The following is a 60,948-nucleotide window of genomic DNA, read 5'->3' as shown; positions in this document are numbered from 1 at the left end:
CACTTAGGGATTAGGGAATTTTGATTCAATTTGACACGGTTGGTGTTATTACAGTCACGACCTTTCTTATTGATTGGTGTATGAATCGGAGGCGCGGAGCGCCGAGAAAATTTGCAAAAGCATTTGTCAAAACACTGCTCCAAATCACAAATTTTATAACTCTTTTAGTATGGTAGTACAAGCCGGAGTTCCTTCACACTCCATAGTACACATATGAATTCCGATTCAATTTGACACGGTTGGCCTCACGATCTCGTATTGACCTGTACGTACACAAATTTGCAAAAAAAATCAAAACACAGAGGGGCCTCCTCTCTAGAGAGGACCACCTCTCTACTGTGGGCCTCCTCTTTTCAAAGGGCCTATCAACTACAGAAGGCCTCCTCTCTACAGAGGACTTCCTTTCTACTGAGGGTCTATCTCTTTCAGAGGGCACCCTTTCTTCAGAGGACCTCCTCTCTACAGAGGACCTCATCTCTGCAAAGGGCCTCCGGCCTCCTCTCTACTGAGGGAGTCCTCTCTACAGACGGCATCCTCTCTTCAGAGGGCCTCCTCTCTACAGCGGGCCTCCTCTCTTCAGAGGGCCTTCTGCTTTCAGGCGGTCTCTTTTCTACAGAGGGCCTCCTCTCTACACAGGGCCTTCTTTCTACAGATGGTCTCTTCTCTACAGAGGGCCTCCTTTCTACAGAGGGCCTCCTCTCTAAAGGGGCCTCCTCTCTACAGAGGGGCCTCCTCTCCTCTTACAGAGGGCCTCCTTTCTACTGAGGAGTCAGAGGGGCCCTAGCGGTCAGACACAGACACTAGCAGTTATTCACAGGAGGCCTCAGGAAGTAAGAAGGACCCTAGCTGTCAGGCTGGTCAGAGGCCCTGAATATCCTGACGTGATTTTTGGGATTCCCTTGACTTTATTTCGCCTCCGACGTGATTTTGGCCCCGTGGCCTTCGGCCCACGGGGGCCTCCTGAAAACCCCGAGGGGGGGGGGGGCACCCCGTCCATCTTGGGTACGTCCCTGGACAATTGTCCTCATCGTTCGTCCTACCGTCCGAGTTCCACCCAATGGCCTTGCACCCACCCCTAAACAAACGAAACGAAGCTGTTAAGTGTCGCGCCTTTGTTTTGTTGTGTTTTTCTGCTTTCTGCGCCGCTTTAGCGTGCGTTCGGTATCCGGAAAATATCGTTTGGATATTCTCGGCCGGAAAATTATTGGTGGGTGCCTATCTTCAACATGTCTCATTATCGCGATACCGAACGTAATCCCCGATAATTATCGCTGATGCCGGATAATTTTCCCTGATTATCCGGATGCCGAAGGCACGCATAGTAACATCCAAAGGTTTTGTGCTGTATCGTCAGCTGATTATGCCTGCGATGGCGTCAAATTCCGTAAAAAGGATTTGGCCTTCTTCTGAAGGCGAGACATAAGAGATATCTTAGAAAAAAAGATGAAAAAACATTTAAAAGTTAGTGAATGTGCAAATTTCTTTCACCAAATCCTTTTAAGATAATGCCAGTTTATTTTTATTCATTATGACGTTATCATTTTAAAGATTTGACATAATCATAAACATAATCAGCTGATGATATTTCACCGGCCTTGATTTCACCTCTATTTTACTATTTATAGTTTTGTTACAAAAACAGTGTGACAACGTTCGGGAGGTGAGATAACCGTTCTTGTAAAATACCGCAACGGCAACCGAAGTTGTTTGGTGACGCCTGCTGTACTGGTGTAACATGCTGACCAATTGATTATTTCAGGCTTGCTAAAACCACACTCCACAGTTGATTTTTATGTGTACCCTCCTGGTTTTGTTTTGCTAGTATGTTCTTTCTAATGACTTGAAAGTCATTTTATAAATTATATTTACTCCCTCCATTGTAATGCACATTTTCAAAGCCCCCAGTTAGTTTTAAGGCCAAAATTGGGTAGTTAGTCGCAAAGCATGGAGAGGCGCTTTACCGAGACTCCAGAGATGCTTTCTAATCGGACCAAACCAAACCAAACCTAACCAAACCTGACCTAAACTCACCTACAACCTACAACCAAAAACATGCGACCTACAACCTAAAATCTACCACCTAAAACCTAAAACCTACACCCTACAGCCTAACCTCCTTGGTTGCAAAAAGAAGTGTGACGCCTGCTTTACTACTACCCAAAATTGTAACTTTGCCAAGTTGAGCTTTCTTAATTTGTCCATATTTTATAATGTTGGGGGGGCTGCCTGGCAAGTTGGGGGGGGCTGACCAGCAGGTTGGGGGGGCTGAAGCCCCCCCAACTGTATAGGATCCTACGCCCCTTAGCTATACCGTTGCCTCCCGCGCAATGTCCGCCCCTGTGGACCGCAGGGGCTGCTGCACCGGTGCTAACCGCGGTCATCGGTTTCTGTCACCTTATTACAGAGGTGCTGGGGCTGCTGCCGAGCTGCCGGCAAATGTACGACTTTTTTCGGAAAGATGTTTATGTAATGAGGTAGCCAAGTACTAGGACGAGCAGAATTATTTTGAAGAACGTTCAACCTTTGGGAAATATTAGTGGAAATCCCGGGATTATCAGTACCTTATGGGGATACCCAACCATGCCTTGTACGGTTGTGCCCATGGCAAAGCTGCAATCTTTCACCCGGTGCAGGGGTTGAGCACCCCCAACCATTTTGAGAAATCGACACCCCTGCACACAGACACACACAGACATGCAAACACATATAATTGACCTTGACCTAACTTGACCTGAAATGACCTCAGCAGCAAAAGTTTGGTCGGGTAGTGTGACAAAGAGGTTCTAGCTGGCTTGGCACCAGAAAACAGCATCGTCATCGGTGTATGATAAGCAGCGCACTTGATATCCAACGGTGACCCAAAACTGCAACATTTTTTAGTTTGAACTGACCTGGAAGGTCAATGACTGACCTGAGAAGGTAAAACTGGGTATCATTGGATTCGTCTCTTCCCAAAGAATCTTTTTGGTCTTTACCGCTAAGCTCTATCTCCAACAGGAACGAAATGGCGTGAGGGGTTGGTACTTGGTAACCCCCCCCCCCCCCATGTGCGTTCTAGGATGGGAAAATGGCATGTGCGGGCGAGGGTTAGATGAAATTTCAGAACAGAAATGACGTCATTGATGAGGCGGAGCAGTGATTTACGGGACAGTGCGAAGGTCCTACCAAGATTCTTGGGTCCTATATAGCCTTGGGTCCTACAATGACCGCCTGAGGCCAGGGGCGCGGGAACTACTTTCCGACTGGGGGGGGGGCACACCATAATAGAGATTAACCTAGGGTACCCCCAAATCTAGTTTTCTCACCGGTTTTAGGCCACTTATTTTTCACCCCTCGGCTTTTTCAACAAAAAAAGAAAACATTTGCAAAAAAGTGTGGTATTCCGTCTCAAAGCTGTGGGGGCACCGCCCCCACGGCCCCAGAGTTGGGGGGCAGGCTGCCCCCACCAAGATTCTTACAGATAGCCCCCACTGCCCCCCCCCCCCCGGCTCCCGCGCCTATGCCTGAGGCAGCTCAAGAAGCGATGCAATAAGTTTGCGGTCGTGTGTGGTGACTTGTAAAGAAGTAATGAATTTGAATATCATGTAAAAAAAACAAATTTCTATCGCATCTAATTCATGGTGATGATCAGAACTTTTCGATACACCCTCGTATGTATAGAATGTTTTACATTCTTATTTGTATTGTGGATGGAAGATGCAAAGCTGGCAGTGGAATAGATGCCTGCCTTTGCCGCGAACATTCGCGGCAAATAATATGCACATGTTTCAATCTCTGGCGCAGCTGATTTTTTATATTTTTGAATTTGCCATGTACAATTTGCCCAATATCAATTTGCCGTATAGAAGCCTGGGTGTTGAGTGAGTATATTTCTGAATTGCTACACTGGTCAATGCATTACTGGTAAGCATATACCGTAACAAATAGTCAGTGAACTTCTTCCCAGACCCAGTCCCTTGTTGTTGTTCCCAAGGCTATATAAACGTTGTTCCCTAGACCCTAACTGAAACCAGTGGCAAGTTTTACCCAAGGCCCTTGCCCTAAATACAGTTTTACCAGCAAAAAACAAACAAACGATGCTGGCTGCTATTTTTATTTCTAAGCGTGCTATAAGTTAAACCAACCATGTAAAGATGCAATTTATGCAACGTGTATGGCGTCCGCATAATCAGGGATAATTTTCCACTGTCCAGGATCATTCAGTGTTTAAGGCTGGCATTGTGCAGTGTGCACAGCGGCAGCGATTAAAAAAAGTATTTGTGAAGCAAGAGCAGTCTAAAAATGTGACAAATTGCAATACCTAAATACCTACCAGTGGGTAGGTACCTATCTAGGCATCACTTCAATCGTTCTGATGAAAAGTCCATTAAACCTCAATAACTTAAAACTGGTCTGCTGAAAATAACATTTTATTCTTGACTTTGCTTTCTGAATTCTATCAATTCTTGTTGCTCATCTTGTGCAATATTTTACATTTATTTGGCTCTTGAGGGATCAGGCATGCTCTAACAATCTGGCAAAAAAATAATTAACAGAGCCTCCTATTTTTTTTATACAAAATTGGCCAAAAATATGTCACCATATTAATGCTTATTTCTAACTTACCTTACCTTACCTTACCTTACCTTACGGTGTTCGGGCATAATAAAGGCCAACTCGGCCTGGAGGTCCCGTTCTAACCGAGCTCCTGTCCCTTTTGCCATTTGTTAATCCGTGTCTGGTATATGATACCAGTGATGGCCCCAGTGGGCATCGAGTCTCGCCTTGAACGAGTCCACGGTGGGGGCACTGACCACTTGAGCAGGTAGGCCGTTCCAGTCGTTCACGGCCCTGACTGCGAATGCAGCTCTCCTCAGTCTGCTGACCGCCTCTGGCTTGCGGAGCTTGTGTGGGTGACCTCGTGTAACGGCACCCGTGGCGGGGCAGAAGAGATCCGTGACTTCAACATCAACCCCTCCATGGAACATCTGGTAGGTGAATATCATGTCGCCCCGTTTGCGTCGGTAGTACAGCGATGGAAGTTTCAGAGCCCTGAGCCTCTCTTGGTAGGGCAGGTGGCGAAGGTTGGCCACCATGCGCGTAGCTCTGCGCTGTACCCTCTCCACCAGCTTCTGGTCCGCCCTGTTGAAAGGGCCCCACACGAGGTTGCCGTACTCGAGGTGCGGGCGCACCAGGGACTTGTAAAGCAGCGGCAGCGTGCACTCGTTTATCAGCACGAATGAGCGACGAATCACAGCGAGAATCTGGTTGGCCTTGGCTACGGCTGCTGAAGCATGTTGTCTGAACTTCAGCTCGTCATCGACTTGCACGCCCAGATCCTTCTCCACCCGCACGACGCTCATCTCAGAGTCTCTCATCACATACTGCTTTGCTGGGTTGTTTCGTCCGAGGTGCATGACCTTACACTTCGCCTCATTGAAGGGGAGTTGCCAGGCGTCCGCCCAGTTGACCAGAGCCTCGAGGTCAGACTGGAGGCTAGACGCAGCGAGAGTAGAGGCTACCGTGGAGTACAGCTTCGTGTCGTCCGCGAACATCGTCAGCGAGGAACCAACAACCTCAGGCATGTCATTAATGAAAATCAAGAACAGTAGTGGACCCAGGACCGAGCCTTGGGGTACCCCGCTGACCACCTCCGACCAGTCAGATGACTGACCATTAATCACTACCTGCTGTCTCCTGGCTCTCAGGAAAGCCCCGATCCATGTGATCAGCTTGCCGCTCACCCCGTGACTCCTGAGTTTATAGAGGAGTCGTTGGTGAGGAACGGAGTCGAAAGCCTTCTGGAAGTCCAGGTACATTACATCGACAGGCTTGTGATTCTCTAGGGCCCTGCTCCAGTCATCAAGCACTTTGACCAGCTGGGTGCTGCAGGAGCGCTTTGGCCGGAAGCCATGCTGGCAGTCTGCCCACAGGTGGTTCTCTGAGAAGTGCTGATAGATTGTGTCTCTGATGTCTCTGATGAGGGAGGGAACTTTGATGTGGATATCAACAAGTTTCAGATAAGGGCTCATAAAGTATTTAGGTAATTACCTAACTCAAATACCTAACAATTCAAAGGTAACCATCAAGTATGGTACCTAGCAGCTACCTAGTTCAGTTAAGTTGTTGCTGGTGATTACTTACAACTGTTCTATACTACCAGATGATGCTACCTATGAATAAAACAAAGAATGTGAAAACCAAATATAGAGGCCTCTGAAAGACGAAAGTGCCATGATTTTGAGTAGGTTTGCAGAGATCTGGGTTCTGTACCAGTCAGGTAGTGGATTTGTTTTGAAATGAAGCAAAGTACCTACACATGCCATTTCAATAACTAGGTTACTGGTATCCATTAGACTACTAGGTAAAGTTTGGCATGTTCTATGTAATAATATTATGTTAGGCACTGCATACATTGAGAAAAATGCCACTCCTGGCCCTGGGACCTGGATGAATTCAGATTAGGCCTTTCAGAACAATAGTTGATAGGTATGAAATCATAATACAGCTGAAGATCATCAAGGCTCACTAAGACTTTAAGAAAAGTTGCTTACAAAATAAAAACAACCAAGTGTGGCAACCTCTTTGCAGGGAGTCAGTGGGTGAATTAAAAACACAATTTGCATTCCTAATTGCCAATTGTTGCTGATAAGTGGCGAATTTCCTCTGTTAGCTACCTAGTCCTACTCTATTTATTGAGCTGTTAAGTAGCAGACTCATTTATCTTCCCTAAAACAGGCTGTTTTTTCTGAAGACTATTTTCATTTGTAAGCTCTCATTTTGTGATAACTAGCCAGTCTCTTTGTCTGCACTGAGGCTACCACTGCTCTGGTCTGTATTTTCAGCTGCAGCCATGAAGGTTTACTGCGCTCTGGAGAGCTGTCCCCACCACGCCATCAAGAGTGACCAGGTCGGACTGGTGGACTTTCCCTCCGAGGCGGGCCTACTGCGCCGCTGGCTGGCGCTGACTCAAGTGCGTCACGTGGTGCGCGGCGTGACGCGCCTCTGCACCGACCACTTTCTGCCCCACCAGCTGGTGGTGGACCCCGAGTGGGAGCGCCGCTTCCCGGGCGTGGTCAACCCCAAGCCGAGCCTGCTGCCGGGCACTGTACCCACCCTGAACGTGCCTGGATGGCTGGAGGAAAGGTGAGTGTCCTGGTGTGAGAAGAGGTGAGAATGCTGCTCGGAAAAGGTGAGTGTGCCGTTACGAGGGATATAGAGAACGTTAGACATTGGCTGTCTGGAAGCAGGGTAGAATTTGGGTTCGATCGAGCAATTAAGATGAGCGGTCGGCGGAGAAGTTTAAACGTTAGATAGAGGAGAGATACATAGGCACAGAGAAGAGGTAAGCGCAACGTTTGTCTCCGGAAAAAAACAGGTCGGTGCGTGGCTTACGAGTATTTCAGCACACTTACAGTCGTCAGCATTATCCCTGACAGCTGTAGCACGCACTGTATCGTGTTTTTCGCCCACTTAATTGTATTTTTGTTATGTCATTGTCACAAGCATTGTTAAGGCTCCTGCTCGGCCATTTGTGTTAATTTCTGTCTTCGTTATAAATGAATTGCCTACTTATTTTCTTTGTCATCTCTGATGTTTCACGCTAATTTTTCGCATTTAAGATGCCTCTTTGCATTTGTTGGGTTAAAAAAGAATATTCTCGAGCAATGCGAGAATGGGAATGGTGTCTCTTTCATCTTCGCACGAAGTTACTTAATGTACCATTTTTATTACAAACAAAAAAGACTGACTTGACTACTAGAACGAAAATAAGGGATAGCTGTATGACATTGTCTTTGGCCGCCGTGGATTAGAGGACAGTCTCACTGGCCGCCATTGATGTGAGCTGTGACCTCAGCAGTCTGATCTATTATCTGAGCGCCGTGTGACCTATGGATCTCTCCGTTCCAGTGACCTGGACGCCGATCTGGAGCCGGCCGACCCTCCGTCCATGTTCGTCCGCCAGGATGGCAGTTCTGCGCGCCGCGTGCGCCCCACGGCCCGACTCCAGGAGGCGCACCCGGACCTGTTCGACGACCTGCCACCGAAGATGTTGTCGTTTCCCGCCCTTCGACGGTCACGGGGCAGGCCTCCGAAGGGCCGCCGCGGCCGGCCGTACGACCGAGACCGGAGGCCGCGCTCGCCGCCGCCGGATCTCTCAGACCCGGAGGTGCGGGCTCGGCTGGTACAGCAGGCGCTGGATGAGTACGACTGGCGCCATTCGCGCGCGCTGGAGACGGACTCAGAGCGCGCTGCTGATGGTACGGAGACGCTCTACGTCAATGTGCCCCAGTCGGATGACGAGGATGTGCACCACAGTGCGCCGCGCCGGCGGGGCCGGCCGCCTCTGCGCGGCGGGTCGGCTGTGCGCAGCCGGCGGGGGCGCGGTGTCAAGCGGCGCCGTGGTGCGCACGGCATGGCGGACGGTGATTGGGCCGCTTCCGAGAAGACGGAGCGCGAGCCGCCGCTGGCTGAGAGGCTGCCGCCCGACATGTCCCAGCGGTTTCGAGAAGTGCTGGCCGCCCAGCGCGAGGTGCAGTCGTTGGCCAAGGAGCTAGATGCCACGCCGGTGCCTGCGGTGTACACTGACGATACTGAGAACCCCTCGGTGGGCCAACAAAGAACCAATGCGTCAGACGGCTCCGTGGTCTCCGACAATGAGGCTGGACCGAAGGCGGAGGATAGTTCGCTGATGGTTCTTCGCGGCGGTGGCGACAGCAGCGCGCTGACGGCCGACCCTCTACCGCCGGAGGGAGACCACTACAGCACACCGACCACGCTCGAGGTGGCGCTGGGTCTACTGCACCAGCAGCGGCTGGAAAACCTGCGGCTCCGCGCCGACCTGCTGCGCTCCGCTATCCGTGAGCGCGGGCGCGCCGCTGAGCTGGTCAAGTGGCGCCGCAAGGCCGCCGAGGCCACCCGCGCCTTCAATGACAAGCTGGGCGATATGTTCACACCGGCGCAGCTACGAGTCATCCGGAACCGCTCGTTACGCCGCACGCACATGTGGGACACGATCGACATCAAACGAGCCATCGAACTACGGGGGCTCTGCACGCGGCGCGCCTACAACTTCGTCAAAGAGGAACTGCGTGTGCCGCTGCCTGGCCTCGCGGTGCTCCGCAGCTCGTCACAGAGAGACCCGGTGACGGCGCAGATGTATGCCCAGATGGTGGAGAGCCACCGGCTCAAACACATGACCAAACGTACGCTGGTGTCGCGTACAAGGACCGCCACTCGGACGCACGTAGTGCCGCCACCTTCTGAGGGGGATCAACATTATGACCACAAGTACATCGTGCTCACGGCCGGTGAGGAAGGCGGGGAAGGTGATGCTGGTCACGTGGTGACTGACCCGGCCGACGCCAATGCCCTGCTCCAGTCTGTACAGGCGGCGCAGGCAGCCGGGCAAGCCGTGCACCTGGTGGACGCTAGCGGCGCGCCGCTGCTGGTGGACCGCGCCGCCGGGCAGACGCCGCCCCCTCAGGAGGGGGAGCACTTCCTTATGCTGGTGCCTGACGATGATGTAGAAGAGGCGCAGAGGGAGGAGGCGTCCGCCCGCTCTCCTCCGCACCGACCGGGCATTCTGCGCATACCGAGGGATACGTCGGGCACGGCTGGTGATCAGACTGCGCGGCAGCCTCCCTTCAAACTGGTGGTGAAGAATGACGGGGAGGTAGTGACGGAGGACGGACGCACACTGCAGGAGGTCTCCTGGCCGGCAGGGGTCCATTGGGTGGACGCCTCGCATGTCAGCTTCGCCGAGTAGTCGCAGGGAATCTGTGCCAGTGTCAGCTCGGCCGGTGAGTACCTTCCTACTCATCGCGGCTGGATAGGTGGGGTAGAGTCGCAGCCAGCCGTAAGAGGGGGCAGCTGTCTGAAAGTAGAACCTGATTTCACCGTGAGGGCGCCACATTCGGCGTGCTGATAACTGCTGCTGCAGCTACCATTTACCAAACTCTGTCCTCCACTGCTCACTATGCATTGTTGAACCTGTGTTCGGGACTACAGGCTGTTGGCCTAGGTATACAGACGTCAGCGATGTGTGAAAGTGGTGTGAGGGGTTGTATATTTATGAGGCTTGCCAAATGATATTGCCACGTTAAATTGTGGTTCTGTTTCCTCGCAATGCCCTCAGGATGTGTTTTGCGTGATTTCTAACCATTCACTGCTCACTAGTTATGTAGGTAGTGTCCACTGTCCGATGCATTTTGTTATATACCATCATTTTCATCACTTCGATCGCAAAAATAGTGTTTGATTGAATACACAATGTTTCATCTGGAAAAAATTGAATGTCGAATTTAAGTATCTAATCTCTCATCTCAACTTCAGAACTGCGTCAAGTCTAGCTTAAGCTTTTGGGTCCATTCATAGTATTTTACGATATTTTTATCCTCTAAGGGGCAGTCTGGAAATTCTGCTGCGTTTCTTAGCGAACTACACTGAGGCTTGATACACAGGCAGGTTAGAATCCAAGCCTGATGAACGGAAACTAGCTGGAGCCACGATAGAAGACCAAGGTTTTGGATGCCGCCCCCTGCAGTGCAAACCAGCAGAGCACCTGAAGTGGCCTTTTGATCTGTGTTGTGTCGAGAGTTCAGTGGTTGTGTACTACGTCTTCTAACTTACATTAAAGTACTCGGCTCAGCCGATAGATGGCTCTGATCTAACGCCTGCTGCATGCTGTGCCGCAAAGCTCGGCAGTAGCGTTAGCATGCTTTAGAAACCAATGGATCGTGTGTGGGGGGTGGGGGGAGGCCATTCATACATTTCAATGAGCATTGAGCAGAGATGATTTCACAACAGCTTTATTCAAATACATTATGCAATATTTATACATAGGCAGGTAGCCTTCAAATGGCAGTTAACTGTTATAGTTCGGTAGGTAGGTATTCGTTTCTACTTAGTTCAGGCCCCCTCCCTGCAATTGCACACTGCACAGGAACCACCGCATCGAAATCTAAAGGAAATGTACCATTACTTTTTTCAAACAAGCGACATTTCTCGCTACGGCTGATATTTATTGTCACAGTCATGTCACCGGCACACATTCCGTTCACAACATTGATCGTTAGGAAATACAGCCTCAGCGCCCACTCTGTCCGCTACAGGCATCAGCCAGCGTCAACTGGAAAAGCGGTGCAGTGCGCTTTTCGGCGTCAGATCTCACGTCGAGCGATTCACACACTACAGCACGATACGGTCTCAGTGCAGCACTACAGCCCAAGGCAGTTCATCAGGCATGATCTAATTGTGCATATGTATCGCAGTGCAGGGCAAGGCTTCCTAACACACTCGCTGGAAGATAAGAACTGAGATAAGTCGTGAAAACATTTAAATCTTTTGTGCCAGTCCCTACTTCCTGTGGTGTAAATTCTCTTTTCGATTATCGCTTGATTGTCAAATTATATGTTGACGCGGTCCTCTTGTTACATTAGCCGTCTTTCGCTGTTCCATTGGTGCGTGTGTTGGAAAAAAGTCGAAGAAACTTCGATTTCGTATTTCAGCAATCTCTGTTCAATGCCTGTGTTAGATCAAGTTACATATCATGTAGCGTAATGTGCGTTAAACTCTCTCCTGTAGCTAAGTTCCTAAGTATTTCATCAATAGCTCATCGCTGATCACACGAAAAAGGAGCCTGGACATTAGAATATCAATTTAGCTTACATAATTGTTTAGGTTCCTGCTGCTGTAACGCCAGTCTTTGAGTGGAAACAACACACTATTAATACTCGAATAAAGCTTCATATAAAATACATCACTGGCACATGTTCAATGTAATCAAACCACATGAATCAACAACAAGCAACGTTAACCACTTATTTCACTAAATACTACCTACCGTCGACGCATTTCTAAATACCATAAACTAGGCGAGCAATTCGATATTGATATGTTCGTTAAGTCTCGTTGACACAAACGAGAAACCAATCCAATCAGCATGATCCCTTGAGGGGAATGAAAATCGTCAGCTGATAGAACTGTTAGGCATTCACACGCGATAAGAATGCGATGCCAAAGAACCGATTCTTGTTTCCTAACAAGTCCTGAATTATCTCGTAATACTGGCATGTGCATTGTGCCTACATTTGCAACTCGAACGGTTTGGCGTCAGTAACAGCCGCGGGCCCCACGAAGGGGTTGGTGGCGGGGGCGGCGGGGGCGGGGGCGGCGGCTGGCCACGGGGCGGCGGCGGGGGCGGGGGCGGCTGACCAGGGGACGGAGCTGGAGATGAGCGCGTCAGAAGCCAGAGACGGTGAGCGGCCGCGTCGGTGAGGCGCCGCCGCCGCTGCCAGCGCCGGTCCGTTGGTCAGTGAGTTGAGCCAGTCGTCAGGTCGCGGGGTGGCGTCGGTTGCTGCGCCGCTTCTCTGGAATTGTACACAGGAGGTCAACCGAAAGGTCGCCTGCATGCAACATGTTATGGTGGCCGTCTGTCCCTGGAGATTTGGGAGATAAATATGCACGGTTCATACAAAGAGCCATACCCTTCCCTTCAGAATCTCAGATACCATCATACCATCGTCCCTTCAGAACTCCATACCTACATATTATGGCCTATATCTGGAGCGTTAGATCGGTTAAAACTAGTGGTACCGCTGGTTTACCTGTTGGTTGCCGCTGAGTTGGGACAGGCCGTGAGCCAGCTCCCTGCACAGTAGCGTCACGTTACCCTCCTGATTGTCCGCCGAGGTCGGTACCTCTGCGATAGGAGCCACTGAAACAGGCGGGGTCAGTGTCGTCAGATCAGTTCATCGATCACCTGGCGTTTAACTAAATAGCTATGCCAATAGCATCGGAAAACTGATCGTCATCACGCTGTTTTAACGTTACTAGTTAATTAATCATACGATAAAACTGACAAGAGTCGGCCTACACTGGCGTCCACCGAGGCCCTTTTCACCCTTGCCATTTCCGTAATGCGTCGCATAAACATCTCGGGACATTTCAGCGACCACTGAAATTAGTCGCATGAGGTGGCCATTATGCATGCAGCACGTCACACATAAATACTCACTGTCGAACAGAGGAGTGGTGCCCGCCAGAGACATCTGGCGGGGCCGCTCGGTACTAAACCGCCCCGGGCGACCCGACTCGAGGTCAGTTCTGCCCTCGGGCGACGGCGAGCCGCCGTACGGAAGGGACATTAGACGACCCCGAGCCACAGGGGCGCGCGCCGGAGCTTCAGTTGTTGACGTATCGCGGCCAGACGGGGCTGGATGGGCACCGGGGAAATGAATCGTCATTAGATTTAACTATGCATAACGTGAACTGACGACCGAATAAGCCAATAATATACCTACCTCAACCTGACATGTTTTTGATCGTAAAAGGCAGTTGGCCGTAACATATAAGGCTTTGGTGACGGTCATCGCATTGCCAGTTGGGCTATTTTCATTAACCCGCGCCCTGCTGGGGGGGGGGTGTTTGAACACCCCCCCTTGTGGTTTTTCGCGAATATCTCAAAAACGGCGGCGCGGAGCGCCGCCGTTTTTGGTACACCTTATCATACATCAATTCTACACATGTTGTGAAAATTTCAGACCAAGGTCATTCAAGGTCAGGTCACCAGGTCACTTGAAGTGACCTCACCTCATAAAAAGTTTCAATGTCTGTCATAGCTACACCGAGTGACCGATCGCTTTGAAACTTTCAGCGATTGCTAAGAGCAATAGCATGTACAAAATGTATATCTCAGAATTTTGATATCGATGACCTAAGGTCAGGTCAATTTTGCGACCTCCCCATTATAAGTCAATGGGAGAAAATTGAAATGCGCCTCTTTTGGAAGAAAGACATTATAAACACTCCCAAACACTGAATTACAAGTGGTTTAGACACACTGAACATGAAAATGGTGTCCGTGACTCCTGTTTATGCCCTGAGGTCATCTTAGGTCACGAATGGTATCTAACAGTTTTTCGCAAATAACTTTTGATAGAGGCATGCTAGAGCGATGAAAACGCCTTAGATGTGTTCAGCTCGACGATACGGATCGACTGATATGCAACATGACCCTTTCCGGTCAGGTCATGAACTTGACCTGAGGTCAAATTTTCAAGTTGACCTTTCAAGGTCAAGTTATAGTTCATTCGATGCGTCTTGACGAGAGGAACACGATGCCGGTAAAAGTAAGCTCGTACAAGGCTTGGGTCAAAAGTTATTGCAGAAAAACTGTTTCCGAAAAAATCGGCTATTTTTGCAGTTTTTGCCCCCTGCAGGCAAAACCGTTGACGGTAGGTCAAATCTGAGAGAATTACTCAGAAAGGGCGTTAATAGGGCTATCGAATGCGCTTTTCCGCGGCGCTGTAGCTCTATTGGTTCCCGAGTTATGCGTTGGCTTCTTGGAAATTTTCGACATTCGACCTGGAAATCGGCGAAATTTTGCCTTCAATGACCTCTGGTGACCTGACCTTTGACCTGACCAAAAATTGACCGAAGTGATTTCCTCATTATTTTTGACGCTCTTTCGAACGCCGCCTTCCGCGTATCGCTACGTGGCCCAGGAGCCGAGTTAGAAGGGGGGGTGTTCAAACACCCCCCCCCCCCAGCAGGGCGTGGAAATCCAGGACCCCCAGCAGGGCGCGGGTTAACATAAAACATACATACCATATTTACATGCAATATACATAACATTATTTGCATGCAATGCATATTGCATACCATTATTTACATACATATTTTTGCTTAAGCAAAACATTGCTAACTGTAGAGTGTACACCATATTCACACATATATTTTTACTTCAACAAACCATTCCGATCCTGTCGACCATCACCTTCGTCAGATGTCGTCTCGTTGACGCGCTGCTGCGTGGACGGCAGGTCGTCCAGCTTCAGCGAGTGCTGCCGCTTGAAAGCCGACACCTCCGCCTGTTTATGGCGGCCCTGGATGCGCAGACTGCCCTGACGCTCCAGAATGGTGGTGGGAGCGTGCGGACGCTCCACGGCAAACGGGTTTGTCACCGATCTCAGAGGCACCGGCTCTGCGGGGTAACAAGTCAGTCAACGTCACCAACCTAAGAGACACTGGCTCTGTGGGATAATATCAGCGAGACAGTCGGACAGTCATAGACCTCGGTGGTACGACTGCTGGCTCTGTGAGACAATGAAACAGCCCTCAGAGGTAACGCCAACGGATTTGTGAGGCAATTGGAGAGTCACAGACCACAGAGGCACCAGCTCTGCATGAGACAACGAAATAATTTGAGATAGAGAATCGACCACGTCACGATCCATGTGATCCGTGGATTTGTGACCCATTTTTTGCCACGCTGGATATTCATCCAGCTGTGTCAGCGAGCTGAACTGACCCGCCGGTTTGCAGTCCTGTGGGTCGGTGAGCCGCTCGGTGATGGACGCCCGCCTGAAGGCACCCAGTCCAGTGTCGGCCCCCGGTGCCAGTTCGTACAGCTCGGGGGTGCTGCTCTCAGAGTCACGCCGCTGCTTCCGCTCCAGACAGAGGCCGAACGCGACCCCGACGGCGTGACTCAGCCGCTCACCCTGGGACAAACACATAGACCAGTCAAAAACAGGAGTAGATAACGCGCGTAGAGACACACACCAATACTGCACAGAGCATAGAGCACATTGCGCTAATACGGTTACATGAACAATGGGGAATCACTGTTCAGTTCAAATATTGCATATTCACATGGGGCTAATGGCATCCACATTTCGAATTTCTCGGCAGATATTCAGATAATCAATCCATTACGGTCAAGCCATCTGCGAGCTTTACATACCGTTACAAGCTGGTCCGGTCCCTGAAAACAAGAAAGAGAGACGCTGAACAGTGAATATTAATCAATTCGATTAAAAGGTAGGCAATAAATAAGCGTACCGACAAATAGTTTCGATTTTCATACGGTGACAAGAATGCTAACTGAGTGCTCGCATCACCGAAAATATATTCTAAGGCCCGAGGGAAACTTCGTAAATTTATCGCTTTAATCAACGTAGTTCGATATCTCGAGCTGGCCAACTATAGAACTGTCTACTCTCGAGTCTCCCTGGTTTGACCTTATCTCTCCTTGACTGAGTCGCTTCATATATTAGTTACCGAATAAAAGGCAAATTTGATACTGAAAATAAACTGAGCGTACCGTCCCTGCATTGACCGTACATACTACCCCTGGATTGTCTAAGACATACCCACTACCCACTACCCAGGCATTGACTGAATCTCTCCTTGACTGACCGGGTCGCTCCTAAACTGAATGAGTGTCGCTCCTAAACTAGCTCAGTCTCCCTGAACTCACAAACTCGCCCCATAGAGACTGACCATGCGGCTGCATAGATTGACTATGGCTTATGCATCCCCCTGAACTAACCGAGTCTCGTGTGGCGATGAATCCGTGACACATCCATCGCCTGGTGGCGCCGTCCCGGCAGATGTACGAGAAGCCCCGGTCGCTGCTGCGGTCCGGCGCGCAAAACGATACCTTCTCGATGGTCTGATCCACCAGCAGCTCCTACAGAAATTGGTCGGGTCAGGTCAGAACGATACCCTCTCCATGCTCTGATTCACGAGTCCTACTAAGAGACCTGGATTTTTTTCAGGTCATCGCATCAGGTCGGGTCAAGTCAGCCAGGCATTCCGGATGAAGCAAAAGCAGACAGGCGCGGTGGTTATATTTTGATTGATTAAGTTCTTTTCTTTTTACCTCTTTTGTTTGCATTGCGAGTTATGATTCAACACTGAGGGTCATAATAAATGTCAATAGAGAACCATTTTCTACTTCGGTGTTGTATTATTTTGAGAAACATCTAGAAAGAAACTCCCCTTCATACTGTCTGGTGAACGCAAAACCAACTAAAACTGGCGCATTTGTCAGGAGGATTCTGTATTCTGTCTGATAAATACCTAAGCGTAATTCTAGGGCATCTGCTGTGCTTCAACTTCGATTTCAAGCTTTGATTTAAGTGCTTGATCTAAACTTCGACATGTTCATCCGTCAGTCTGAAATTTTGCGTCAGACTTCGCTACATGACGAACGGCAGTTTCTCTAAGCCTTTTGTGGTTTATTTAGCGGTGAGAGAGGATCCCCGTTTCTGCGCAGTTGACCCACCTTCGTTTCGTCGGCGACCACTCTCAGTCTGTCGCCGCTGATAAACAGCACACTGCGCACCCGGCGTCGCTGGGACTGAAAACAGCGCAGGGCAACGGAGGTCACGGAGGTCATCGAAAATGAACTGGAGGTCACCGAGAACTTGAAGACAGGGCGCGAGAGGCAACAAAGTGTCAAGGACTAATGAACCGCTGGCTACCGAATGCAAAAAATAAGCACAGGTCACCAGAGGTCATCGAAAAGTGAATCAGACGGGGCACAGGAAGTAATCGAAAAGTGAACCAAAACATGCCTCGAAAGTGGAAGGTCTTCGAAATATGAACCTCAGCTCACCAGAGGTTACCAACAGATGAACGGTAGCCGCGATGACTATAGCTTTAGGTGGCCTGACGCCGTAGGAAAACTGAGAAGAACGTAAATGCACGCGTGAGACTGTATTTGCGTGAGAAAAAAAAAAATTCAAAATGGATTATAGAATATATAACCGATCACTTAAATCGGCGAACAATTGCTTAGAGATGGTTCTAAATATTACAGTTAGGGGAAGCCGGGGGAAGCCCGGGCGCGGGGGAAGCCCGGCCACCCCGTTTCCGGCTAAATTATTCACAATAAAATGCTCAACTGTTTGTCCTTTCAGCGTGGCAGCTAAGGTGACGCCAGCAAAAAAGTTAAGGCTGACAAAAATTGCATATTGTTAAAGTTATAGCGCAAAAATGATATTTTAAGGGTTTTTAGCTAAAAAGTGAGATATGTTGCCCTGTTAATGTTATACCATACAGTACAAATATTTATACGAATGTTATGTAAGGACAGTTTAAGTGTTTGTAGTGAGGGGTGACGAGGCAGGCTGGCTTAAGTATGACATTTTTTTCGAATATCGCTGTTCTAAAATAAAAATTAGCACATTGGGGTAACCCCGGGCGAGTGGCCAAGCTTTCCCCCAACCGAGAGCAATGCCACTAAACCACTGTTTTCCATGAGATATTAGGTACTGAGCAGGTTTGGTTTACACCTAGATCAAAGATAAATTTCGAAAATAAACATGTTATCATAGACAAAGCCAGTCATGTCACTTAAGGTCAACTAGGGTCAAACTACGTTTTTGCAGATAAAGCGACAGACAATGAAGCTAGAGCTTCAAAAATGGTGTCGTTGTGTTCTTCTTCATCAGCCGAGTCGAATGATATGCAATATGATGCATTAAGGTAAAAAGAAAAATAAATTTTAAGGAATTTTGAAATACACATTTTTTGTCAATTTTGCATCACGATTTTCATCGACCTGTACTGTATATGTAGTAGACGCTAGCTAAAATACCAGTAGTGACATAAACTCTAAGATGTCCAGAGCTAATCAGTACCTTAATATTTCACTTTCCGTTAATATTTGGAAAACACATAATGGTTTCATCAACTCGTTGTAAAGCGCTGGGGAGGTGGCCGGCGTTACCCCTATGCCGGGCTTACCCCAGAAAAATCAACACTTTTTTAAAACTAGATTTTCTAAACCTTATACTAATTCCACGAAACCGAAATTTTGGGAAAACACGGCCAATGAACTTAGCTAGCTAGCAGGATATCAACATTTTATACAGCACGTATGGTATGTAATAAAAATGAAAAAGAGCTTACTATGCCGGGCTTCCCCCGGCTTCCCCTATGTCACCAGCGACAAATGTGTGCAGCAACGACCGCAATAATCTCACCTTGAGCATTCTTAGAGCATCTTCACAAACATGAAGTCCTCGAGACTCGTAAACTTGAGCACAGCCGAGATACTGGAACCAAAAAAAAAACACACAAATTAAATTTTAACCCGCGCCCCACTGGGGGGGGGGGCTATTTATAGCCCCCCCCCCTCCCGTTTTTCTGCAATTACTTCCAAACCGCTTGACGTATGGACGCCAAACTTTCAGTACCTTCGGCTGCATCAATTTGACACCTTGTGTCAAAATTTGAACTTCGTACCTACCATAGGTCGGCCGGAAATGACGTCAGAGTGACGTCATGTTCGGCCGATTTCGACGCAAAACATTGAACCACGGCAATCGCTCCCAAGAGCTCAGTTGTTTAAGCTAGATCCAATTTCTTTGTACCTTCGGCTTCATCAATTATTTGTACCTTCATTCATCAATTGTACCTTCGGCTGCATCAATTTGACACCTTGTGTCAAAATTTGAACTTCGTACCTACCATAGGTCGGCCGGAAATGACGTCAGAGTGACGTCATGTTCGGCCGATTTCGACGCAAAACATTGAACCACGGCAATCGCTCCCAAGAGCTCAGTTGTTTAAGCTAGATCCAATTTCTTTGCATGAGAGGACTCAAAATAGACAGCGCTATCAAACTGCAATCTCGGATTTTCGAAATTTTGAAAATTTCGAAAATTTTATATAATAAAATTCAAAATTTATATTTTTACATTTTTTTTCAAAAAGTTTTTGACTTTTCGCAAAAACCGGAATATATGTGATAGAACGCATCATTATGACTACCTCTAGCAAGTTTTAGCTAAATATCTTCAAAAATGGCCAGGTTATACGCATTATTGCAAAAAATTAACAATTATTAATTTTTCAAATCAATTTTTCAGCACGAATTTGACATCGTACGCCAATATAAATAGCACCATCGTGTTCCTGAGCTCAAACTGCATCGAATAGACACTTTTTTTTGTTGAAAAATTTTAACTTCCAAATTTGACCTTTTTTTGACCTGAAAGTGACCTGACCTAAGCTAAATTTGACTCAAAATGACCTCGAATGACACAGACGACATCAAATTCGAAATGTTTGGCCTAAATGGACCATAAAACATGTGTCACGTGACCGACGGATGATATAATATTTTCGTGACCTGTGATGACCTGACCTTGACCTGAAAATCAAAGTACAAGTTTGGTACCCTCAGAGTATCTAGAACATCTGTTCACGAGTGTGTGAACCAAAAATGAGCCTGATCTGGCTTGCAAGACGGCGGCCAGAGCCCAAAACGTGAAGAAGCCAAAATGCTAATAATTTTTACTTTGACCTGACCTGTAACGTCATCGGTGACCTCGAGGTCAATGAAATTAGGTTTCGCTCGACAGTTTTTCCGGGGCTATCAGACGCCGTTTGAATTTTGACGATCGGCCCAGTAGTTTCGGAGTTAGGAGGGGGGGGGGGGCTATGAATAGCCCCCCCCCGTAGGGCGTGTTATACGCAGACCCCAGTGGGGCGCGGGTTAAGGATGAGCCAGAGCTAGATCGTCAAATATATCTATTTTGATGACCTGACCTAGGAAAGGCAAGCTATCTTCCAACGCCTTTGCTTACTCATAGTCATATGGCGAGCAATAATTCATTGTTATGATTCATGAGCTGTTTGCCAATTTGTTCATGCACTCACCTTGACGTGGAAGGAGCAGATGCCGTTTTTGACGGCGGCCTCGTCGTTGGCCCACTGGTTGGGTCGGTACACGGCCGGGCCATACTGCTTCTTACGGATGCTCTCCTTCAGGGACCGTTTTAGCCGATCCATGGCGACTGCGGAATGGGAGCCACGGGGCCACGGGTCTCACGAGCCACCCCTGTGGATAAAGCGAGTTAGTGGCCGAACATGCTGCGGGAACTTGTCCGATGACACGGGCGCAACAGTTTCACGTGACGTTGTCGTGCTCCCCGGGCTGTTTCTGTCTTTTAAACAGCGTCCCGTACGGATATTCCTATATTCACTCAGCCGTAGAAAGCGACGGGGGCATTATAGCACACCTACCCGAAATTTATGGGATCGATCAGCATATTGTATTTAAAGAAAAAAAAACGTAAAAAAAGTTCGGTTTGATGCCGATGAGCCTGTTCTCTGGAATAATTAAATTGTTTGAAAAGTCCTGACATAACCATGGAGTGAGATAAAACAAGGATATATTCTTATATTGCCCGATACATTTGGATATAGAGGTGCAGTAATTTTGGGGCAACAGTATGTTAGTCCTGCCACGTCTACACTTCTGTGAAAAACACAAACATTTTCTGCATAACATTTTCAATTTTTCAGCTTTCACACAAACAATTTTTGGCTTCTGGAACGGCAAAACATGACGTAACTCTCACACTTCATGCCCCCGATACCGAATGAATGATTTCCCTCCACGCCTCTTTCCACCTTCACCTCGGCCCTTACCTGACTGCAGTACAAGGCGAGGTTGTCTCTGCTTTGCTGTCTGACCTGACGCCGACCTGGCGACCCAGGCCGGCCGGTCAGGCGGCCACTCGGGGCACCACCTGGCAGCGGGCTGGCACCGTCAGCGCGTCTGGCCTCCACCCACGGACCCCGGCGGCTGACCGGCGCCCGCAGATCAATAACGGCGCCCCATCGGCAACGACGGCGGCGGCGGCGGCGGCGGCGGGCCGAGCGGGGTCTGTGAAGGACCACCGACCGACGACCGACCGTCGACCGGCGCGGCAGAACCAGCGCCGAGCAGAGGGTCTGTTGAAAACTGAGAGTTGTCTCGGTCACGGACGGCTGATGAGAAGGCTCGGTCACGGATGGATGAGAGGTATGCTTGGTCACGAAGAGCTGGGGGTCAGGTTCGGTTATGGAGAGATGAAAGACAGGATCGGTCACAAAGGGATGAGAGGAGAGGATTCGGCTCGTGCAGAGTTGAAAAGCAGGCTCGACCTGTAAAGACAGCTCGATTTTAGGGTCAAATTGTGAGGAGCGAAGATGTTCGTAGAGAGCTGAGGAGCACCCCGGTCTATAAATAGGCGAGGAGCAGGCCCTATGTTCGTAGAGAGCTAAAGGAGCAATGCCTATGCGATTAGAGCTGGGAGGCAGACTCGGTTCATAGAGAGCAGAGGAATATGTTCGACCCACAGACAGAAACAAGGAGCTGAGGGGCAAGCCCGGTCACGCGCGCACCGCACTATCGATAGCCGGCCAAACAGGCGTGGGAGCGCCAGCGGCGGTGACCTCTATCCTGGACCATAGAGTGGACATTGAGCATGATGCAGTAAGGTCATCCAGCCACAGCGGCACCGCGCCGGCGGGACCGAATAGGAGTGTTTGATTGATCGTGGGGAGGCAATACCGTACCGTCCACTGAAATAGGATATATGTATGCCTATCTGAGCATGTGTTTGATCTTGAAATCGGCATTCACAATCAGGATCGGTTTGACAGGGCTGTATCAAAGCTGGCCACAATGATCAAAGTGGCCGCAGTAATAGGTACTGGGCTGATTTCGAACGGGTCCTTACAAATTTGGAACATTGCACACGACTTCTATGTGATACTATGATATAAGCATACGAACGATATTATAATGCGAGATAAGCTCTAATTGCCCTTTTTATTCCCGTTGGGGGTAGATTCATTGTCGCTTGTATGGTGTGTTAAGTAAAGGTAAATGCCACTCGGGTAACATGATGCCCACGTTTCCTGTCGCTATAGGCTCAGTCCTGCAGCAGCTTTGGGGAGTGGACTTTCGGGCGATCCGGCTGGATTTGGCCGTCTGAGCCGAAACCCGTGATTCAACGGGTCCAATGCGGTGTGGGCGGAGTTGGCAGAGGTGACCTTTGACGTTGAATGTCGCCACATTTCAGACCAAATCTCGGCTAGTTATAGACTCTGGAGAGAATATGCAGCATCAATGAACATACACGTTCGCGGTCCGCGTAAGCCGCAATCATCATTAGTGGGAAACATAACATATTTCGTTCAGAAGCCACATGTTTCTATGAATTATGATGGTTTCACTCGCGTGATTTTGACAACGGTTGATTGGCTCTATTGCGCTGCCTATATTTAACCAAACCCATTAAAAGCACTAAAATATACAATCGATGCACACTGAAAACAATTTAACCCAAGGCTGGCGAGTAAACCGGTGTTTTACGGGTACCCCTATCCGCAACCATTTTTAACCACCCTCCCAGGAGTAGTGCTAGGTCCCATTGCGGTGTAGTCGTACTTGCTCTGAGCGGATATAACCGCTGTCAGCGAACAAGTCCGCTGAGAGCAGGGACGACTACACTGCAATGGGACCTTACTGTACTCCTGGGAGGGTGGTTAAAAATGGTTGCGGATAGGGGTACCCGCAAAACACCGGTTTACTCGCGGGCCTTGGATTAAATTGTTTTCAGTGCACGTAGGACTAATGCTCATTACCATTACCACTTGTTATCAGCCGTACCATTATTATACCATTATTATATATTATACCATACCATTATTATCAGTCGAGGAGGGTAATAAAACTATCGAGATGTGGGGCCGGAAACAGAGGTGAAACGGAGCTGGAGCTGCCGACACGTTTTACGAGAGCCGCAGACGAAGCCGTAGACGGAGCCGTTCCAAAATTGCGCTCGAAGACGTCTACAGCCAAGAAAAAACATAGGAATGAAGTACTTAAGTTCACCTTACGCTCTGAAAATTCAAAATGACGTGCAACTTTTATCAGTGTCAATGAAAATGAAGGGAACGTAGTATTTTGTACCATTGAATTCGGATAGCATTATTTTCCATTGAGCTTTCTTACTGCTACTATCCCCTCCTGTCCCTCCCCTCTCCACCTTCCAAAATCCTGAGAAGAATAGGTAGACCAGAGAAGCCGCAAAAAGGGGTGACCTTTACGCGACCCGGACCATCCTCGGTCTCCCAAGGCCAACTGCCATTTCCGGACCAACAACACAATAACCGGGTAGCTGAGGTGATCTGCAGTCTCCTTACCGACCGATCCTAACATTTCCGCTGGGCCAAAATACGATTGTGTATTCTGAAAATCAGGGAGAGTAGCCTGTCCCCTGCTGGCAGGACGTGGAAACTCAGCTTACAATGGTTTCCGCCCTGGTGTTCAGTGTCGCTGGTGTCTGAGGGCTTATAGATCGGCGAGCGAACGGGCTGCTTTGCGCTCGTCAGAGGGGATCTGACTTGACGGGAGTCACCATGAGTCTTATCTTCCCTTTCCATCCTCAATTCTTCAGCACCAACACATTCACATCCCTGCTTAAGTTATTTAGCGCTTGCCAGCACCTTATCCGAATTGACGGTCATTCCACCTAGGCACCGGTGAACCGTAAACTCGAAAAGGGGAAAACTCGAACGGTTCATCCCCCTCTGGGATGATCGTTTGAGAGGATGGTCATAGGTCAATCAAATGTCGCGAGTGGCTCCAGCTTAGATTGCCGAGGGGGACTTTCAGGCTGAGCGGTCTGTCCCATGCCGGGACTATCCTGTTAAAATCAGATGGGCTCAGGCACTGCGGGACCGACCACCTGCGGTCAATCAAGCTTTGCAATGCCCCTTCTACCATTCTCTACTCCTATGGCTCTCGAGCCTCGAATGGTCTAATTAGACCGAAAAGGTCTAACCCGAGAAAATCAACGAAGGCAGAAGTGAGGAGTTTGTTTCAAAAATGCCAAGAATGCCAATAATCTGGACGTATAGGTTACGCACAGAAACAATAAACATAAGAAGTGACTAATAAAATGGCGCTTTTGTCCGTCCCATGAAAACTGAGGCAGCGCCTTGCGAGCGGTAGGATCAATAGTCGAATGTGCGTTTCGACCCTAGACAGCTTTTATAAGAGATGAAATGGTTTCCAGTTCCCACCTCCGGTAATAATTGATGTTGATCGATCACTTCCCAGCATATCGCCAGTGTTCTGTATGAATAGTCACCTGCTCATCCTGAATAGTTTCCCGAACAGTTTCCATCTCGGCTACCAACGTCTCGTTCCGCGTGGCTAGACAGTGGCACGCGGGAGCCCGGAAGTACGAGAGGAGCTCCATGACAGGCGGGGGAGGGAGGCGTACTACAGAGCAAACGTTTCCCGCTCCTTCAAGGCGAGCCGGCCCGTCAGAACGAGCCGGCGCTTCTCACCGCTTCTCACCTGGCGCGCAGGGGCGGTCTCAGTCGTGATTCAGGGGTGGGTGACTCTCTTCAGACTCGCTGGTGAGGCCGCGTTTGGTGTTTATTACACATCACACGCTGTAAGAATCGAGTATTCTCGAATACCCTTCCTAATTCCCACCCTCCCCTGTCTCCATCCTGGAGCCGCCCGTGGCCGTCTCGACCTTGCCGCTCAGCTGATCGCCTGGTGACGTCACGGCTCTGGTCGCGATCAATGTCAGCTCGACGCTGCAGGTGACTGGAGGCGGCGGGCCAGTACCTGAGTGTGCGCCGTGCCGGTCGGTGCCGTCATCATGTGCTCGCCGCGCGCCGGCCGCCGGCTGCTGCCGCTGCTGGCTGTGGTTGCTGCCGCCGCCACCGTAACCCTCGCCCTGCCCTCCTCGGGACCTCAGAGCCACCGCATTCACTCGGACTGGAGTCTTCATGACGATGAGTATGTGCTGGCTTACATCAACGTGACATATACTGACCCCGTCTCTGGGGCGGTGATCCACCAGGGCGGCGAGATCGGCAAGTTTTCCACCGGTCTGGTGGCCAGCGCTCGCGGGCGGCTGGTGCACGTGCGCTCCCGAAATGGGACCGCCCACCACGGCTGTGACGGACGATATGAGAACGATCTGCCACCGGCGCCACAGCCGTGGGTGGCACTGGTGCGCCGAGGACTCTGCAACTTCGACGTCAAGGTGGAGAACGCCTACAGGAATAATGCGTCGGCGGTGCTGATCTACGACTACAAGGAGGGGGAGCTGCACAGGATTCATCTGACCCAGCGACATAGTGAGTGGGAGGGGAGCGGGTCACTTGCAAACACTCATTGGAGACTAACCTAAACATTTGATAGGGACCTAATCTAGCCTGACCTGACCCAGCGATCGAACTCGTCGAATCATTTAGTGCCTGTGAGGAGAGACAAAAGCCGATTTGGGACTACTGAGAGTCCAATACGGTCAGGTGCTCGCCATGTCGGTCCATTGGCCCATGCGCCAACTTTTTGGGCGGCATCTGACTCTGAGAACCCTCACTACGGCCTCTGTTGGCCCCATTATTGGCTCCGAGGCCCCTCAGGCCCTCACGACACTCTTTGAGAGCTCCCGCGCTGGCCCCACGGGCCGCGCTGGCATCTGAGGTCCCCACGATGGTCTTGACTCTTGAGGGCCTTCAAGTCTCATGGAGACATATAAGGGCCCCACAACGGTCTCCGAACGTCACCACGGAGGCTTGTTTGGCCGCGCTGGACTATGATGGCCCTCACGATAACCTCCGAAGCCGCTTACGACGACTTTTGAGGGCCCTTACGATGACGTTTAAGTATTTATCGGAGGCTCGAATGGAACTGATTCGTTCAGGCAATTCACATGCCCATTTATGTCACTTATAGTACGGAGGGGCATCTTACCCAACCCCAGAGGGCGTCTTTCCCACCCTCTGGAGTAAGATTCCCCTTGCACTTCTTCAGGAAAATGATTATAGCAAAAAAGTAATCATATTTCAAGCACAAAAGTGTGGTATTTTGTGGAAAACAAATGATGTCGACTTCTGTTGAAACTCAAAGTGTTTGCTTACCGATTGTCATTTTCGAATTATTTATGACATTACAAACCCCTGGGCATCTATCCCCAGTCCCCACTCTCCCCTACGTCTTCTTTCTCCACTACCATTCACGACATGAAACGTCTTTTCACGAAGGAATCACTGGCCCCCAAGAGACATGCAGTCCTGACATTGACCACAGCACCGAAACCGTGACGACTGACGGCATGATAAATACATAAGCGACTGAACGATTACGTGCTCAGTTCCCATGACTGGCCTCGTCCTTCACTTTTTCATGGCCAAGTGCGCAGTGCGTTACTGTGCCACGATACCTTTGGCTTGGACTTACTTTCAAATAATACGTTTGAACATTATCTGGCGAGGGATATTCAAATATATCTATCGCGATCGCCAGATTATGTGCAGTGCGCGGCCGCGTATTTCGATCGGGTTCGTTTCGTATCGCCGGTTGAAGTCTCCGGGAATCGGATGCTCTGAAATCGACTATGATGCGCCAGCCGACAGCCCACCAAACGGTTTAGCGTGACGGCCTAACATTCAGCACTAAGACGGATTATGATACGGATTTCCGCTCCTCTGGCTAAGTAACTAGGCGGTCCAGCAAGGTGTTCAGGGAGGTGTTGGCAGAGGTGCTGAAGATGCCAGTGAATGGAACTAAAAAAGGTCTCATGATCGCCCGTTCTTTCATGAAACGTCAGGTAGTATTCACGGCAGTATAGTCCAAAATCAGGCGACTGGTTGACATTGGTCAAAGAACCAGTGCGCATGAGCACTTCTTTATCATTAGATGCTTAACGGTTGATCTGAAGTCTGTATCCATGCAGATAATTAACATTTGTTCATTTGATGATAACCCAATGCGATATTGACCGTACTAGAATTTTTGTTCGCAATAGGCATATGTTTATCGTGAACAGCGTCAAGGTTTGGCATGGTCTAGTAAAAAGGGTGTGACTTCTTTTCACTGTTGCTTTTACATTTGTGTTATGCAACGATAATTTTTCCGAACCAAGACGGTATTTGCCTTGTTACCAGCGTCCAGTCAGAATATGTCGCTGCAGGTTTTATCGCTTGTTATGACTTGCATATCATGCTCATTGTTTCTGAGTGGGCTCGTTTACGATACTATTGGTGATGTCAGACCACGCATTGAACAAACCAGAACCGTTAAGTTTAGTGGTTTCCGTTGACGCCGCGTCACGTCTCCCTTACACCTGTCAAGTGGCAATGCTCCCCATATACTCGTAAGGTGTGCAGGTGTAAGGTGTAAGGTGTAAGGTTCAGACGAAATTAACGTGCTGAATTGATGCCGAAAACACAGTTGGTATATTTACGCTAAAGTACATTAAATGCTAAAAAGCATAAAGCTATACTGTTATGCACAAAGTATACACATTGCTTATTGGGCTAGATCGATTTGGATGGTTACATAAGGTCAGTGTTATCATATCCGATAAGGTGAGGTCAGGTGAGGTCACCATATTAATTCGTAAAATAACTATCAACAACTCCATTGAACGTTATTGGGAGACTAGGAGTTCATGTTATGTGCACATTTGCTTGGCTCCTCGTTTAGTGCAAATGCATGCGTTTTACAATCCTAAGCCTTACATATTTTATGAATCAAAGGTCATGTCATACAGGGTACGTACAAAGCTTGGCATATCTCCAGCATTCAAATTCTTATGGTAACATAAGGTACTTAATTGTTTGAACTTTGAAGTTACAGCTGGGAAATTCCCAGCGGTGACTGAATGACATTTCGGCCAATCCGGCTAATCAGGGACAAAGAATGCATAGGTACTGCTGAGGTATTTTTGGTAGAGGTCCCCAGGCCAATAATCGGCCGGTTCGGCACTTTTTACATACATATAGACTGGGGCTGGATGAACTGGACAATACGAGTACAGTACACACAAAGTTCTGATTTTTACGGAGCGAGCGAATCGAGCGGAGTCTTTACTTGATTAACGGAAATTTCTGAGTATGAGCGGCCGGCCGGCCGGCCGGCCGTGCGGACGCTTTTGCGAGGCTTATATCTCAGCAACCACTTGACCGATTTACACGCGGTAATTTTTGTAGGGTAGCTTCATTCCTTCTAATACGGGGGTGGAGAAACATGCCGAGTTGGGGTTGCACGGGCGCAGCAAATCCGCCGCCGCCCTGGCGGTGACCTTGACCTCCGTCGTCTGGTGCGGCTCCAAAGCCAAGCCGGCGCAGCCGGCGTGGAATTGGGAAGACTCGTGCTACCCCAACTCGGCACATTTGTCCACCCCTGCCAAGTATTGGACTATTCCCGATGCATGTGGGTGACCCCTTATGCACGTGCCACGTGCAAAACGAAGATGTGTCAGTTTTGTAATTGTTGCAATATCTCGGTAACTACTTGGCCGATTGCGCTGAAAGTTGGCATGTAGGTAGGCACCCACTAGGCACTGCATATCCATGTGCCAGAGTTGGGGTGCTGCTGCACGTGCGCACGTGCAGGGGTCGTTTCCAGATCTCGAGAACGGCTGGACCGATGGCGCTTAAATTTGGTACACGGTTAGGGACCAGTTAGTAGGGTGCCGTGCACAAGTCACTTGGGACCCATTTTGTACGTGCGCACGTGCAGGGTGCCGCTCCCAGATCTCGAGAACGGCTGGGCCGATTGTGCTCAAATTTGGCACATCGCTAGAAACCGGTCAGTAGGGTGCCGTGCACAAGTCAGTTGGAGGTACCCCCTCGAGATTTCGCACGTGCAAGACTCACCAGGGGCTCCGCCACGGTTTTGGGATTGGGGGGGTCCGACCAAAAACACAAAACCTCGCTGGCGGATCCAAGGTGGGCATTTTGGGCGAATTCACCCCCACCCCTACCCCTCACCCCCACCCCCACCCCACCCCCTGCAGCTCCCGAAATCGATGAAAAATTGCCGTTTTTTCTAGAGTTCAAAGGAAACTTAACAATTCTATCGGGAGGATTTTGCTTTATGAACCGAAAAAAAGGTTCAGTTTGCAAGAGGAGTCGAAAACCGAAAAGCGGAGCTCAATGACACCGACATGGCGGCCTCTCAAATCAACGTTCTTAAGGAAAGGAGGCCGCTGTTGCGCGCTCCAAGGGCGGTGTTAGCCATCAGACAGCGCATTAGGCTCTCAGACTAGTATGGTGCTCGAAAGACCGGCTTACCCCCCCCCCCCCCCCCCACACACAAACACACACACTATCGGGTGATCTCACATGGAAAGAGGGTTCTCAGATCGATTTGAAGCTCTTTTGGGGCGGGTGTTGTGTCTAGGAGGTGTCCTGCAAGCTGGATCCATCTCACGAAATTATTGCCAAATTCTAGCATGCTAAGTTAATCCTAGCAATCTTAAACGCATTCATAGTAATAACAAAATGGTAGAATAATGACACTTCCATAAATATTGGTCGGCGATTGCTGAGCACTTCGTGTGTCACAACATCTTCGTGTTTCCCTACATTTCTAGATCTTAAATTCCTTAGCTTTGCGACCATTAACACATTCTAATTAAATTATTCAACACATTCTGTGAATGATTTAGTCATTCTAACGCAAAACAAGGTTACAGGTATTCGGAATATTGGGGGGTACTGTACCCCCCATGGAAATTATTGAGGGGGTCCGGACCCCCGCGTACCCCCCTGTGGCGGAGCCCCTGAGACTCACCCCCTCGCTCGCTCCGTTAGTCGCCCCAAAAGGCGCTATACTGGTGATAATGGCTGATAGTCTACGATAGCTTGTCATTCACTTTATCAAGCAGTTTGTAAAGCCGAGCATTGAGTCCGCGCCGAACCGGTGCCATCTCTACTCAGCGCAGGGCAACGCCAATTGCAATGAATTCCTCCCCTCCATCCCTCCATACCCCTGCCATCCACATTCCACCGCGTGGCCGTCGCCCCCGCTCGAGCCATCGTCTCCTCCTGACGGGCCCACCTCAGTCCCAGACGGCCGGTGGTATTACCCCCCCCCCCCCCCCCCCGCTGCCCGGCGGGGGAGGGGAGGGGAGCCCGTCAAGGCCGGTCGGTCGCGCGGCGGTCCAGTACCCCCGGAAGACGTCCTCGCTGCCGCCTCACGTGGTGTTCCGGGTGCCGGGGGCGGAGACCGACACACAGGGGCCGGTGGAGGGGAGAAAAAGAGCCGGCTCGGCCCGTGCCCCGCGGCCAGAGACGCTCAAAATGGCCCGCTGTATTGTAGATGGCAGCGACGGCTGGAAAAGGCTTCCGATGAGTTTCCTAGTGTCTGACCGATGACTATTGCGCCCATAGGCAATAAATTTCATGAACGTGGTTCATTACTTGCGGGCATACGGCAATCTCGCGCTATGTCTTCATTCTTCATATCTGGATCAAATGTCAATTGGAGATATACGGCTGAAAATTACTACAAAAGAAACAGCGTAATTGCTTGTATGTGTTAGGAAAGATCCTACATTGAAGTGACTGAGAAGCCTGCATATTTTCGTAGTAGTGGTAATAAGGTCTGGAGGACAGGTAGACAGAAGGGGCATTCCACGTCAAATCAAACACCGAAATCCGTCATCCCCTTCGATTTTTCTGAAAATTTGTAGGCAGACTAAGCATGGTTCAAAACTGAGTTACGTATAATATTTTCGAAATTTGATAATGTATCGCTGAGATATAGGTCATCGAATATAGCCAAAAATGCCACACATCAATTTTTTAAATGTCTATAACTCTGGTTCCTTTTCTGGTATCAAAATTATATTAACAGGGTCTTGTAGGCAATTGATAAGCCTTTGATTTTTAATTATAAAATTAAATTGAAGTGACCTTGAAATGCATTTGACCTTGAATTAAAACAGAAAAATTTAAACAGCAAAAAACACGTCACCTTCGATTCGGGTAATTTTTACATATTATGTCCGTCACAATGTTCCTAACCATCTGTGAAAAAATTGGAGTGGGCCATTCATATTTCATAACTCTCGCGGCAAACGCCGTTTTCATGCATCAACATCACGCAACCGCGCGTGACCTTGAAAGACAGAGACAAGACCAGGTCAAGACATGCTTGCTTGTGTAGACATTCTGAAATGAATGATTGCTGATTAGTGATATCCCAAACTCTGCGAGAATGGAAATACATAGTGATCGTAGTCAAGCATTCAAGTTCCATAGTAAAAGTGTCTCAGGCAAACGGTATTTTGCGGTGAATTTTGAGCCGTGTGGAAATGCATCATGAAGCCAAAAATTCAACGAAAACATTATCACGCAACGATATCTTCACGTCTTTTTATCTTCTCTATACGAAAGAATATACATTTTTGAGTATGTATGGGGAATTTCTAGTTAATCCAATAATAAATATGGCAGCTATAGACCTGCTAAGAGTAACATGTCGCCGGCTGAGGCGGGATCGGCCGACGCGGGAAACGCAGCAATCACAATTTTGTGTTTACACTTCATATTTCAATTGTTTACCAACCGATTTTCAAAATTCTTACACCATAAGATTGCCTGTACATTTCTTAGTCTTCTCACAAAATTTGACGCGAATCGAATGTAATCAGCGGTAAGGAGCGCGATGTAAAGACGGAACCGTTCCGTTCCGTCCCGGCACAGTCTACAATTCAGGCGGCGGCTAGCGGTCGGCGCCGGCTGCCGAGTCGCCGCGTCGCCGCGGCGACAGGATGTTCATTGTTCACTTTACACCGCTATTACTAGACCAGTTGTGAACCAATTCCACGTCAAATCAAACACCGAAATCCGTCATCCCCTTCGATTTTTCTGAAAATTTGTAGGCAGACTAAGCATGGTTCAAAACTGAGTTACGTATAATATTTTCGAAATTTGATAATGTATCGCTGAGATATAGGTCATCGAATATAGCCAAAAATGCCACACATCAATTTTTTAAATGTCTATAACTCTGGTTCCTTTTCTGGTATCAAAATGATATTAACAGGGTCTTGTAGGCAATTGATAAGGCTTTGATTTTTAATTATAAAATTAAATTGAAGTGACCTTGAAATGCATTTGACCTTGAATTAAAACAGAAAAATTTAAACAGCAAAAAACACGTCACCTTCGATTCGGGTAATTTTTACATATTATGTCCGTCACAATGTTCCTAACCATCTGTGAAAAAATTGGAGTGGGCCATTCATATTTCATAACTCTCGCGGCAAACGCCGTTTTCATGCATCAACATCACGCAACCGCGCGTGACCTTGAAAGACAGAGACAAGACCAGGTCAAGACATGCTTGCTTGTGTAGACATTCTGAAATGAATGATTGCTGATTAGTGATATCCCAAACTCTGCGAGAATGGAAATACATAGTGATCGTAGTCAAGCATTCAAGTTCCATAGTAAAAGTGTCTCAGGCAAACGGTATTTTGCGGTGAATTTTGAGCCGTGTGGAAATGCATCATGAAGCCAAAAATTCAACGAAAACATTATCACGCAACGATATCTTCACGTCTTTTTATCTTCTCTATACGAAAGAATATACATTTTTGAGTATGTATGGGGAATTTCTAGTTAATCCAATAATAAATATGGCAGCTATAGACCTGCTAAGAGTAACATGTCGCCGGCTGAGGCGGGATCGGCCGACGCGGGAAACGCAGCAATCACAATTTTGTGTTTACACTTCATATTTCAATTGTTTACCAACCGATTTTCAAAATTCTTACACCATAAGATTGCCTGTACATTTCTTAGTCTTCTCACAAAATTTGACGCGAATCGAATGTAATCAGCGGTAAGGAGCGCGATGTAAAGACGGAACCGTTCCGTTCCGTCCCGGCACAGTTTACAATTCAGGCGGCGGCTAGCGGTCGGCGCCGGCTGCCGAGTCGCCGCGTCGCCGCGGCGACAGGATGTTCATTGTTCACTTTACACCGCTATTACTAGACCAGTTGTGAACCAATTTTCTTCTTGCTTGCACGATGAGATGTGCAATTCAATTTTGGACAGGTAGCTATAATTAATTTCGCATTAATACTATGAGATATTGGCGAAAAACAGGAGGGGTGGGGCGAAATTCACTCTTCCCCCTCCACTGCGCGTGCTAACATACGTTTGCATATGTGCCATTTTCTTCAAAACTTATGAATGGCCCACTCTAATTTTTTCACAGGTTGTTAAGAATATGGTAGGCAATAAAATATATGAAAATTAGCCAAATCGAAGGTGACGTGTTTTTTGCTATTTCAATTTTTGTGCTTAAGAACAGAGTTGAGCAAATTTCAAGGTCATATATGTCGCCGACTCTGTGGCTCCCCGAAAATGGGCGCACGAGCCTATGCCAGAATTTGGTATAGGTCACGTGCCGAGGTCAACGAATGTGCGTAAAAATGATAGTTTCGAAAATGAGGTCGATAGAATTTGGCGAGGGTGAATACATTATGAAGTGATCCGGTAAATACGTTTCGATTCGCTCGTTTTAACACATCGATTTAAACGATCTAACGTAACGTACTCGTTCGTATCATCGGAAATGTCAAAGTAATTCGCGACATTTTTTGGTCCTCCGGGCCGGATTGCTTAACGTTCGATATCGTGAAATACTTGCGCTCGATTTTGCATGTCTCTGACGTTTAACGTAATGAGCATGAGGCATGCCCTTCTCGAGCTGTAACCTAAGCCTTTTGCACAGTCTGTTTTTGTAATTGTCTTTCCGACAATGGATAGTGCTTCGTTAAGAAAACTGAGAAGTCGAAAGAAGGCTCAGTTTACAAGACTGTGTAAACGGGCTGATACTTTGGTCGACACATCGGGAAGCCGAAGCCAAATCGAAGGCTTACTTAAAGAGCTTGATGAGGCTCTAGACGCTGTAAGTGAAGTGAATGACAGCTACGCGGACAGCCTGAAAGATGACGACCGTGAAAAGGATCAGACCGAAGAATACATGACAGACGTCGAAGAAGCACATCAGAAGATTTGTGAACGCATTCGTGAACACTTAAGATCCCGTGGGGAATTAGCGTCGTCAGAGTCAGGAACAAGCAAAACAACTTCGAAGTCACAGTCTGCTGTCTCCAGTCGGTCAAGTCGATCTGCGGCCGCAAAGGAAGCCGAAATCGGAGCATCCCTGAAACGAATGGAGCTCAGTCAGCTCGAACTACGGATAGAAGAAGAAAGAAAAAGAGACGAGCTGAAAGAGAACTTAGAGAGGCAGAGACGAGAGATAGATCGAGAGGCACGAATCGCTGAAGCCAGAGATGCTGCACATCTCGCAGCAAGAGAAGCGGAGCTGCGTAAGGCAGCAGAAAATGAACTTCAGTGGGAACGGCGGCACGATTTTGACGGCGAAAACGAACTCGCTGGACCTTCTCAAGAACAAGAACGAGTTGGAACAGCAGAAGAAGGACTTGCAATCGAAGCTGACACCCCTGTGGCTGATAAGTCTCAAACGGAAACTGGTAATCGGCCGGCGCCGGAGCTGACTCGGGGTCAGACAGCTACATCATGGATATTGGAAGCTGCGAACAGGCCACAAGACACAGAACCGCCGAGAAATGGTCACTCGGGCTATCGGAGTGTCCCGCAGATTCAGCTCCCAAAGTTTAGCGGTAAGGCCACTGAGTGGCCCCAGTGGATTGGCCTTTTTAAATCGCTCATCCACGACCAGCCAGACCTATCGGACGCTGAAAAACTCGCCCATCTCCAGGCATCCGTAACTGGTCTGGCTAAGCAGGCTGTTGAAGGAATGATGTTCGATGCAGCGCTGTATCCTTCCGCTCTACAAGCTCTGATGAAGCGATTCGGGAGAGAAGACGATATCGTGAGCGCAAGCCTCAGTGCCGTCTTCAACACGTCTCCAATGAAAAATGTGGACCCGGCCATGCTGGAAAAGCTACACGCCGCCGTTCACTCCGCGGTCACAGTGCTGAACGCCATGGGTTTCCACGGAGACCTTAACAGTACTGAGAACCTACGTCGCATCATTTTCAAACTTCCGAATGACTTGAAAAGAGAGTGGGGACGTGAGGTCATCAAAATGGAGCCGGAGCGCCCAAACATGACACACTTTGATAGCTGGCTGGGACTGCAAGTTCGAATCGCAATGGCCGTTCCTGCTCAGCCGCAAGATCGCAACATGGCACGCCCCAGTTCTGACTTCAGGCGCGCGCCCCGCACTCACTCGACATCGGTTGCTGTAACGACGACTCCTGAGGTCAGCGACAAGAGCGCAACACGTCGACAGCAAGTCAGTCACAACGAGCAGCCCTGCTGCTGTGGGGAGCGACACGATCTCGCCGTTTGTCCGTCCTTCCTGCAAAAATCGCCAAATGACCGCGCTAAGTTTGTCGCTGAAAGCGGGCGCTGCTTCCTCTGTCTTCAGCCCGATCATCGGTCTCGACAGTGCCGATCCACGCAAAAATGCGGAGAGAACAGGTGCCAGGGAAGGCACCATCACCTGCTCCACGGCAGCGAAAGAATCTTCTCTCGTGCAGCCGGCACTGAGGAACGTTCAAACAGAACAGTGGCAGCAGCCTCAGGTCTCGGAGGGACGACACTGCTACAAATAGTACCTGTGCGTGTACATGGCGAACACAGCTACATCGACACATTCGCCGCTCTCGATTCCGGTGCACAGACCTCGCTGTGCACGGAAAATCTGGCGAAAAAGCTCAAACTGACGGGTGAATCGGAGTCGCTCCGTCTTAACAGTATCGAAGGAGCCGGGCCACAGAGAATCGCTCTGAGAACGTCCATGAAAATCACCCCCCTGGCTCGGGAATCGGAAGAAACAGAAGTCATGGCAAATGAAGTGTGGACAGTACCGAGGCTGAATATTCCCGTGCCATACATCAGCAGCTCAGCACGTTCGCAGTGGCGTCATGTGGAGGGGCTTGACGTCGCGCTTCCGAGGCCAGAGCAGGTGGAGGTCCTTCTTGGAGCAAACATTATCGAAGGAATCATCCAGCGCGAGGTTCGAATCGGAGAGCCTGGCCAGCCTGTGGCCATAAAGACGCACTTTGGATGGGCTTTGACCGGAACGATAACAAACCTCGTTCCATCGTCAGAACATCACGTGATGCATGTTCATCGGAGCCCAGCACAGGACCTCGATCTGACCAACCTGGTTCAGAAGTGGTGGGACATGGAGACTTTTGGAACAACACACTCCAAGGTGAAGCCTACATCGTATGAAGACCAAAGAGCTCTGAAAATCCTTGAAGAAACGGTCGAGCTGGTGGACGGGCGTCTTGAAGCCCCACTGCTGTGGAAAGACGATGACGTCTCGCTGCCGGATAACCGTCTCGGTGCGCTCCGTCGACTCGAGCGGACCGAGAAATCTCTCCATAGAAGTCCAGAGACAAGAAAGAAATACCAAGAAACTATCGAAAGCTACGTGCAACTCGGTCACGCCCGAAAGCTCGAAGAATCGGAAGTGTTGAAACCGAGCTCAAAACGCTGGTACCTGCCGCATCATGCGGTTCGCAATCCAAACAAGCCGGACAAAATACGGGTCGTATTCGACGCGGCCGCCAAGTTCAGTGGCACGTCCCTGAACGACCACCTGTTGACTGGACCCGATCTCCTGCAGGACCTACCTGGGCTGCTCATTCGGTTTCGTGAGCGGCCAGTCGCAATCGCTGGAGACATCGACCAGATGTTCCACCAGGTGCAAATTCTACAGCGTGACCGACCAGCCCTCAGCTTCTTGTGGAGGGACATGGAGCGGAACAGACCTCCTGACACGTATGAAATGAACAAAGCGATATTCGGAGCCAAATGCTCACCAGCAATCGCCAGTTTTGCACTGCAACTAGTCATCAAGAACGGCTCTGAGCTTACGCTCTCTCGTGATGAGGCCGCTGCAGTGGCAAGACAGTTCTATATGGACGATTTCGTTACATCAGAGAGCTCCGTGGAGACGGCTAAAGTGATGCTCCATACTGTCGTCAAACTGGTCGCTGAAGGTGGATTCAAGCTTCGGAAGTGGGTCAGCAATTCACGAGAGGTGATGGAGTCAGTAGCACCTGAAGACAGGGCTCATGCCAAAACAGATATGTCCATGCCGCTGCCGTCCGAGCGTGTCCTTGGTATAGCCTGGGATCCAGAGACAGACATGATCGGTGTTCATCGACCAGAAAAACGCACTGCCCCGCCTACCAAACGCGGAGTTCTAGCCACCACGGCATCGATCTTTGACCCACTCGGCCTGGTCGCACCGTTCACCCTTCGAGCGAAACTTCTCATGCAAGATCTCTGGAAACAGCAGCTGTCATGGGACTCTGAGCTGAATGAAAACGATACACATCGATGGACGGCATGGAAGATGGAAGCTGAGCAGCTCTCCCGACTGAGGATCCCCCGCTGTTTTGCTACGCCGGAGAGTGAAGTCATTCGAAGAGAGCTCCATATCTTCAGCGACGCGTCGGAAGCGGCATTCGGTGCCGTCGGCTACCTCAGGCAGATCGACTCGACCGGCACAATCGCCTGCTCGCTGGTGATGAGTCGGACAAGAGTGGCACCGCTGAAAATGCTGACCATTGTGCGGTTAGAGCTGCAGGGCGCGGTTTTGGCCACACGACTGCATGACAGCATACAGTCGGCCCTCACGATTCAAGTGAACCAGACGTTCTACTGGACCGACAGTGAAGTAGTTCTCGGCTATATCAGCAATGAGGCTCGACGGTTCCAGACCTTCGTCGCAAACAGAGTAGCCGAGATCAGAAGCCGATCGGAACCATATCAGTGGAGGCATGTTCCTGGTTCCCTGAACCCAGCAGACGAATGCTCCAGAGGCCAGCCGCTTTCCGAGATCGACTCTGACAGCCGGTGGTTCCGGGGTCCAAACTTTCTCTACAGACCGGAAATTGAATGGCCTTCTGCTCCCAAAACGGCCCAACCAAGTGCTAGCGATCCTGAAGTCAAAACGGTGGGCTCCGTGACCGTTGGACAGTCAGTTCCGACACTGCTGGTCGACCCGGCTCGCCACTCGTCGTGGACTCGCTATAGGCGTGTTACCGCCTGGGTATTGCGCTTCGCCTGCAACTTCATCGCCAGACACTCAGCTCAGTATCGAGACTGTGGCAACAACGGACCACTGTCTGCAGAGGAGCTGCGACTCGCTGAAATCCACATCCTCAAAGCAACTCAGCAGAACGCATTCAAGTCGGAAATCGACCTGCTCTCTCGTGGGAAGTCGGTGTCTGTCAGTAGCACTCTGCTTCAGCTTACGCCGCTGCTGGATTCAAGCGGAGTCATTCGAGTTGGAGGACGGCTGCAAGCAAGTCAACTTCCATTCTCAGCCAAGCACCCGGCTCTCCTACCAAGACGACACGAGGTTACTCGGCTCATAGTGACTTCAGTTCACCGTCAAGTGCTTCACTCGGGAGTCGACCACACGCTGAATGAGCTTCGGCAGGTGTACTGGATTCCGAAGGCGAGGAGCACCATCAAGTCATACCTACGAGGATGCGCCGTTTGCAAGAAACTGCGCAGCCGCCCCCAGGCCCCTCTGATGGGAGACCTGCCTGAAGCGAGATTTGATTCTCAGCACGCTTTCAGCTCAGTCGGACTGGATTTTTTCGGTCCTCTCCAAGTGCGTGTAGGCCGCAGGACGGAGCGTCGGTACGTCTTGCTTATCACCTGTCTGGCGTCAAGAGCGCTACATTTGGAGACCACCCCGTCTCTCGACACTGATAGTTTCCTGCTAGCACTCCGCCGTTTTATCGCTCGGCGCGGGAAACCAGCTCAGATATTCAGTGACAACTGGAAAAGTTTCAAGAGAGCCGATAAGGAGCTTTGTGATGCTCTCAGAAACTGGAACAACGAACAAATAAGCAACACGATGGCACAGAAGAACATCAAGTGGAGCTTCAACCCGCCTGGCACTCCTCACATGGGTGGATGCTGGGAGAGACTGGTGTCTTCAGTGAAAAGAGCACTACGCGTCGTCCTGGGCAACCAGCTCGTCACAGATGAAGTTCTCAGCACTGTTCTCATGGAGGTCGAGTTCATGTTGAACAGTCGGCCGCTCACGTATGTGAGCACCGATGCAGATGATCCAGAGGCCTTGACTCCGAACCATTTGATTCTCGGTCGCGACTCTCCCAGTCTCGCTCCAGGCATGTTTTCTGGGGAACAACTGAGTTTCCGGAGACGATGGCGTCATGCTCAGCAGCTTGCAGAGCACTTTTGGAAACGCTGGCACAAAGAGTATCTGCCAACCCTGATGAAGAGGACCAAATGGTCGCGAGAGAGCCGACGAGTTCAGGTGGGCGACGTTGTGCTAGTCACCGACAACAACTTGCCGCGTGGAAGATGGCCGCTAGCACGAGTGGTGAAGGTCTTCCCCGGTTCCGACGGTCGCGTTAGAACGGTGGAGCTGAAGACTAAGAGCGGCACATACGTGCGACCGGTAGTCAAACTGTGCGTATTGGATGCCTCGGATGAGGAATAGGATGTCCAAAGGTCAACGTTCGAACGCAGTGTTAGTAGAATGCGTTCATGCGATTAGTGCTATGTTTTGTATTTTGTAGCCGGCGCGCGTGTAGTTAACGACCGTTTCCGCAGTGAGGGGGGAGGATGTCGCCGACTCTGTGGCTCCCCGAAAATGGGCGCACGAGCCTATGCCAGAATTTGGTATAGGTCACGTGCCGAGGTCAACGAATGTGCGTAAAAATGATAGTTTCGAAAATGAGGTCGATAGAATTTGGCGAGGGTGAATACATTATGAAGTGATCCGGTAAATACGTTTCGATTCGCTCGTTTTAACACATCGATTTAAACGATCTAACGTAACGTACTCGTTCGTATCATCGGAAATGTCAAAGTAATTCGCGACAATATATTTAAGTAGGTGCAATTCTAAACAAATGCTTAAGAAATTACCTAAACAGTAAGTTTTATTTCATTCAAATCAAACAAGTACAACCAAAGTTATGGTCGTTCAAAAATATAAAGATGCAACATTTTGTAAAAATTCGATGCCCTATATTTAGAAGACCTGTGGTCAGCATGTGCAAAAAACATCAATGTAATGTTCGGGGCGACACAGGAACTCGCTCACAAATTTATAATGAAATCGCTGATGGTAAGGTGCAAAACAGCCGATTTTTGTTCGATTTGACGTGGAATGCCCCAGAATCAGCGATCTTCAACGAAAACCTGTCCAGTGTCCACCCACATCCTGGTGTCCAAGGCTATCTCTGATATGAATGTCAGACATATCAGACTCCGAGTCGGTTTGGACACAGAGTAACTCAGCAGGCTCAGAGTGGCGAGCCATTACAAGGAGTGACATAGCGCGAGTGGCACCGTTTCTCTGTCAGGGCCGAGTAAACTTCAGTGGACACGACCGTTCCTAACTGCCGTCTCGATCCACTGACCACTGGACGAGGCCATGGTCGTGAGACGGTCCACTGCCGGTCCACTGCTGGTCTCTGGAGGTCTCTGGAGGTCCGCTGCCAGCTCATTGGAGGTCCCTGGAGTGGAGTAGAGCCCCACAGACCCGTGCAACTGCAGGGCGGTGGGAGTCTCCTCCGGCCGGAACTCGATTAGGTACTCGAGGTCAGTTCCGCAGCGCCAGGGGGTGTGACTCAACCTCGGACAGTTCGTGCAGGCTGATCCAGGATGGAGCTGCCGACCGACCAATGTCAACGCTGGCCCCCGGTGATAGGGTTTTGCTGACGGAGTGCTGGCGTTTTTGGTCGGAAGCTGACTGTGAGCTGAGCAGTCGGCTGCGGCCGGGTCTGCAGTGCACGATTACAGTGGGTGAAGGTCGCGTCCTTGGAGGCTCAAATCGCCGCCGCCGTGGGCCGGACAAGGATATGGGCCGGTTCAGCTGTTTGCAGAACAGGAAAAATGACCCGGCTAGTCTGTTGCATGTAATTCCTCAAAAGTTTTTCAACAGGAGATTAAATCCGTCTATCAACATTTGATTATATCTTTCAGGCGGTCTGAGCTAAAATCTTTTTGCTAAATGTTTGTGAGACAAAGTGAATTTATGGATTGCCTGGTGGCCTCAAAGAAGGAATTTGAAGACACACAGCCTTTTGTCTTTCACTTTAGGTACTTAAGCAAACATTTGTAGACAGACCAACCAAGTTGCTGTGAAAGAGAGCAGCAACAGGTGCGTGCATAAAATGGTAACAGCATTATTGATATCGGATATGGTGTCGATTACCTCTTTCTTCGGTAGACCTCAGTAGTTGCTGAGTGGTAGGTACGTACTTTTGAACGTGACCAAAGCTCTTCCGTTACGTAACCAGGCTGAAAAAAAGAGGAACGCACATGTCCTTCAGATGACTTATGCTCTATTTATACTGGGCTCCACGTCCTACGCTTCTCAGGAAGCCATAATAAAGCTTTCTACATGATTTGCGAACCGTGCGTCTCTGGCACGTGATTATTAAGCCGTAACCCTTACACGTGACCGTCCCACAACGTGAACGCTGACCCGTGCTCGCCACCTGAATGCAAAAACAACCCTCTTATTGGAGAGTCACTCCTCATATTCTGCACTTGTCCGACCCAGACAATGTCATTTTGTCCAACCCTCCGGCCTCCGGCGCTTTCTCGTCGAACTCGGCTTTGCACGTGACCCGGCAACATCAGATGCTCGGCCACGTGACCTGGCCTCGTGACATGTGGCCGGCTTCCCCGGCCGGTAGGCGACACGGTGAAGAAAGGCGAAGCGAACGAGTGGGGAGGGCACGCGTTGAATGACGCCGGTGCCCTCACCCGTCGTCGGCACCGCATTCCCAGGGCTTCCCTGGATCGATATGGCGTGCAGAGATGTCGTCCGTTAGACGTTTCACTTACAGCGTTGCACGTTTCTGAGACTGAAGCCAAGAATAGTGATTAGCCTGGTCTGCGACAAGACATTTCAATCGGCTGTCGGTAGTCACCATTCATCGGCAAACAATAAACAATAAATAAACAATAAACAAACAGCAAGGAGATCGTCGCTACCAATCTCCTAAATAAAATGTTTCGTGTCATTATGGCCACAGTGGCAGTGTCGTGTATATGTTTTCGTAACTGTCACTGAGAGTCCCCCCACGCCGTGTCACCACAGGGGCCCAGGTGACAGCGTTTTGTGCCCACGACTGACACGCCTCCGCACCTTATTCCCACAGAGGACACCATAGTGACGGTGTTCATCCCGAAGACGCAGGGCGAGGACCTGGCCCACATCACCGACAGCGGGGTCGACGTCTCCATGCAGATCACACCGGGGAAGCACTTCCGCTACGCCGACAACAACCTCAACAAGTCAGTACCTAGTCTGCCAAACAGGCGGCTCCCTTAGTGTGTCAGATTGCTCTACTGCTTATAAATGCTTACATACCGATATTTTATGTACTCATACAACTTCTTTTTCCAAGCTCTTGCCACGTATAGTATCGACTTGTACTTAACTAACACGGTCTCGGTCTGATTAAGTTTGGAAGTGAAAATAGAACGCTTACATAACATTGTAAATTTATTCAAGGGTTCAAGGGATATGCTCGGTCCCACATCCTTACTCAGTTGTCTCATTTACCCCTTTTCATTATTGTTTTTGTTCTTCTGGAAATCGTATACGGATTCAAATGGTAATCAAATACCGTAAACGACAGGTAATTGAAAATGTCATCCTGTTAGAATGTATGGAAACGTTCTTCTTTCATCTGATCGACAGTTACAACTTACAAGTTCGCTGGTTTTGAGCTTTCTATAGCAATTTTTTATCCAAAGCTTGGGACAATTTTTTTTATTATTTGTACCAATGGTTTGGCCTTAAAAAAGTGCGTTAACCCGCGCCCCACTGGGGTCTGCGTATAACACGCCCTACTGGGGGGGGGGGGGGGCTATTGATAGCCCCCCCTCCTAACTCCGAAACTACTGGGCCGATCGTCAAAATTCAAACGGCGTCTGATAGCCCCGGAAAAACTGTCGAGCGAAACCTAATTTCATTGACCTCGAGGTTACCGATGACGTCACAGGTCAGGTCAAAGTAAAAAATATTAGCATTTTGGCTTGTTCACGTTTTGGGCTCTGGCCTCCGTCTTACAAGTCAGATCAGGCTCATTTTTGGTTCACACACTCGTGAACAGATGCTCTAGATACCTTGAGGGTACCAAGCTTGTACTTTGATTTTCAGGTCAAGGTCAGGTCATCACAGGTCACGAAAATATTATATCATGCGTCGGTCACGTGACACATGTTTTATGGTCCATTTAGGCCAAAGATTTCGGATTTGATGTCGTCTGTGTCATTCGAGGTCATTTTGATTCGAATTTAGCTTAGGTCAGGTCACTTCCAGGTCAAAAAAGGTCAAATTTTGAAGTTAAAATTTTTCAACAGAAGAGGTGTCTAGTGGATGCAGTTTGAGCTCAGGAACACGATGATGCCATTTATATTGGCGTACGATGTCAAATACGTGCTGAAAAATTGATTTGAAAAATTAATAATTGTGAATTTTTTGCAATAATGCGTATAACTTGGCCATTTTTGAAGATATTTAGCTAAAACTTGCTACAGTTAGTCATAATAACGCGTTCTATCACATATATTCCGGTTTTTTCGAAAAGTCAAAAACTTTTTGAAAAAAATGTAAAAATGTATATTTTGAATTTTATTGTATATACTTTTCAAAATTTTCAAAATTTCGAAAATCCGAGATAGCAGTTTGATAGCGCAGTCTATTCTGAGTCCTATCATGCAAAGAAATTGGATCTAGCTTAAAAACTGAGCCCTTGGGAGCGATTGCCGTGGTTCAATGTTTTGCGTCGAAATCGGCCGAACATGACGTCACTCTGACGTCATTTCCGGCCGACCTATGGTAGCTACGAAGTTCCAATTTTGACACAAGGTGTCAAATTGATGCAGCCAAAGGTACTGAAAGTTTGGCGTCGATACGTCAAGCGGTTTGGAAGTTATGGCAGAAAAACGGGAGGGGGGCTATAAATAGCCCCCCCCCCAGTGGGGCGCGGGTTAAGCAGTCGGAACGTTAAACATTTCATGAACGCATTTTTATGTTTAAACTTATCGTGTCAGACACGAATAGCGTTTACTCACTGCTGCATTGCATAAATGTGGTATTTGTGCAAGTGTTTGTGCACTATTATGACCACATCTTCATCGCATAGTGCACTTTGCTCAATGTCGCCTATGCGATGTGTGCGTATAACATCCCCTGGGTGCGCCCGGCAGAGGGCGGGGTCCGATGCGCAGCTATTGGCTCTACCTGTTCTCGCAGCTGTGCCCAACGAACAAAAGTACCACGGCCTGTGCCGTCCTGTGAGTTTCAGTAGAATAAACCCTCAGTACCCGTAATTAGACATTTCAGAACAGTTGAATAGTCACTCTAGATTCTGGAGCCAGGAATAATCCGACTCCATCGTAGCTTTACTCTAACGCAGGCAGTTAAGTATATAGTCACCAGGCATCATCCGCCACTGGCTGCTTTGATAAGTTTGCAGCTAAGAGGTGCACAAATTAGTTCGCGACCCATATTTAGGTTGACCGTAACAAAGCGTTTGCTAAGTTCCAAAGCACTGAGCCTTTGTAGTGGCCTCGCGCCTCACTAAAGACAATAGACAAAAGGCATGCCATGCCAGCGAGCACTATATCAAGCTCGGTTTGTATTGCTGAGGAAACAAGCCTAGCTATACCTCTCACCTCACTTAGCCCACCTCACTTAGCTCACCTCACTCGATCGGCACTCGTCCATTTCGGTGATCGGTTACGGTGTGTGATTTAGCCCGGTCTGTACTGAGCCTGGCACGTATACCGAGTGGATCTTAGCACCAGCAAACTAGCGGTATTTGCCTTCGCTGACACGCTTAGTATGTCCATAAAAGAGCGAATAGTTATTAACATGGTGCTGTTACTGCATATTTTACTTGTAGCTGTCTGAATCCAGCGCAATTTATTCAACTGCACAACGAAGTTTACGTCTGGGAATGTTCGATCAATAAGAAAGTACCGGTCATAAAACAGTAATTATATAACCTTCTTGCTCAGCAAACGAATAAACATGATGCATAATGGTGTATAACGAGTTTTAGCAACTTACGACGTCCAATGCCGTTTGTTTGAGCAAATAAGCAACTAAATATTTCCAAGGAATATGGCTGCAGGCCAGATCGATGAGTGCCAGTTTGTATCGGGTTCACGGTACCTTTCCGTGCAGAAGCTGACGGACCTCGCGGTATATAGACCCGGGTTAAACCGAACGGGGTTTGTACTAGTGATGTCAGTTACGGAAAATCTGAATACCGATACTAAACCAAATACCAACCGAAACCGTGGAGAAATACCGAAACCAAACCAACTTGGGAACATGAGGGAAATACCAACTTTTTACCGATGACTTAGCCTTTTATACATTAGTGGGGGTTAATGATACCAACAAAATAGGTACCAAACACATTAGGATTGAAATACCAAATACCAAGTTGGTATCGGTTTGGTATCGGTATACCAAAAAGTCGGTATCCGATTGACATCTCTAGTTTGTACCATATCGGGTTCATTGGAAAATCTTATAAGCCGTCTGTTAACACAGACAGTTCGCGCTACTCTAATGAAGTTCGTCATATATTGATGCAATCTGGATGAGTTTTCCTGGGACATATCAGCTACATATACGATCAAACGTTTGACAGCAGCGACCAAGGCAGCGACTGCAATCCAACTAGGTATAAAGTGAATCCCCACAACTGCAACGACGCTCGCAGGTTTTTATGTCCGGGTGATGCAAAAATAAAGTGTACACATGAATAATAGAGCATGTGCACTAATAGAATCATAATAGAAGAATAGAGCAGAAATAACTTACCCCTCGTCCCCAAAAAGTAACTTGCATGGTAGTGGCCCACCTCAAATGTTAAGGTGATTATTTATTATCGAGAGCCACCTCATGACACGTTGAGTAAGACGAGAACCCTCTCTTAGGAACTAGTCTGTCATCTTGACTGCTAACACGTGGTTGTGGCACATGTCCGTTCATCAAACAGCCACTGCTGCGAGTCACCGGGTCTGCGAGATCACCTGGTGCACTGAGAACGTCTGTGAGACAGCATCACTCAACTCGTCTGACGAGTCCGATAGTTCGCGTCACTGGGCGGTAGTGAAATTTCGAGACGGTTTGACTCCGCCGCTGTTATGATGACAACGGTAAAAGTTTACAGTAGAAATTGTTATATGTATCAATTTGTTTATTCGATGCCCCCGAGAACATTCTTTGCAGCTTTGAATTGGTAGAAAAAAAGATAAGCGTTTAACTTATTTCAACTCAATTTCTTGCCTTATTTTCATCGAAAAAAAAAAACAGCCTTCCGTTCAAATATAGCAAACCTCCGTGTACGTGTTGAAGTTCGATGTCCCCCGGAGAACAACTGTATCATTTTTCCCCTTCCCTCACATCTCAAGACACTTATATCACCCCTCTCCCCCTCCCTCCCTCTGACGTCGCAGGACGTCGGTGCTGTTTGTCTCAGTGTCGTTCATCCTGTTGATGGTCATCTCGCTGGCCTGGCTGCTCTTCTATTACGTGCAGCGCTTCCGCTACATCCACGCCCGAGATCAGCTCACGGTGAGTTTGGTATACTAGTTGGGAGTGAGTTTGGGACGAAGTTGAGGAACGGGAAAAGGAATCAACAATTTCTACTCAATAACGCTGGGTGGCACGACTTTCTGTGGTTCGTGTATTCTATAGCTTTATATTTTATTTTTATTTTCGTCATGAGCGTCGTAAAAGGAGTGATTTTTTATTTCAGCATAACGTATCCGCACGGCCCACGCTGTCCCATCAGTCTGACCTACGCCCGCCGTCTGCCGTGTTACAGAAGCGACTGGTGTGCGCCGCCAAGAAGGCCGTGTGCCGAATCCCGGTGCGGATCCTGAAGGCTGACGACGCCCAGCTGGCGGAGGGAGAGTGCTGTGCCGTCTGTCTGGAGCCGTACCGCGTCTCCGACCATCTGCGGGCCCTGCCGTGCAGGTTAGACCCCGAACCAGCACCATGACGTGCTGGTTAGATCGACCAGTTGCGGGTCCTCCCGTTATCTGCCCGAATATCTGCGGGTCCATTCGTGCACGTTAGACCCCTATACCAGCTCCGGGTCCTCCCGTGCAGTCTATGTAGACCCCGATCAGCTGCCGGGCGCTCCTATGCTGGTTAGAGTCCGGTTAGCTGCGCCTCCAAGTAAGACCCCGGCCAGGACAAAAGCCAGGGATCTATTCTACATTCTATAATCCAGGAGTAATATCCTATCGTTAATTGCAATTGACCCACGCTGACGCTTTACGCTGCTTATATGCTCCTGTGCTAGTTAGAGTCCGGTTAGCTGCGCCTCCAAGTTATAAGACCCCGGCCAGGACAAAAGCCAGGGATCTATTCTACATTCTACAATCCAGGAGTAATATCCTATCGTTGATTGCAATTGACCCACGCTGACGCTTTACGCTGCTTATATGCTCCTGTGCTAGTTAGAGTCCGGTTAGCTGCGCCTCCAAGTTATAAGACCCCGGCCAGGACAAAAGCCAGGGATCTATTCTACATTCTACAATCCAGGAGTAATATCCTATCGTTGATTGCAATTGACCCACGCTGACGCTTTACGCTGCTTATATTTCCCGAGAGTAATTTACATATTGCGGAGAAAATAGCCTGCAGTTATGATCCACACTGAAGGGCTGTGCTGATCGCCCTTTTCTCTAGCCTTGATCTCCGCCTGAATGATGTAAAATATCAATTGGGAATCTCGGGGGTTCGCGGGTCCCTTCTGCTCTCCGTGGAAGTTATATCAGACACCGATATCCGTCGGACTAAGGACCGCTGATCCCACAAGTTTCACCGTAGCAGGACGAACCCGGCCAATGGCCGAGTGTATCTCGTTAGTGCAACGAAAGGTCACCGTCGGCAGGGCTTCAGCGTCGTCAGCCAGCTCTGAGAACGACGATGCTTTTGTGTGGATCGCTATTCGTTACCATAATATGTTTGGGCTTGAGACAAGGGATAAAATGCTCAAAGAAAATATTTGTGTTTAGGTCTGTAATGTTATATGTGGGAGGAGGCGTTATGTTCCCTCTCTCATTTTGCAAAAAAAAAAAAAACGCTGTTTTTGCACACCTGAACATCCAACTTCTTTGATCCGTCTGGAAAAGAAGTTCGACTTTAGTCCCAAGGGACAAAGCTAAGGTCCTTGCTGAAGTTTCAGGTGCTCATTCATCACATAAACTTGTTCAATGTTCGTAATGAAAAGCTCAGCCTTGTTAACCTACCTTGTTTGTTTTCAGTCACGAATTCCACAAGCAATGCGTGGATCCTTGGCTGCTGAAGAACAGAACATGTCCAATGTGCAAAATGGATATACTGAAGTACTTCGGGCTGGTAAGTGCGGTATGTCGATGGGACTCGCTCGGTCACTCTACAGTGCATTTGCAATTATCTTTTAGCTCGGGCTCTTCCTCCAACTGATTCCTCTGCGAATCAAAGCCAAGTCACATGCTCCTCGCTGTCCCAGCAGCAGCCATTGTGAAACCGCCCCATGTAAATGACCCTACCACGCGCGGAGCATCATGTGACCGGCTGCACATCCCCGAGTCACATGCAGGCATCATGTGACCCCTCCTGATGCTGACGACACAGCTACCCCCATGAGTTTTGTCCCATGACCCGCCGGCACCGGCACCCTTGTCTCCAAGCGATGTTGCGCCTTGTATAAGGGGACATATATGGACCGAATAAGGGCAGCGCGTGCAGCTAGAGGCACTGTCAGGCCCGCGGCGACAGACGTGCTTTCTTGTTAGCATGGGAGAGGGGCTGTTACAAGCGGCGGCCCGTTACTGGTTAGCATTGACAGTGGGGGTGGTCCTGGTTCCTCCGGCAGGTCCGTTACTTTTTAGCATGGGAAGCGGGGGTGACTGGTACTGGGCGCCGACAAGGAGACGGGATTATCTGTAACCAGGCGGAGAGGGTGGTGTTATGACCAGCCCGTGAACAAGACGACATGGGTGTGCGATACCGTGCCAGTTGCCGACGGCGCCGTAGAGTGTCTCATTTGAATGGACCGGTTCGGGCCCGAGGGCTCACGTGCTTACCGGCCATGTGACCACAGTCAGCTGACTGAGTGTGCTCAGCTGGTGACGCTGGTGATAGCGAGTCATGGGAGGAGAAGCAGAGGGGGAGCACGAGACATTGTTTGCTAAGTGATGTTCGGTTGCTGTGTTACCAGCTGACATCTTTAGACGAAGGTAAAGCTTATGATCAGAGGAACGGACAGAAGTGTGAACAGAAACAAAATTCTAAAGCAACGGATCAGCGGCATCACAAATCGATTCTGATATGCATAGTTTTAATACCTAATTGAATACCATTTACGAGTGAAATGCGTACCGGTAATTCAGTGGGCTTGCAATATTCAGAAATCCGCTAAATTGGAAGATCGTTAATGCTGTGATAGTTTATAACTTGAACGGTGATGCCTAAGAAACGGAGAGCCAAGGAAATGGCTCGATGAAACACGTGAAGACGATAAAATATAATCATTTCGACAACGAACCGCCACACTGTCATCCGCTGACCGTATGTGGCCCATGTGACCTCAGCTGACAGTGAGTGACCTGTGTGACCCTTAAATGACCTGTATGGCTCCTGCTGACAGTACGTGACCCATGCTGACAGTGCATGACCCGTGTGACCTCTGCTGACAGATGTGGCCCATGCTGACCCCTGTTGGCATTATGACCCTAGCTGACCCTCGCTGACCTCTACTGACACTGTATCCCCTCTATGACCGCCAGAGCTCGGTCAGTGAGGAGAGTATCGTCCACCTGGAGCTGGAGGGCGTCTCCGTGGCGCAGAGGCGCGGCTCCCCTCTCTCGCCGGTGCTATACGTCAGCAGTCAGCCGGCCGGGGCGGTGCCGGGGACCCGGTCCCGTACCGTCAGCCGTGCCAGCCTGCAGAGCGTAAGTACCTACATCGAGCGGTACTGCAGGGGTGACAGTGTGGAAGGCAGGAGCCAATTAATTGTTCAGCAGTCGAAATGCAGACAAATGGGCATGGAGCGGCACCAGAGGCCCACCAGTAGGATTACATAGATGGCACCAGTGCCACTGTGCACTTTGACGTTGGGTGAATGAAGGAAATAACGTAACGCCCGCACCACCTCCAGTTTGCAGCAGCATTTCATAAATGAAATGCATGGAAGCATGCTGACGGGCCAATCCAAAAGCTCTACAAAACTTTTGGCAGCTAGAAAGGTGACCGTTGGCAACACCCAGCCCTGAAACCATGCGCTACCTACGGCTAAAAGCCGATACCGATGCCTGGCATCTGCCCCCACTAACTGCTCGTCCCGCCAACAGATGTCCCTGGTGATGCCCAGTCCGGCCTGTGTGGAGAGCCTGCACGGCCACGGACCCACAGCAGCCCGGTGTCGGCGGGTGTCGGCTGCGCTGGCGGCCGGACGGCGTCAGGAGCCGCCGCGCCGCGCCTCGGCACCGACCCAGTCCCCCGGTGGCGGAGGGGGCCGAGAGGCCCTGGCCCGGTCTCTGAGCACCCCCACCGGCCCGGCGGCGGGCACGGTTGGAGTCGGGTCACTTGTGACAAACGCCTGTGAGTTGAAATGAGTGCTGTTTGCATGATATAACTTATATGTCAAGTGCGTAGAGATGAGTCAAGAGAGGACCACCACAAACAAGCTTGGAGGATGGGAGTATGATAAATGGAATTCGGTGTCTAGAAAGCACATTTCCTGAGCCACTTTTGTAGTCAGAGCTCGCGGTCGGTTGTGATGTATCATTTACGGTTAGACGACATCAGACCGTATGCCGTTCGGTGTTTCGTGATTACTAAGCGCTGTGTCCCATTTTCAGATGAAGTCATTGCTCTTCCGTGCTCATCGGGTCCCATTGAAACGGCCATGCGTCGCCGCTGCCAGCGTCTGGGTAGGGCTGACACCAGCTACACCCCTCAGGACAGCTCTGAGAGCTTCGAGACGACTGTCCTGGATCAGCCGGCCGCTGCCGCCGCCAGCCCGGTCCCCGTGAACCAACAGCATGACGAGTCGCCGACCGAGGCGACACCTGCCGACAGCGATACTAGCGCCTCTAGTGAGAAACCGCAGCAGCACGCTGATGTTGTTTGTCATGTTGAAGAGGCTCTGAATGATGAAAAAGTTGACTGAACGCCGGTGAATGCAGTGAACATTAAGGAAGGAATGAAAATTTTAGAAAAAAGTTCAACAGACTCTTACGATAGAATTGGGGCTACTGGTCGTCCAGACTTCCTTTGTAAGAAGGTCTGTGACTGTTGACAACGGCTCAACCATAGAAGGTAGCCTCCTCATGGGATAACGGCGATGAGGGTAGGACATCTTAGTCCTGAAGGACCATAGTCCTGCTAGCAGTAATCACCTATTATTTATAGGTACTCGTAATTCGTTACAGTGACCGAAATTATTTATGTTTGTCGTGCGAAAAGCGTACTACGGCCAGTGTCATAAATCATCATGCATCACTGCGATCGTAATATTTATATTTTGAGCTGTTAGGCGTTTCCTTGTTGAAATATGTAACATAAATAACATGTCACTTTCAAATTCATTAATCATTAGGTGATGCCCATTTCATCTATAAGTTAGTGTGTATGACCCGGTCTCTGAAGGAGATCGGTTGCAGCTGGAGAATGGAGCATATGTTCATTGTATTTCAGTGCCATGTTATGATTGTGATATAAGCAAATGTGGCCCGGTGTACGCTGGGCTCAAATCAGTGGGATGCATGAATTAAGAATGCTTCTGTGCTCAGCGAGACTTTGGCTACAACTGGCAGATTCTATAACCACCGAGGTTACGAAATTATGTGATGATTGAGAGTTCAGAATCGGTCGAGGTAATATGTTGTATCCAAGGCTGTATGTTGTATCCCACCAAATGGTCGGAATATGAACGTAGAAGTGGCATAAACGCTACGTGAACCTAGGTAAATAAAATCGGTAGAAGCGTGATGAGCGGTTGCTGAGTTATAAGCCACTCAAAAGCGTTGTCGACCGGGCCGGGCCGGGCCGCTCATACTGAGATTTTTCCGTTATACTTTATAGTGAAAAGACTTCGCTCGCTCCGTAATGAAGCTTACTTGTCGAAGAAGTATAATTCGTGTAATTTTTGTAACTGCAATGCTCGTCCCGACGGATGTGTAATCTGCGATCTGGAAAAAGAGAAAGTACTAGTTATTTTAATGAGTGTACTGGTAGGTAAGAGGGTGAATACAGCAATATAACAGCAACTAAAATAATGTCAATGGTGCTGGCTGGTATGTACGAAGTAGGTTCTCTTTAGTAAAAGGTCATCATAAGAGCAAAAATGTTAATAAAGTTTCTTAGCGGAAGACGTTTCGCCGTCTTCTGCTATCAATCTGTCGACACGGACGAAAGGCGAGACTTGATAGATCAGGGTGTCGCTAAGAGTGAGACTTTTGAGGCTTATCTGCTCGTCTCTTTCCAACCCTCGCGCCCTAAAGAGCGAAATATTTCATTCTAAATTATTATCTGAAAAAAACGGAAATTTACAACACTGCCAGCACCTACATGTAACAGACTCGACCGTCGCGTCGGTGAGTCCCGGCTCAATGACACGTCGCTCAGGACCCGGTCGATGTCCAATGGACCGCGGGCGCAGGCTAGTATGTGTGTGTGTGGGGGGGGGGCTGCCGATGTACCGCCGGCGCAGGTTAGTATGTATGTGTGTGTGGGGGGGGGGGGGGTCTGCCGATGGACCGCGGGCGCAGGTTAGTGTGTATGTGTGTGTGTGTGGGGGGGGGGGGGGTCTGCCGATGTACCGCCGGCGCAGGTTAGTAGGTATGTGTGTGTGTGTGGGAGGGGGGGGGCTGCCGATGGATCAGGTTAGTGTGTGCGCGCCTGGACGACGGACCGATGGCTCCACCGGGACGACGTTCACCCATCGACCGGGTCCATTGATGAGCAATGAATTATATACCGGCAGGCAGCGATCAGTCAGGTGTATCGGTCAGCAGGGAAGGGAGCGGGCGGGTGACAGCTGGACGAATCACTAATGAAGCAGGCGGGCCACAGGCATTTCTGTGAAGGGCAGGGGTGTCGATTTTTCAAAATGGTTGGGGGTGCTCAACCCCTGCACCGGGTGAAAGATTGTAGCTTTGCCATGGGGCACAACCGTACCTACAAGGCATGGTTGTGTATCCCCATAAGGTACTGATAATCCCGGGATTTCCACTAATATTTCCCAAAGGTTGAACGTTCTTCAAAACCATTCTGCTCGTCCTAGTACTTGGCTACCTCATTACATAAACATCTTTCCGAAAAAAAACGCGTACATTTGCCGGCAGCTCGGCAGCAGCCCCGACACGACACCTCTGTAATAAGGTGACAGAAACCGATGACCGCGATTTGCACCGGTGCAGCAGCCCCTGCGGTCCGCAGGGGCGGACATTGCGCGGGAGGCAACGGTATAGCTACGAGGCTCTGGCGTTTATCAGACGATCACAATAATCGCTGAAAAAAATAACAGGTGATTGCAATTCGATATTTATGGGTTTACGATTTTCCTCAGTGGCGTAGCCAGGTGGGCCCGTGAGCCCCCCCCCCCCCCGCCCCATCAGGTTCAGGGGCCCATCGGATTATTCGGGCCTGGGGGGCACTGCGGCGCCAATTGGCCACTGAGGGTCCACGTTGGCTATATTTGGACTCAGAAGGGCCCCACAGGGCTCGTAAGAACACCTCATGGGCCCAAAAGTACTAACATTAAGATCTCCATAAGGGCCCCAAGCCAGCCTCTGAGGGCCACTTGCCGGCCTCTGGGGGTCTTAACCGGCCTCTAGGGGGCCAGCTCTAGGAGCTGCACACCCGCCTGTAATGGCCCCACACCCATTTCTCTGAGGGCCCCTATAACGGCGACTGTGAGGGCCCTCACCGGCGCCCCTGAGCGCCACACCGGCGTCTCTGAGGGCCCCACACCCCTAACTCTGAGGCCCTATACCAATGCCTTTAAAAACCCTACATGGGCGGTTCTGAGGGCCCTTGACAGTTACCAGCGACCCTGACGGCCCCACACAGGTGACACGGAGGGTCCCAGCGGCGTCTGAGCGCACCATGCCAGTCTCTGAGAACCCCACAAGGCTCCTGAAGGCACCGGTGACCTCTTGATATCTTCTTGTCGGCCTATGAAGGATCCGTTCCGTAACAGCAGTTCTGAGGGCCCAACGCGCGCCTGTGATGGCCCTAAACCAGTGTCTCTGAGAGCCCCCACACCGGCGCCTCCAGTCCGAGGGCCCCACATTGCCATATCTGAGGGCCCCACACTAGTGCCTCTTAAGGCCCTATATCGGCGGCTCTGAGGGCCCAACATCGTAGCTTCTGAAGGCCCCACAAGTGCGCATGTGACGGCCACCCTGCCACCGGTGACATTTGAAGGCCCCACACCGGCGACTCTGAGGGCCCCATCAGCGCCTGAGCCCGTTCCGGTCTCTAAAGATGACCCCACAGGGTTTCTCAAGGTACATACCACCGGCCTCTGATGACCCTTTGCCGGCCTCTGAGGGCCTGTCGCCGGTCTCTGGAGCCCCCTGCCGGCTTGTAAAGGGTACGCGCCAGCAGCTCTAAGGGTCCGACACCCGTGTACGACGGACCCACACCATCTTTGCAACTTAACGTTTTTTTTCGCCCTTCTTCTTAAATCTAAATTTTCTTTTCTTTACATCTTTATTTCATGCCTTGTAAATTGCGTAATTGTTTTATTTTTAGTAGTGAACTACTGCAGAACAATTATTTTCCTCAAGCAGAGTTATTGAGGGACAAAACCATTGGGGGTGCCCGGAAAACCATTGGGGGTGCTCATTTGAGCATTGGGGGTGCTGCAGCACCCCCAAAGGTATACAAATCGACACCCATGGTGAAGGGATGGGTATTCGTATGACACTCTCTTGAGTGGGTGGAGGCAGGGGCAATGTAAGCCAAAACCAAGATTCGCCAAAACTTGCCCCCTCTCGTATTAAAAAAAAATCATGGAATGGTAACAGGATTTATTGCTATCGCGATATAAAACCAATGGTGATCCGAAAAAAAAAATCGTCCTTTCGACTAATATACAGGGTTGGGCAGATAAATTGGGACAAAATACATATTTGCATTTAGAACGCCGTAGCTTAGAAATTTGTAAACATAGGCATTTCAAATTTGGATCACATATTGTCACACCAATTTTACACACTTTTACCAAATTTGGTCACCGTGATCCACCTGCATCAGTCCTTATCGGTGCCTGGACTGGCCGCACGCGCACCGAGATCTTCCGTCTGAAATTTCTTGTAATTGTAGTCAACTGGCACTGCTGAGGCTCACCACAGTCACACAGGGGCGGATCCAGGAAAACTCCAAGGGGAGGGTCATGAATCGAAGTGGTGCCCCTACCTATACCCAAAATTAAAAACTCAACGGATTTCGTCCACTTCATTTTGGTGGTGCCCCCATTTTCAGTTTTTTTCTTTTTATTTTTATTTTTAGTCAGTATCTTAACTCTTAGCCACAACCACATTTACCAATTGTAAGCAAGTATACCTATATGAATGTGCTATGTGTATATATGTTGTGGACGCTGAGTAGTGAGTACTTACCAGGAACGTTATCAGGTAAGCAAATCGTTGTCAGTCCGACGAACTTGACCCTGGCGTCTAAAGGGTCTGTCCTTGACACTTCAGGCTTGTCAGGGGCACCGAAGTCCTTCCAGGGACACCACAAACCTGTCAGGGGCACCTACGGCCTTGTAGGGGCGCCACAGGCCCACCAGGGGCACCACAGGCCTGCCAGGAAGCAGGGGCACCACAGGTCTAGCAAGTATACACGACAGGCCTGTCAGGGGCACAACGGGCCTGTTGGGCCCATGAGCACCCCTAGGGGCAGGGGCACCAAAGTCCTAGCAGGGGCACCGCAGGCCTGTGAGGGGCACCAGCGGCCTAGCAGGGGCACCAGTCAACACAGGCCTGCCAGGAGCACCAGAGGCCTGCCAGGAGCACCACCGACCTCGCAGGGGTAACTTGGACCTGTCAGGGCCCAGGGGCACCACGGGCCTGTCGAGAGGCACTTCAGGCTTTCCAGGGGCACCATATTCCTCTCCGGGCGCAGGGGTAGCAGGGGCACCAGAGGCCTGCCAGGGGCACTACAGGCCTAGCAAGGGCACCACTGGTCTATCAGGGGCACCACGAGCCTGTCATAGCCAGGCATCTCAGGCTTGTCAAGGCCCAGGGGCACCACAGTCCTTCCAAGGGCACCGCAAGCCTGTCAGGGGCACCAGAGGCCTGCCAGGGGCACCACAGGCCTAGCAAGGGCACCACTGGCCTGTCAGGGGCACCTCCGCCTTGTTAGGGCCCAGGGGCACCACAGTCCTTCCAGGGGCATTACAAGCCTGTCAGGGGCACCAGAGGCCTAGCAAGGGCATCACAGGCCTGTTATGGACACCACAGGCCTGCTAGGGGCACCACCGGCCTTGCAGGGGCGCCTCAGGCCTGTCAGGGGCACCACGTGCCTGCCGGGGACACTTCAGGCTTGTCAGGGGCGTTACAGTCCTGTCAGGGCCCAGGGGCACCAGGCCCGTGGTGTCCCTGCTAGGCCTGTGGTGCCCCTGGCGGTCCTGTGGTGCCCCTGTCAGGACTGTGATACCCCTGATAGGCCGGTGGTGCCCCTTGCAGGTCTTTGGGCCCCGGGCCTCAAGGGGGGGCCATGACCCATGTGACCCCCCCCCCCCTTGGATCCGCCACTGCAGTCACATGGGGACGTTCGTTAGACTCACCCGCAAAAACGCCCCAGCAACCAGAACTTGTGTGGGCTGAGGTTTAATGAGGAAGGGGGCATTTTCCCTTGGGTACAGTTTGCGGGATCCTCCGTTTCAGGAGATTTTGTATTTAATCTACTGTATGCCGGGGAGCTGACTCCTCGAAGAGCATCACTCCATGCAGGATGTTGCCTTCTTTCATCTTGTTGATTCGAACTGCCGGAATAATGGTTAGGTACCCTGTAATGGCGAACCCCCTCCCGATTCCGTAAAATAAGGGGGCCCCAGTGTGACCATCAGAAGTCACCGAGTGGAATGCCATCACCGATGTCTGCTGCATGCTTTTTGGAACTAATATCACGTATTCTGGGCTGGTTGTGATGTTACATGGTGTTTGCGGCTGTTCATATGTTCGGTTATGGGGATACCATGGTCGAAAAAGACCTGCACGTGCTTGCTCGCTTCTCCAAGCCCTTCAAGAGGAAACAATCTTTTTAACGCCACAGCTGTTTCAACATCTATGTTGACAGGTTGATATGCATCAAAGCATAAGAGTACATGTTTGAGGTGCTGGTATATCGCTTTCTCATGGCGCGGCTACCTTCGTTGTAAGCTCGCGCCACTGTTTTCGCGTGGATCCTCTGATTTAACTGAATTTTGCCTTTTAGCCCCCCTGGAAAACCGGGGGACCGGCCGGTGTCAATGCAATAGGTATGTAAGGATGAGTCAATATCATCTCTTCCTCCAACGTTTACGTCTGTTCGATATACACTACTTTTAGCCATTTGATGGAGCATAATTTGAGTATTGGCATGCATGTGCGCGCGGACGAAGTTGATAGTGGCTTGCTTAAGCCCACGTTCTGTGACCAGCCGACTCAAAATTACAACACAACCTGCATAACATGGAAACGTATTCATTAGCCTATATTTATGTTCACAAATTATCTTTATCACTCAAAAAAATAGTCGTTTTAGAGGAAGTTGAAATTTGTCCCAATTTATCTGCCCAACCCTGTAAGTAAGTCGCCGATTAGCTACATTTTTATTGTTGCTTATTAGAATCACTTAAATAAATCACTTCGATGGCGCAAACGTACCTATTATCGCGTGATATGGCGAACTAAACTACAATCGATAGACCCAATGTGTTGCCAGTTGCTCAGTGCCGTCTGCAGTCCTTCATCGTCAGTCACTGGATGTTGGACATAGAATCCGTTCTCGTACGACAGTAGGGCATCTTATGACCTTCAAAACACTCAGCGTCCGAACCACAGGGGACCCAAGCCTTTTATGCCGCTTGTTTGGATTCTCGTACGGTTTCTCGTCCATTTATGCAACATTTTCCGTCGTATTTATGAAACAGCCGGCAGCCATCGGCTGAAGCTGGAATGAGTTTCGGCTTTCGCTGGAGAATCATCATGTAAGATATGTAAGAGTACCTAAGATTAATTATCTCTTATACACTAGTTACGTAACGCCATGGTCTTTTTTTGGGGGGGAGGGGGAGTATAACATACTATATACTACTACAGACTACTATAAGATTAGTATAGTAGTCTGTTTTGCTAACGAATCCGGAACACATATGCACGTCGACCGTCATTCAGCATCCAGCTATTACTGGTCCCACATATCATCTATACCGTGCTATAAAATTGTGTAATTAGGTATTATAGGCATTCGTTGTAATGACCCATTGCAGGTACCGTTTAAATAAATGCACGTACCTCGTGTAAACAAATCGAGCAAACAGTTAACGTGCCTCTCCCTGTCATCCATTCAAGCCATTCAAATCGCCTACCTCAAGGCCCAAGTTGTTGTCGGTGACTCGGTTGGCACGGGCCGGCCCGGGGATCAGTCGTTGGCTAGGTGGGCGGGGGGGGGGGGGGCGCATGCGACGGCCCGTGCGTGGCACGTGTTCGTTACTATGCGCTCCAATGGTTGTCATTGGCACGGGGCCATCCACATAAACAGCTGGCCTGACCCAACCGACTCGTCTGCATGTAGGTCGATGTCGGCTATCCGGACTTCCGGTAGATTAATTGCATTCACTGCTATAGGCGCTTGCAACGATTCATATTCCATGAGCAGCTTAAATATAATAATCAAATAAGATTTCACATTTTCTCGCTACTAGAGATTGGGAACTGAAGCATGTAAGATCGCTTCGTCTAAACCTGCTTCGTCCCTAACCGTCTACCAAATATCAGCGCAATCGGTTGAGCCATTCTCGAGATCTGGAATCGACCCCAGCACGTGCGCACGTGCAGCAGCACCCCAACTCTGGCACATGTAAATCAAATGCATTGTCTAGTGTCTATTGAGATATCGCAATTGTTACAAGACTGACACCTCTTCGTTTTGCACGTGGCACGTGCATAAGGGGTCACCCACGGGGGTCATGCTGGACCTAACTGAAGCAAATAGAAAGAAGAACAAACATTTACCATTACATTAACGAACAAACATTAACGAAATTAGCGGTGAAAGCTGATGTAGCGCTTTTGCCTAGAAATAAAGCAGTATGCGTTGGAGTGGACCGGTCGATCAATAATTAATCATTGCTCACTTACACTGTAAAAAAAATGTCACGAGCCAATTCTATGACAAGGAGTGGGTTACACGGTCGTCCATTGTACCTTGCTGTTATATATAGGGACATTATCAGCCTGAGGGTTGTTAGTTAAAGAGTGGCCTCGTGAAACAATTGGTTACAAACGGTAACCTAATAACTTAAATGCTTCCCTAACACCCCTTCCTGCTTATCAACAGATTTCGCGCTGTGTCGGAAAACTACGCATAGTCTCATAATTAAATCCGCCAGAAGCTTGTTGCATGCTAGTTACATGCGTGTTTCATTATCGTGTCATATTATTTATTATGTCGGCTAATGAGGCACCGCCCTGCACGTGCTTTAAATATAATCCTGCGCACACGCCACCTAGTCGGAAACTCATCATCGGACTAGTCCTGGTAGGGTTTTCGTGTTGCCGAATGAGGCGAAACGACTTTGATTCGGTAGTGCCTCATAAATCCCTGCTACGGTGAGCAGCGACGAGTCTGAGACTGCTTCTAAAACGCGTCCTTCACTTCCGGCGCGGGGCCGTCATTTCCGGCCGCCATTGTTCAGTTCTGCGGTTGCCGGCGGTTGGTGCGGTTGTGTTGTGGCACGGTGCGTTGTGAAGTTCTCGGGCTGGGATATTTCGAAGGTACGTTATATTGTATGATATTTACGTAGCAATGGGGGACATTTTATTTATTTTGTAATATTCTGAACACATGTTGCGTCATAGAATTCACCCCTTGACCGTTGTGGGCCACTGCTTCGTTTGAATTCCGACTGTTGGAAGACGGACTTTCTTTCAGTTGCTGTCTAGCCTTTTTTCCAAATGTGTAAGCTACACATATTGCCTCACATTGATTTATCTTATACAAAAGTCAGTTGATGTAGATAATAAAGCCATCCTCGCTGATATTTTAAAATCAGCAGTTAATTTTCTTTTCTGTTTGCAGAGTTGCTTAAAGTTGTGGGAGACTGAGGCATGAAGGTATACCGGAAGCCAGCGATATTTCTGTTGGTAAGCCTCGCCCAGAAAAAAACTTGCTTGAATCTCCAAAGTATGGCAAATATTTGATGGACTGCACAGTGCACAATGTACCTGACATGGCAGGATCAACTTGCTCACTCGCCTGTTGTAAGTGCCGTTGCGTCAAAGCCCGTGGAAGTGCCC

At 49.4% G+C, this 60,948-nt stretch overlaps 3 protein-coding genes across 7 annotated transcripts; 2 read left to right on the top strand and 1 right to left on the bottom strand.

Moving 5' to 3' along the window:
- Window positions 1-1,615: 1,615 nt before the first annotated feature.
- On the top strand, window positions 1,616-10,077 carry LOC122364335. Of its 4 annotated transcripts, none has more exons than XM_043334613.1 (3): window positions 1,616-1,660; window positions 6,825-7,125; window positions 7,891-10,077. In XM_043334613.1, exons 2-3 carry the CDS (start codon window positions 6,833-6,835, stop codon window positions 9,746-9,748), a joined length of 2,151 nt encoding a protein of 716 aa, XP_043190548.1. In that variant the 5' UTR covers window positions 1,616-1,660; window positions 6,825-6,832; the 3' UTR covers window positions 9,749-10,077. The 4 variants fall into 4 exon arrangements, with proteins under 4 accessions (XP_043190548.1, XP_043190549.1, XP_043190547.1 ...); XM_043334614.1 differs by lacking the exon at window positions 1,616-1,660 and adding an exon at window positions 1,686-1,722; XM_043334612.1 differs by lacking the exon at window positions 1,616-1,660 and adding an exon at window positions 3,776-3,903.
- Window positions 10,078-10,982: 905 nt separating this feature from the next.
- On the bottom strand, window positions 10,983-21,708 carry LOC122364336 (protein numb-like). Its single transcript, XM_043334616.1, has 11 exons — window positions 21,211-21,708; window positions 20,437-20,617; window positions 18,756-18,827; window positions 17,051-17,125; window positions 16,313-16,453; window positions 15,725-15,745; window positions 15,293-15,482; window positions 14,759-14,965; window positions 12,998-13,195; window positions 12,588-12,697; window positions 10,983-12,350 (listed from the first exon to the last, which is right to left on the bottom strand). The coding sequence occupies exons 2-11, from the start codon at window positions 20,566-20,568 to the stop codon at window positions 12,066-12,068; spliced, it is 1,431 nt and encodes a 476-aa protein (XP_043190551.1). The 5' UTR covers window positions 20,569-20,617; window positions 21,211-21,708; the 3' UTR covers window positions 10,983-12,065.
- Window positions 21,709-25,173: 3,465 nt separating this feature from the next.
- Window positions 25,174-52,421, top strand: LOC122364338 (RING finger protein 150-like). Of its 2 annotated transcripts, XM_043334618.1 has the most exons (9): window positions 25,186-25,716; window positions 42,564-42,699; window positions 44,623-44,709; window positions 46,891-47,008; window positions 47,262-47,413; window positions 48,712-48,805; window positions 50,218-50,382; window positions 50,782-51,031; window positions 51,292-52,421. In XM_043334618.1, the coding sequence occupies exons 1-9, from the start codon at window positions 25,233-25,235 to the stop codon at window positions 51,600-51,602; spliced, it is 1,797 nt and encodes a 598-aa protein (XP_043190553.1). In that variant the 5' UTR covers window positions 25,186-25,232; the 3' UTR covers window positions 51,603-52,421. The 2 variants fall into 2 exon arrangements, with proteins under 2 accessions (XP_043190555.1, XP_043190553.1); XM_043334620.1 differs by lacking the exon at window positions 44,623-44,709 and having other exon boundaries at window positions 25,174-25,716.
- The last annotated feature ends 8,527 nt before the right edge of the window (window positions 52,422-60,948 follow it).

This window comes from Amphibalanus amphitrite, unplaced genomic scaffold, assembly GCF_019059575.1.
Source record: "Amphibalanus amphitrite isolate SeventyFive unplaced genomic scaffold, NRLGWU_Aamphi_draft 000669F_arrow, whole genome shotgun sequence".
Classification (NCBI taxonomy): Eukaryota; Metazoa; Arthropoda; class Thecostraca; order Balanomorpha; family Balanidae; genus Amphibalanus; species Amphibalanus amphitrite.
Note: the sequence above shows the minus strand (reverse complement) of the source record. Positions and strands in the feature narration are given on the sequence as shown.

Excerpts from the sequence above, each read along its gene's own strand:
- LOC122364335 (XM_043334613.1), top strand. The coding sequence starts at position 6,833 with ATGAAGGTTTACTGCGCTCTGGAGAGCTGTCCCCACCACGCCATCAAG. Across the intron at positions 7,126-7,890 it reads CCTGGATGGCTGGAGGAAAG|TGACCTGGACGCCGATCTGG; the intron begins GTGAGTGTCCTG and ends TCTCCGTTCCAG.
- LOC122364336 (XM_043334616.1), bottom strand. The coding sequence starts at position 20,568 with ATGGATCGGCTAAAACGGTCCCTGAAGGAGAGCATCCGTAAGAAGCAG. Across the intron at positions 15,746-16,312 it reads TCATCGCCACACGAGACTCG|GGACCGGACCAGCTTGTAAC; the intron begins GTTAGTTCAGGG and ends TCTTGTTTTCAG. Across the intron at positions 12,351-12,587 it reads AACTCAGCGGCAACCAACAG|AGAAGCGGCGCAGCAACCGA; the intron begins GTAAACCAGCGG and ends GTACAATTCCAG.
- LOC122364338 (XM_043334618.1), top strand. The coding sequence starts at position 25,233 with ATGTGCTCGCCGCGCGCCGGCCGCCGGCTGCTGCCGCTGCTGGCTGTG. Across the intron at positions 48,806-50,217 it reads TACTGAAGTACTTCGGGCTG|AGCTCGGTCAGTGAGGAGAG; the intron begins GTAAGTGCGGTA and ends TATGACCGCCAG. Across the intron at positions 51,032-51,291 it reads GTCACTTGTGACAAACGCCT|ATGAAGTCATTGCTCTTCCG; the intron begins GTGAGTTGAAAT and ends TCCCATTTTCAG.